The sequence below is a fragment of the Sciurus vulgaris genome (assembly GCF_902686455.1).
Source record: "Sciurus vulgaris genome assembly, chromosome: 15".
NCBI classification, from domain to species: domain Eukaryota; kingdom Metazoa; phylum Chordata; class Mammalia; order Rodentia; family Sciuridae; genus Sciurus; species Sciurus vulgaris.
The window spans coordinates 12,315,945-12,388,033 of record NC_136476.1 but is presented as its reverse complement, the minus strand read 5'-3'; the positions used below and the strand labels follow the sequence as shown (position 1 = coordinate 12,388,033).

The 72,089-nt window shown below is 37.9% G+C and overlaps 1 long non-coding RNA gene and 1 pseudogene across 2 annotated transcripts; one reads left to right on the top strand and one right to left on the bottom strand.

Moving 5' to 3' along the window:
- Positions 1 to 46,494: 46,494 nt before the first annotated feature.
- On the top strand, positions 46,495 to 70,363 carry LOC306644834. The gene is made up of 2 exons (XR_013759486.1): positions 46,495 to 46,627; positions 70,145 to 70,363. It is a non-coding gene; the product is annotated as an uncharacterized lncRNA (long non-coding RNA).
- On the bottom strand, positions 55,788 to 57,339 carry LOC306644860 (translation machinery-associated protein 16-like; annotated as a pseudogene). The gene is made up of 2 exons: positions 57,272 to 57,339; positions 55,788 to 57,168 (listed from the first exon to the last, which is right to left on the bottom strand). The product of its transcript is annotated as a translation machinery-associated protein 16-like (transcript).
- Positions 70,364 to 72,089: the final 1,726 nt, after the last annotated feature.

Sequence of the window (72,089 nt, the reverse complement as noted above, 5' to 3'; positions counted from 1 at the left end):
CCTGAGCCTCTCTTGAGCACAAATTGAAGTGCCGCCATCTTTGTAAGGGAACAAAAGGACTGCACATTAAATGAGGGCCTTTTGTCCTGATTTATGTGTTCGTCTTGTTCTACATAAATTGATGTGTTTCGTAAAACAAATCAATTATCTATAAACATGTATCAGTGATTGAATGAACCACAAGCTGCTTAGAAAATTAATTTTGTAAATAAACAAATTTTAAATTTAAGGAAATTTATGATTTTGTAAGGTCATTTTGCATAAAGGTTCCTTCTGTGATAGAATATGTTCTGGTTGATGTGCCTACTCTATACATTCAAATTTTGGTATGATGAGGTTTCTTGAATACCACACACACACACATCAGCAACTGTGTGACACAGGACATAATCCTGAGCCCTTGAAGGGCGCTGAAGTTTGTGAATGAGGTTCTATGGGTGCCACATTTGGCTTTTTCTGCAGTATCTACCTGTGAGGTGTTGGCAGCAAACCAACAGTAATCGGACACCATCTGTTATTGCTTTTCTGTTTAACATCAAAACTTCATTGAATATAAATACCCCTCTTCCTCCCATCACCACCCCTCTTTCACCCATACCTCAAAGCTGCTCTCTAATCAATTTATTCTTACCTGAGTGACACTGAGGCTACAAAAATCATAGCAAGGTGAGCTTTGCAAGTGTCTAAGAATAAACCATGCAATCATAAACAGTAGGTATGAGTATGACCAAATGCAGAAAAAAACTTAAATTCTTGAATGAGATTTATCCAGAGTTCAACCTGACAGTGACTTTATGTTCCTAGTTATGGTCAATATTGCAAATGTCAGATCAGCACTGAAACCACACAGACACAATGGCATTTAAGACAGTGTGTGCATAGTCTCTGTCCTCATATATTTCAGTTATCTGAAGATCCTATCTTTATCTACCATAAAGATTCAGATATGATATGCACCTGTAGTGCCACATTTACATAAAGAAAGGCAAGCAAGGAGATGGGCTGAGGCTCCAGCAGAATGGCTGCAGACTCAGGGAGATTGGAATTGGTCTGCTAGACTTGAAACTAATTTCATCACAAGGAATATACGCATTTTGCATCCAAGCCCTAAAAAGAGGTGTTTAAATTCTACCCGGTGACAAATACATTTTCTTTTCTTTAAATGTTTAATCAGCACAATTTTCCTGTTCAGCTAAGGCATAGCACCTCATCTGTGCAAAGGAAATAGCTCTCACTGGTGTAGAGAGGTGATTCTTTTGCCCTTATTCTGGCAGGAATCAGTTAGTACTGTTTCTCATATTCCCCAAGCGTGCACTGAGCTAAACAAGAGAATAACTCCAACCATGGAATCAAATAGAAAGGATAAGCTAAGAGGATTTGAGAACACAGTGAAAATAGAAGAAGTCCTCAGTTTGTATGGATGTGCAGAAATTTCACCCCACACCCCTAAAGGACAGCGGGCACAGGGCACATTTGAGTAAGGAAGGAGATTTTCCTGGAGACTGAGGTGGTAGAAAATAGGCTTGGTGTGAAGTAGAAGGGATACAAAGACACAGAAATGATCAGCAGGCACATGGAAAGATGGAAAGATGGGTGACAGTATAGATGTGGAAATCATCTGTAATAAAGAGACATTGACACCCTCATGAACTTAGATTGGTAATTGTATCATATTTATATCTGATCTTTTTTTTTTTTTCTAAGTAGAACAATTTACTTTTTAAAAAAGGTAGGGGAAGAATGTATCTTCCAATTCAAGATAGACTGAACACCCAAGATCATCTCCTTCTAGCAGCTACATTGAAATGATAATAAAAATTTTTTAGAGAGGAAAGAGAATGGAAATGAGCGTATGAATAGGAGAGAGAACAAGGCATCTCTGGAAGTTATGAAGTGGCTGGAGACATGCAGACAGATGCAAGAGAGAACCATAACCCAGAATGAGTTACAAGGGTCTAGAAGGGCAGCACAGTCACCTGCTTATGGTGTGGAGTCCCAGGACTGATAAAAGAGAAGGAATGAGCAGGAGAGGTAAAGGTGGCAAGCACTGTATGAAGTGGGGAGTATTCCATGCACCTGCAGCCTAGTTTGCTCCCTGACTCCAGCAGAGCTGTAGGCAGTCTGAGGCTGACCTTCAGGAAACTTCCTTGAAGATACTGAATAAACCCAGGAGAATCAGAACCCCTTTTTGAAAGTCTTTTGACCTCTTCAGAAGAAGGTATTTCTCATTATGGCATTAGAGTGTCGTTCCACCTGTCAGTTCCAGGCACACTAGCCTTAAAGCTGCTCTTTTAATCTGCCCCAGCCTCCTACACAGGTCTTCCAGATAGACTTCTCCGGTAAGGAGAGATCTAGTGAGGACAGAAATCTTCCTACTGAACAGCAGAGGAAAGTCACACACCTTTATCTTTAATATGCATCACCCAAGAAGAATCAAACACAGGAGGAAAGCAAGCCGTATCAAAGAGCAAGACCACAATTACCAAAGAAAATCAATGCAATGAAGAAAATGGAGGCGGGCTTTTAAAAAATACTCTAGTAACTTCAATGGTATTTGGAAAGATATATCCATAAAACAGGATCATATTGTCATGAAATAGGAACACAGAACAAGTGAGAGAGCTAGAAATTCAGTACAATTGCTATAAGATAAAACAGGAAATCTGAAAAACAGAATAATATGAATATGGAAAAATAGCAAAAAACATGAAGAAAATATAAAAATGAAAGACATGTATGCTGTTATTTTTTGGGTATGTTGTATCCCCCCAAACTCCTGTGTTAATGCAGGGATATTTAGACATGAAATGACTAGATTATGGGAACTGTGACCCAATGAGTCCATGCTCCTTTGAATGGACTAACTGGGTAGTAACTGTAGGCAGTGGGTCATGGCTAGAGGAGGTGGGTCACTGGAGGTGTGCCCTGGAAGGGTCCATCTTCCCTGAGACCCTTCCCCCTTTCCTCTTTCTGCTTCTCTGCTACCATGAACTGAATAGCTTTCCTCCAAAATGCCCTTTGGCCATGATGCTCCACTGTACCTTGGACCCAAAGTGATAGAACTGGGCAACCACGGGCTGAACCTCTAAAACCACAAGACAAAATCAACTTTTCCTCCTCCAGTTTATTCTTGTCAGTTATTTTGGTCACAGGGACAAAAAGCTGACTAACACAGAGGCTTAATTTAAGATGTCCATTTTCTCACTAATGAGGATTCCAGAACAATAGATCTTAGTAAGAAAGAAAGGAAAAAAAAAGAACTGTGCATTAGTGTGCTAGTGCTACCCCTTAAAAAGTACCACTATTTGAATGACTTCTACAGGAGATTATTGTCTCACGGTTTTGGAGGACAGAAGTCCAAGACCAAGGCGGAAACAATGTTTGTTGCTTCTGAGCAATGTGAGAAGTATCCCGTTCCAGGCCTCTCTCTGAGCTTCTGGGAACAATCCTTGGTATCCCTCAGGTTATAGAATCATTGTCCTAAGCTCTGCCTTCACTTCCCCACAGCATTCTCTGAACTCATATCTGTCTCTTTATCCAAATTTCTCCTTTTTATAAGGACAGTCTTCATGGTTAGGGAACACACTAATGGTCCATCTTTATTTAATCATCTGCAAAGACACTATTTCCAAATAAGGTCATAGTCACAGGTACTGGGGTTAGGACTTTAACATCTTTTTTGGTGAGGGGTACTGTGGATTGAACTTGGGGACACTCAACCACTGAGTCACATCCCCAGCCCTGCTTCATATTTTACCTAGAGACAGGGTCTCACTAAGTTACTTAGTGCCTCACTTTTGCTGAGGCTGGCTTTGAACTCTTAATCCTCCTGCCTCAGCCTCCTCAGCCACTGAGATTATAGGCATGTGCTCTGCTGGATTTTAACATCTTCAAGGGTGTAAACACAATTCAATTCATAACAAGGTGAAAATTATTTTAAAGATGAGTAGAAAAAGTGTCCCAAAGATGAAGCTAGGCACAAATATTCAAACTGAAAAGGCATACTGAGGGGGAAATGAGGTGAATAAGAAAGATTCCTGTGTAGAGACATCTTTGTGGATTTTCAGAACAAGAGGTTTAAAGAAAATTTCTCTTGCTTCCAGAGATAAACTAGCAACTTCAAAAGCCTGAGAATCAGACTGTTACAAGACTTCATATCTCATCAGTGGATGTTAGAGGACAATGAAGAGAAGCTCTGAAAGTACTAAAGGAAGATGATTTCCAACCTAGAATTTTCTTTTTTAAAAACTGAGATGTGACACATGGTGAGATGTACCATGATAAGTGTCCACCCTGATGAACATATGTCTGTGGCATCATCACCCAGACCAAGACTCATGAAGCTCCATTACTCCAGGAGGTTTCCTCATACCCCTTCCTCATCAATACCTGTCACTCTCCACACACACAGATAAGTAATAGTCTGATTTCTATCATCATGGATTTGTTTCTCCAGATCCTGAATCTTACATAAATTTAATTATATAGTGTACAATTTTTATGCCTGGTTTTTCTTCTCAATATAATAGTTTTAATGTTCACCCGTTGTGGTGGCTCTGTAGTTCATTCTTTTCTATTCCTAACTAGTAGTCCACTGTATTATTAGAGCATGATTTGCTTATTTATGCCCCTTTTGTTGGACATTGGGTTTTTTCTAGTTTGAAGTTATTATGAAAAGAGCTACCACAAACATTCTTGCACGAGTTTCTCATTTCCTTTGAGAATATCAAAATCAAACATAACCAGACGCTAGTTCAAGTGGTGAAGCAGAATTTACTCAGTAACTACTGACAGTTAGGGGAAGAGCTGAGCTCCATTTTCACTTGGGCAGAGGTGAGCAGACTTTTTAAAAGAAGAACATGGGAGTAAGGAGGAGGAGCCATGGCACTCACACAGTCAGTGAAGTTAAAACTTACAAAAAGCAACCAGGTGGGGTGGGGGGCTAGTCCATGCAAAATCCATGGGGATTTTCTAACTGGCACTTTTCCAAAGTTAGACTCCTACCTTCCCACAGAGAGGGAGGAAACGGGCCCAGTTCCCAGGTGTTGGCTGGGTCTAGCAGTAAATATTTTTGGGGAGCCTTGAGTTTTCTCAGGCAAGGGGATAGTTTCATCCAGTTTTGGAGGACAGAAGTCCAAGACCAAGGTGGAACCAGTGTTTGTTGCTTCTGAGCAATGTGAGAAGTATCCTGTTCCAGGCCTCTCTCTGAGCTTCTGGGAACAATCCTTGGTATCCCTCAGGTTATAGAATCATTGTCCTAAGCTCTGCCTTCACTTCCCCACAGCATTCTCTGAACTCATATCTGTCTCTTTATCCAAATTTCTCCTTTTTATAAGGACAGTCTTCATGGATAGGGAACACACTAATGGTCCATCTTTATTTAATCATCTGCAAAGACACTATTTCCAAATAAGGTCATAGTCACAGGTACTGGGGTTAGGACTTTAATATCTTTTTTGATGAGGGGTACTGGGGATTGAACTAGGGAACACTCGACCACTGATGTCACCTTAAGTGATAGGCTTCACAGGCCAAGATTGAGGCCCAGTTGATATATGGCTCCCAGCATCATGGCTAGAATTTGTCCAAGGAGAGAATTGTCAGCATCATGCTACAATTTTAGACATTTCATGATATGTTGTGAGGACGGACCTCGCTGGCCCTAAAGCTTGGAACATGGATGTTCATTCACTGGCTCCAAGGTCCTCCCATGAAACCTTTCAAAGATGGAAACACAATCCTAGCAGATTACAGGTATCCATAGTCACTGATAGTCACATAGTTACAGTATATATCTATTTATAGATTTACTTTTAGAATCAATCTATTTAGACAAAATCTGAAAGATTAATTGTATTTGAAAAACAGCAATTAAACATTAAAAATCCTGATACTTAAAAACATAATACAGAAGTTAAGAGTAGGGCAATGATACCTTCATGTTAGCAGAATCAAGTTAGTTAAGTCATCAATTTAAAAGAGATATTGGGGGCTGGGGATATAGCTCAGTTGGTAGAGTGCTTGCCTCACATGCACAAGGCCCTGGGTTCAATCCCCAGCACCCCCCTTCCCCCCCAACAACAACAACAACAACAAACTTAAAAGGGAGAAGAGAACATCATGTCAGGATGGGAGATCCAAGAGGGCACTGATTTTATATTTTTGTCTTTTTGGCAGCAGCGGTCTCTTTTCTGCTGTATTTCTGGCTCCTAGAGCCATGTTTGGACATGGTTTGTTTTTACTACAAAGTTGTTGGGTGAAGCGCCAACAAGGTAAAAGGTTAAGAACAAATTATCTGTTGCCTAGTATTCAACCTAGACATCTTCTACTGCACCTTCATAACACAGGGTGTGGGGGTCCTGACCTTGACCTCATTCCAAGAAAGAAGTTTTCACTGGGTCTCTCAGTTCCAATGCCTGCAGTCAAGTCTTTCTTCTTGTTTTAGATCCTCACACCCACTTCTGCTCTATTTGATCACCTAGACTTCAGGCCTGTTGATACGCAGGGTTTGGAAAGAAGATACCACTGCTCTGCTCCAGCCCATTGTCATCAATGAGTGCTGTGGCAGGACCCAGAATCTGGGGATGTGCCCAGAGATCTGCATCAGCACCAATAATTAGGTCTGCTCCATATGCAAGGTGAAACTTGCACTTCAGATGTACTAATGCTGAAAGGACCTACACGATTGCATGAAACAAATATGAAGTGGTTTCAGATAAAACCACTTCTTTGAGTTGCTCTGTCAAGAAATAAGGAAATGCCTAGCAAATTTCAATTGAACTCTGTCCACCTTTTTAATTTCAACTTTAGGAAAATAAGCTTGTTGTGTTAATCAATTTGAGACTTCAGGGACTAGCTGTACATGGGTAAAACCCTGGAAAGTGTCAGGTGAGAAACAGAATGTGTAGGCAGGAAATCTCTAATTGAGATTTTTCCCTCATGTTACAGAAAAAGGAAATGGGAGGTAGAGAGAGTTGAAGACTTGGTTGAGATCCAGATGCTAATAAGGTTGGAGTGAATAGATCAAAATCCATTTAAATCCCAGCCAAATGTTCTTTTTACATAGTAACACCACTTCTCTGGTTCTTGCCAATGATCAGTCATGGGTGGCCAGAGGTAATGACTTGATTTTTATTGGTCCATTTAAACATCATAATTTTTGCCATATTCATTTAGAAACCTGGGAAAAATTACTTCAAACATTGTAAAGAAAGAAGGAAATCCTGAACATCAGTGAGAATGTGTAAAGACTATAATGAAGTAGGATAAGAGAGAAAGGTGGAAGGCATAATCCCAAAAGGAATTAGGGGAGTAAGAAATTCTCACATAGGAATTCATCTGGAGTGAGTATTGTGGATGCATGTACACATCAAAAAATATTTTTTAAGTTGGAAATTCATTTAATAACACACTAATAATTTAAAAGTGTCCAGTTAAATAAAATAACCCATTTCATCAGATTGTTAAAAATATTCATTTAATGCAATCATTGTATATTTTATTAAACCTTACTAACAAAAAAAAAAAACAAAAACAAACAAACAAAAAAAAAAAAACAGAAACAAACCCTCCTAAGAAACAAGAGAAACTTTTATGTAGGACATGCTGCTATATGCCATGGAATTTTGGAAGGGTGACAGGGTTGCCTCTAAAAAGGGGAATAGAATCACTGCAAAAGGTGGGATGAGCTTATATTTCAGTATTTACTATTTGTACCTTATGAATTTTATATCATAGCAAGAATTACTGGTCACAGATTTTAAATATAGAATTTAGTATTAAAATTTAAGATGAATCTGGTTTTTCAAGATGGGTTTGGGGAATGCAGTAAGCTATCTTATAACTGCTGGGGCTTTGATACCTTGAAATATCTTGCCAAAATTTCTAGAGTCTTCTTTTCTTTTTTTTTTTTTTTAAACCAGTTTAGAAGAAGAGTCAAGGCTCCTGCAGGCACCTCTGCTGTTTTGTTTTTTTATTTACTATGGCTGTGGTGAAGTAGCATGTGAGACCCCAAAGAGAAGTCTGCACCTTTGTCCCTGGCGAGGGGCTGCCTTGCAAAGCTTTGTTCTCAGTCATGTTTTTTCAATAAAAACTGGCTTCATGCTTCACTATCTTTCTTTCTCCCTGCTAAGTCCATACAAATGTCAAAATTGCATCCACATTTCCAACTATAAAGTTAACATGACCAGCAAAAGGGGAAACTGTCTGTTTCCCAACACTTGCCTTTACTACGGATTTTTCAAGCATGAGGCTTTTAATAAGCCCTCTGCATGAAGTATTTCATTTCCTTCAGACGAGACGCTACCTCACGGTCTCCACACGCCCTCCTCTTTGCTCACAGCAGCCGCCATGCCATGTGTAACCTGCCCAGGGTGGTGTCCTACCTCTTCACAGGGAACCCTGCACTTTAAGAAAAGAGATACAGTAATTAAATTTTTTAAAACGTTGCAAATGCATTTGCTTCTCTCTAAAACAGGGAAGTTGTATGTTTATGCTGTTTTGGAGACTAGCTGGGCACTTCAGTAAAGGCCACCGACACTACTGGGTCTACAACTATTTAGAAAATTCTGCTGGAAAGGATTTTAAAGCTTCTGGACTTTGTGCTCCTGAAATAGCAGATTTTTTTTCTCTTCTCTTCCCTGTTTTCATTTTTTTGACTCCCCTAGAACAACAAATATTACTTTTTCTTCTTGGAACAATTATGGAATTTAGAGATGCACCTCGAACCCTTCTGGATACTTTGGCTTTTATTAAATTCAGGTGGAGTACAGTGAGCATTTCCTGAGACAACTCACCAGGAAAGGTTGTAAATCAGCATTTTTACCATCTACCATGAGAGTGCATAAAGGCAAGAACTTAAGTGACACTGCTGGGAATTATAGACTTTGCTATAATTGCACACTGGGGACATCCAAATGGAAGGAAACCTTTTATTTATTCCTCTAGTCACATCTTTCCTCTATTTGGATGGGCAGGAACTGGGCTGTGTGCTGCCTGCATTACATCCAGGACCCACCACTGTCAAATGTACTATCTGCATAATGTGGGCAAAGGCAATCATTAATACCCTCCAGGTTTTGCTTCCCTCTGTTTGTTTTGGAGGTAAAGTGGAGGACATGGAGAGGGATTTGAAAATCATGGCGTGAATTGGAAGGAGCAAGACAGTGTGGGAATGGCAGGACTGGCCTGGGCATCCTGATGTGTATTTTTGACCCTTGCCAACATATTAGGGGTGATTTCCACTTGTATGAGTCCTAATCTGGGTTCTTTAAAATAAGCAGCAAAATGGAAGGTTCAGGTCACAAAGAGACTTAGTGACTGTCCAAAAGGTTTCCTATTTTCGCTTAAGGTTGTAGCTCTCTCCTGATAAAATTCTTTCCTTTGTTACTGTTATCTTTCTTAGAATTCTAGTCTTCTAAGAAGACGCAGATTAAACATTTTCTTTGGAAGGAAGATGGATTTGGCAACAACCTCATGATGTATACAGAAGTCAGTGTCACTGGGGACCAGGCCTGTTGGGCATTTTTATTGCTTCCTTTTGGGTGTGGGGGTGGGGAATATATCAAAGTAGAAATAATTGACAATGCTGTCATAAACATGCAACCGGTTTCTAACGTGACTTCCCTGGGTGGGTCTCTCTCATTTCTTTAGCAGCAGTATTAAGCAATGCAAAGCCTTGGTTTGAGCAGAGAGTCTTCTCCCAGGAATTTGCAGGCGTCACGTGTTCTGTTTGTTGTGACAGTGTGAAATTCATCTTTCTGAGAAAGTTACGTGCAGATCTCAGTGTGCTCCTACTTCAGTAAAAAAGATAACATTTGCAATTTACTAATCCCATTTGTTTCTCTAAAGAGGGGGAAAAAATCATTATTTTTACAGCAAGTACCTCATACTTCATGGAATATAATGTTATTGACTACAAGAGTCACCATTATTTTATGGATTACTAAGAAGGAAAAAATGCTGTCAGTTAAATTTGCATAACATCCTCCTCTCACTTAGAGTTTTTATTTTCTATTTATTGAAAGAGCTATTTTAGACTTATTTAGGCACGGATTTTTATGATATAGCACCCTTGTGCATTCCCATAATAGGAAAACAGCAAATTTAATTGGTTAACATGTTCCTAAAACTTCTTCACTTTTAGATACTGAAAACTTTTGGACTCAGAGAAGTAGGTACTGTGATTTTTCCATCTAATACTGTCTTCTACAGCATCATGAATTCTGTCAATTAGTGCCCTAATCATCCTCTCCAAGAATTCCTCCTTATTCCTTTAGATGCATATGTGGACCACATCCTGCTCCTGGGGATTGGAGGAGAATGCTCACCTCAGAAATGAAAAATGTAGGGAAAATCATCTTTGTCTTAGAACCAACAACACCTCTCTATAATTTGTCATATTACTATGGTAGTTTGGGATGGAAAAGTGTTGGTCTTTTAGATTTATATGCTGTTTGCCCTGCATCAACCGTAAGATTCATTTATTGATCCTTTATCCATCCATGTCCTAGTCATACAATTATTGAAGGCCTGCAATGACCCAGGCATGATCCTAGGTACTAACAGTAAATAGAGGGGTTTTGCCTCTATAAAATTCCAATGAAATTGAAAAATAATTACAATATGGTGTCATCAGTGAAACAACAGAGATTTGTTGGTACTTGTTACCAAAAAAAAGGAAAAGTTACAATATGCTATAATCAATGAGACAATAAAGATATATACTAGGTATACTTGTTATAAAGAAAGTGTCTTGGCAAGGGTCTGCTGAACAGGAGATTTACATCTGTTGCAGAGATCCAAGCTAGTGCATTCCTGGTAGAGGAAACAGGTCACTTTCTTTCAAAGCAAGCCTTATACTTTTCCAGCCATGTTGCTCAGATCTTTAACCTAGTTTGAACCACCACTGCCAATCCTTGACTGGTGCTACTGTACTGTTACAAAACACAGTGAGGCTCATCACTTCTGTAAACCTCTCAAGATTGAAGAGCTGTAGCTTAAACAGGAGGTGCTTTCCAATAACAGGAAATGAAAGGAAATCAGAGAGGATACTAGAAACACATGGGTCACAGGTGAAAGAACTGAACCAGGTGAGCAGCTGGCTCCCAAAAAAGTGAAACCAAACTATCTCTGATAAACCAGGGGCTTTTAGACCTTGGGATTGACACTCAAAGGATAATGGTAGCATTTCCTAGCAGACACACTGTCACAACTGGCCAGCAAGTAGCACTGTCTTTGCAGTAGGATCCAATCAACAACTACAAGGGAAAATAGCTCCTTCCTTTAAACCAGGGCAGGAGTCACAACTCAGTCATGGAGTTTCTATATATGTTCCAATCTGAGGAAACTGGAACATCCTTAAGGGATCAGGGTAGAAGTGAATCTGGGAAAACTAGGAAGAATTAGAAAAGTCTTCAATGTGTTCTTGAAGTCAATGACTTACCCCAGGTATACAGGGTTCATACTGCATGACTAATTCTACCTTCTTCTCTGCATGCCACCTCTTTCTCCAGAAAATGTTAGGAATGGCCCAGAAAACACTTGGAACTAAATCTACAAGGAGAACACCTTCATTCTTCATAGCTAGTGGGAGGTAATACAGGATGAGCTTCCTCAAAATCGAAATTCAAAAATGCTCCAAAAAAGTGCTCCAAACTTTTTGAGTCCTGACATGATGCCACAAGTGGAAAATTCCACACCACAAAACTTTGTTTCATGTGCTATATTATTAAAAATACTATATAAAATTAACGCCAATCTATGTGCATAGAGTATAGATGAGACACAAATGGAACAGAACACTTTGGTCCCAACCATTTTGTATAAAGGAAACTCAATATGTACTTATGTTTTTCAGAGAGAACTGAGATTCCTTAACTGCTTAAGTTTATCCAGCTGGTTAGAAATTGTTGGGGAGGGGACTTTGGTTTGAACCAAAGCTTTCTGATTCTAAATTATTTAAGAGGCATATTGATATCTGTTAACAAGGGAGGCTCCTTATCCCTTGGACCCATTAGCCTCTGCCCAAAGGGAAATAAGAATTTTACACAAGCTGCTTTCCCTTAAGGAATACAGAGGTGATGTTAGTAGCACACATTCAACCTTGAACTCCCAACAACACACCATCCATGACCAATTGTGGGAACTCAATCAATGGTTGTTACTCAGTAAATGTGTGGTTGAATGAAGAAATTCAGCTGCCTGTGTATCATTGATGTGCTTCTTTAGCTACAGAGCCCATTAATTTTCACATTTCTAATCATTTAGTCCAAGAACCTCTTCCACTTTATCCTAGAAACAGAGTTAGATTTAGCATGTGCTAATTCGGTTAGCATTAGGCAGCCACATTTCTAAGGCGAGCCTCACAGACTATTATAAGTTATTTTCATTCACTAGAATCCAAGATAAACAGTGCATCTCTTGCCTTTTGACAGCAATCGTTTGTTTGGAAGAACGTTTTCTAGGGTAATGTGGCATGAAAATAAAATTACGACAATCAGAAAGTTTTGCACACTAAAGAGAGGCAGACAAAGCAGAGTTGAAAGAAGGCAATGAGTCACACTGCAGTTTGGAAAACAGTTCCTAAAACACACTTGTAAAATGCCAACCTGCAAAGACATTCAGCTGCAGGATAATGGTTTCATCTGATCAGAGTTTCTGACACAAACTGAAATTATTTTCTATGATTAGCGCTCCTTATATTAAAGAAGTTTCGTTTATATTCATGAGAGCATTTTTGAAAGGGAAAAAAAGAGACAGAAGTATTTTGTAGCAATGTGTCATTGTAAGAGTGCCAAAATGTTTCTTTAATCTTAAATAACACCTTGAGTTGAGGAAAGATTTCCTCTAGTGATGTGAAGTATCTTCACAATAAGAAGTTGTTTGCCCAAATTTATGTTTCTAAAAAATGGAGAATCATGGCAGTCTAAAAGCAATCATCTTTGTTATTTGTCTGGGTGATAATAAATGACTGACTTAACTCAACTTTGTACTTTTCACCTGTCATTTGATCTAGTTTCCATTAAATTAATTGAGGGAAGGGAGCCTCAGGCCTGTGAAATCTTTTCTGAATTGCAAAATAACTGGTTAATTTGCTGTGTGGCTTTGGATGAGCCAATGAAATTTGCTGTGCCTTAGTTACCTCATTTGTAAAATTAAGGAATTGAGCTAGACAGCCCGTTGGAGGTCCTCTGTGCTTCATTTCTCTTTCTTTACCTTCCTTTCACCATTTATTTTGCTTGAGAAAAGAAGACTGTATTTTATCACACTGCCAACCAGATGCAACTGTTGCATTTCTCCCTTTTACGCAGACATTTATTTCCATTTTGTTGGCTCTTATTTTCACTGACAGCAAAAAAGTAGGCAAAATGCTTCATGTTTATGAAATAACTTCAGTCAGAGCCTTACTCATCTCCAACATATTGTGTGACTTTCAGCGAGGATCTTGTGCTTTAGCATCATGTGAGGTTTGGTAAAATGACATCTGCACTTCACTCTGGAGTAGAATAAGAGACGGTTGAAAAGTCTTGTGCCAACAAGAAAACAATACAACACTGAATTCCCAGACTGTTTGGCTGGGTCTGCGATCTGAAATGCTATGCATTTGCATGTGGTATAGTTACTTCTGAAGTGCCTTCTAAGTAGCGTGCAGTTCTAATTTGCAAATTGTAGTAGGCAGCCTCTACGTATCCCCGATGATATGTCTGCCCAAGTAAATAGTGTTGACCAATTGTAACCCATATGATATTGTGGAATTGCTAGTGTGTGACTTCTGAGGCTAGATAATAAAGGCTATATAGCTTCCACTTGTGTTCTCTTGGATTATTCACTTGAGAAGAAATCAGTCACCATGTGCTAAGAACACTGACGGATTTCTGTAAAGGTAAATGTTGGGGGCTATGCCATGCGGACTACACCAAGATGGCACCTGGCAGCCAGCCAGAAGTTGTTTTGATCACATCATTGGCACATCGTCTGCAGTGAGGAAGTCGGTTAGCATAGACACTCGGGTGCTTTATCATTGGCCATATTCAAGTAAGTCCACGCACACAACGTGTGCACGCGTGTTCCCGGGTGCTCCTTCTTGTGCCTGCTCATTTTAACCTTTGCCGAGATGGGGTAGCTGGCTCCTCGCCTGATCTCAACTGGCGTGGCCCGACCCTCTGCCTCCTGGAGGGAATATAAGCGGGCAGTAGGTGGAAGGCAAGAAGAAGCAGCAGCAGCCGTAAGCAGAAGCAGCAGCAAGCAGAAAGAAGTAAGCAGTAAGCAGTAGGCAGAAGGCAGATGGCAGATCGCAGAGCAGAGGACTAATACACCTCTAGGTCGCAGATCACAGATGGTAGTACACGGGACGCACTACTAAGAAGCACCTCTGATAGCACCTTTAGCACGTACCTCTAGTATGCACCTTTAGTTCACAGGATGCAGGACACACCTCTAAGAAGAAGAAGCAGAACTCTAAGAAGAAACAGATCTCTGATAAGCAAAGCCTATCTTTCTCTCAAAGCCTTTCTTCCTCTAAAATCAAGCAAGCTTCTTTTCCTCTATAGGCTAGAGAATATAGAGAATAAGCAAGCAAGCAAGCAGCTCAGGAATAGAAGTAGTTTATTTCCAGTCCACCTCCAATAAATACCTGTGCAATTGTTGCCACGGGCGGCGATAGTAAATGTGGTGAGGAACTGAGGTCTTTTGCCAACAGCAAGCACCAACTTGCCAATAATTGTGTGGTCTACCTTAGAATCAGACCCTCCAACCCCAGCCAATTCTTCAGATGCCTGCTATGCTGATCATCATATTTACAGCAACTTTATGAAAGACCCTGACCCAGAGCCACCTAGCCAAGTCACTCCAGAATTTCTGAACAACACAAACTCTGTGAAGTAAATGTTTATCATTGTTTTAAGCTATCATTTTCAGGGATATTTTGTTAAGCAGCAATAGATAACTAATACACAATCCAGAAAATTTAATAGGTATGAATTTTTTGGCCAGTTACTCCTATGTGGGAAAGAAAATAACATCGTTTATTCTTCTACAACTAAACTTAATCTCTATTTTAAACTTCACACTATGTAATTATGAGGAAAATAACCTTAATCCATTCTGGAATGATTCAAAAACTTTAAAGTTTAATTCAGTTATTTCAGAAGTTTTTTTTCCTTACTTCTTCATTTGCCTGGAGGTGGCATCTATAATTAGTGGATAGAGGCTTATCTATTATCATGGTATCAGAATAGGGTGTCAGTGTCTTATCCGTGGTCTTTGTAATACACCCCCAGTAGCCTCCACTAAAATATTAATGTAAAACACATAGATAACTATAGGTGTATTACTAATAAGAGATATAAAGGTGGACTTTTCAATTTTCTTTCTAGGTCAAGGTTTTTCACTGTTTTATCAGCTCTAATGTTTCATTAAAATCCAGGGGAATTTTACAGGGCACAGAGCAAACCAATAAAGTCCCACTTAAAATTCTATGGCTTCTTTTGGAGTTAGAAGGCCGATATTAATTTAAACGTGTGGATTCTTTTCAAAGTCCTTTCCTTTGCTATGTGTCCTGGGCTATCCACGAAGGCTTATTAATACCCCAAAGCTAATCTAGAGGGGTGGAAAGTAAAAGAAGCTACTTTAACATTGGTTGATTCTTTAAAGTTAATGCTCATTTTGTGGATCTTTATCCATGTTTCAAAGTGCCTTCAGTGTTTAAAAGTATTTTTTTTACCTGCAATTTTAATCTTCTTGGAATAACTGCCATTGTCCTCCCCTAGAGTCACATAGTAATGACTTTGTTCGATTAGTGATAAACCTAGCAGTGAACATATCAGCAACAGAAATGTGGATTATCAGCATCCAGGACTAGAATAACCATGCAGTGAACCACACACTCAGATATGGTGCAAGACTCTTGGGGATCACCTTATCTACGACAGTGGGTCAGGACAGACACTATAATGTAACATGCAGACTTCAGAAATGAACAAAGCAGACCCTTCCCTTGCATTGGGTTTGAAGACTTACTTTTTGTTTACTGGCCTTTTCTTCAGAACGAGAATCTAAATGACTTTCATCATGTTTGTGCTCAGTGATATCTCCAGGTTTAGACCATTTCATCAAAGTAACAGCCTGAGACAGGCTCCTGACGCACGGCTCCCCTTTTATTTTTATTGTGGCAAAAGCAATTCACTTGTTAGCTTTTATAATTCGCATATAAACTGAGGGATAAAAATAATACATTGAGAGGACAATAATGTGAGAATCTTATCCTTTTGTTAGGGAGAAATTTTCATGGCCCATTTGTCCTTTTGATTTTTCTTGCTATTAATTTCAGGAGCATTGTTATTTGTTAAAAAAAAAAAAAATGGAGTCCTGAAACTATATTAACATGCAGGCTGTAGATATGTATTTATTTTGCTAGTTTATATATTTTTAGTTACCAATTTTGAAGTTGCTTTATCAATTTATGTTATTGATTCTGCTACATATTTAGTATATGAAAGCAAGTCATAAAGGAATGCTGTGGCAGATTATAAAAAGTGATGACAGAACAATAATATCAAGTCTTGGAATGATGATTAAATCAAAGAGAAATAAAAAAAAAAAAGAAAGTGTTTCCCGAGGCACTATAACCAAGGTTTTAAAATGAGATGATTTTCTATTGTCGTTCATATATATAATCAGTTTGAAAAACAAATCTAAATTCTGATGTTTGAGGCAAGGTGAAAGTCTGAGAGCAGGGCAGGACGGGAGTGTAATTACAGAGGTAACAAGTGACACACTGAGTTGAAGGAAATGTCAATTATCATGTCTCTTCGAATTTCCACCGTAGCGTTAGGGACTTTCAGTGAAATGTAATCTTGGGAGACAGGATATTCTATTGAAAACCAGGAAATTCTATTCTGTGAACCAGGGCATCCCATTCCACAAAATAATCCTCACTGTGGTATTTCAGAACCATAGAAATACTTTCCTGCTTTGGAAATGTTTTTATTCTCTATTGGCTATATAGATATTCTTTGGAAAGGTACAGACTTCCTGTAATTTTGGTGTCTCTGATGGCTCTGTCAGAGAAGACTTTCCCTCATTTTCCAACCCATAGTCTTAAAGTGGAATTTTTCTAATGTAAGATGACACTGTCTCAACCCTATTAATTTCATCATCAGTATTGAAAGTATCTGTTGAGTGTCTATTATATGTAACTATGCAAATCCAGTCATCAATAGACAATATGTACTAACTGTGAAACATGACTAGTGCATTATTTACAACCAATTGCTTGCTTCATAAACACAGATATGAAGAACCTAAGAAAGCCATCAAGTCAAAATCTCAAGCAAATAACTCTTGCATCACATATGTAACTGAGTTTATTCTGAAAATGCAAAAAGTGACTTGAAGTTAGACAATGTTAATGCAATCACCACATCAATGAATTAATGAAGAAAGGTCATATACTAACTCAACAGAAGCAGAAAAGTCATTTGATAAAATATAACATATACTCAGGTTAAAAATAACTTAGCAATCTATGAATAGAAGATAACATTTTTATCCTGATAAAGAACATATAAAAATACCTGCGTATTTTTATTCTTAATGGAGAAATATTGAAAACACTCCCATTCAAGTTTAGACCAAAATCAGGTGCTCATAATCACTATGTATAATTAGTCTCTACCAAAGTTCTTGTCAGGTCAGTAATACAAGAAGGAAAAAGTAAAGTCATAAAGATGAGGAGGGGAGCAACAAAGTGCTTATCATTTTCAGATTGATGATGAAATTATTTACTACAATAAATTTTAAAAAAATAGAGCCAAATGGGCATATGCAAGATCAATATACAAGCAAAATCACATTGTATTTTTATTTTTTATTTATATTTTTGGCATACTGGGGATTTAACCAGGGGCAATTTACCAGTGAACCACATCCCCATCCCTTTTTCTTTTTTTATTTTGAGAAAAGCTCTTGCTAAAATGCTTAGGGACTTGCTAAGTCACTGAGGCTGGCTTTGAATTTGTGACCCTTCTACCTCACCTCCTAAGCTGTGGGATTACAGGTATGCGTCACCACCCTTGGTTCACATTTTTATTTATTTATTTTTTTATTGTAAACAAATGGGATACATGTTGTTTCTCTGTACGTGGCGTAAAGGCATACCATTTGTGTAATCATAAATTTACATAGAGTAATGTTGTTTGATTCATTCTGTTATTTTTTCCCTTCCCCCCACCCCTCCCACCCCTCTTTACCCTCTATACAGTACTTCCTTCCTCCATACTTGCCCCCCTCCCAAACCCTAACTCTAACCCTAACACTAACCCTTCCCTCCCCCCCATTATATGTCATCCTCCACTTATTAGCGATACCATTCGTCCTTTAGCTTTTTGAGATTGGCTTATCTCACTTAGCATGATATTCTCCAATTTCATCCATTTGCCTGCAAATGCCATAATTTTATCATTCTTTATGGCTGAGTAATATTCCATTGTATATATATACCACAGTTTCTTTATCCACTCATCAATTGAAGGGCATCTAGGTTGGTTCCACAGTCTGGCTATTGTGAATTGAGCAGCTATGAACATTGATGTGGCTGTATCTCTGTAGTATGCTGATTTTAAGTCCTTTGGGTATAGGTCAAGGAGTGGGATAGCTGGGTCAAATGGAGGGTCCATTCCAAGTTTTCTAAGGAATCTCCACACTGCTTTCCAGAGTGGCTGCACTAATTTGCAGCCCCACCAGCAATGTATGAGTGTACCTTTCTCCCCACATCCTCGCCAACACCTATTGTTGCTCGTATTCTTGATAATCGCCATTCTAATTGGGGTGAGATGGAATCTTAGGGTGGTTTTGATTTGCATTTCTCTTATTACTAGAGATGTTGAACATTTTTCCATATGTTTGTTGATTGCTTGTAGATCTTCTTCTGTGAAGTGTCTGTTCATTTCCTTAGCCCATTTGTCGACTGGATTATTTGAATTCTTGGAGTAGAGTTTTTTGAGTTCTTATAGATTCTGGAGATTAGTGCTCTATCTGAAGTATGATTGGCAAAGATATTCTCCCACTCTGTAGGCTCTTTCTTCTCATTGCTGATAGTTTCCTTTGCTGAGAGAAAGCTTTTTAGTTTGAATCTATCCCAGTGGTTGATTCTAGCTTTTATTTCTTGTGCTATGGGAGTCCTGTTAAGGAAGTCTGATCCTAGACCAACAAGGTGAAGATTTGGACCTACTTTTTCTTCTATAATCTGCAGGATCTCTGGTCTGATTCCAAGGTCCTTAATCCATTTTGAGTTTAGTTTCGTGCATGGTGAGAGATATGGGTTTAGTTTCATTCTGTTGCATATGAATTTCCAATTCTCCCAGCACCATTTGTTGAAGAGGCTATCTTTTCTCCATTGCATATTTTTGGCCCCTTTGTCTAGTATGAGAAAATTGTATTTATTTGGGTTTGTGTCCGTGTCCTCTATTCTGTACCATTGATCTACCTTTCTATTTTGGTACCAATACCATGCCGTTTTTGTTACTATTGCTTTGTAGTAGAGTTGAAGATCTGGTATTGCAATACCCCCTGTTTCACTCTTCCTGCTAAGGATTGCTTTAGCTATTCTGGGTTTCTTATTCTTCCAGATGAATTTCATAATTGCTTGCTCTATTTCTGTAAGGTACGTCATTGGGATTTTAATTGGAATTGCATTGAATTTGTATAGCACTTTAGGTAGTATGGCCATTTTGACAATATTAATTCTTCCTATCCAAGAACATGGAAGATCTTTCCATCTTCTAAGGTGTTCTTTAATTTCTTTCTTTAGTGTTGTATAGTTCTCATTGTAGAGGTCTTTCACCTCTTTTGTGAGATTGATTCCCAAGTATTTTATTTTTTTTATGCTATTGTGAATGGGGTAGTTTTCCTAATTTCTCTTTCTGAAGATTCATCACTTATGTATAAAAATGCGTTGGATTTATGGGCATTGATCTTGTAACCTGCTACTTTACTGAATTCACTTATGAGTTCTAAGAGTTTTCTGGTGGAATTTCCAGGTTCCTCTAAATATATAATCATGTCATCAGCAAACAGGGATAGTTTGAGTTCTTCTTTTCCAATTCGTATCCCTTTAATTTCTTTGGTTTGTCTAATTGCTCTGGCCAGAGTCTCAAGAACGATGTTGAATAGAAGTGGTGAAAGAGGGCATCCCTGCCTTGTTCCAGTTTTTAGGGGGAATGCTTTCAGTTTTTCACCATTTAGAATGATATTGGCCATGGGCTTAGTGTAGATGGCCTTTACAATGTTAAGGAATGTTCCCACTATCCCTATTTTTTCTAGTGTTTTGAGCATGAAGGGGTGCTGTATTTTATCAAATGCTTTTTCTGCATCTATTGAAATAATCATGTGATTCTTGACTTTAAGTCTATTAATATGGTGAATTACGTTTATTGATTTCCTGATTTGAACCAACCTTGCATCCCTGGGATGAAACCCACTTGATCATGGTGCACTATCTTTTTAATATGTTTTTGTATGCGATTTGCTAAAATTTTGTTGAGAATTTTTGCGTCGATGTTCATTAAGGATATTGGTCTGAAATTTTCTTTCCTTGATGAGTCTCTGTCTGGTTTAGGTATCAGTGTGATATTGGCTTCATAGAATGAGTTTGGGAGGGTTCCCTCCTCTTCTATTTTATGGAATACTTTGAGAAGTATTGGAATGAGCTCTTCTTTAAAGGTTTTGTGGAACTCGGCTGAGAACCCATCTGGTCCCGGACACTTCTTTGTTGGTAGGCTTTTGATGACTTCTTCTATTTCAGTACTTGAAATTGGTCTATTTAAATTGTTTATGTCCTCCTCGTTCAGTTTAGGTAATTCATATGTCTCTAGAAACCTGTTGATGTCTTCAAAATTTTCTATTTTGTTGGAGTATAGATTTTCAAAATAGCTTCTAATTATGTATTTCAATCCTGTCTGTTGTGATATTTCCTTGTTCATTCCGAATTTTAGTGATTTGGGTTTTCTCTCGTCTTCTCTTTGTTAGATTGGCTAAAGGTTTATCAATTTTGTTTATTTTTTCGAAGAATCAACTATTTACTTTGTCAATTTTTTGTATTGTTTCTTTTGTTTCAATTTCATTGATTTCGGCTCTGAGTTTAACTATTTCCTGTCTTCTACTACTTTTGGTGCTGTTCTGTTCTTCTTTTTCTAGGGCTTTGAGCTGTAGTGTTAAGTCGTTTATTTGTTGAGGTTTACTTCTTTTATTAAATGCGCTCCATGAAATAAATTTCCCTCTAAGTACTGCTTTCATAGTGTCCCAGAGATTTTGATATGATGTTTCTTTGTTCTCATTTACCTCTAAGAATTTTTTAATTTCCTTCCTAATATCTTCTGTTATCCATTCATCATATAATAGCATATTGTTTAATCTCCAGATGTTGGAATAGTTTCTGTGTTTTACTCTTTCATTTATTTCTAACTTCAATCCATTATGATCTGATAGAATACATGGCAGTGTCTCTATCTTCTTGTATTTGCTAACATTAGCTTTGTGGCATAATATATGGTCTATTTTAGAGAAGGATCCATGTGGTGCTGAGAAGAAAGTGTATTCCCTCTTGGTTGGATGGTATATTCTATAAATGTCCGTTAAGTCTAAATTATTGATTGTGTTATTGAGATCTATGGTTTCTTTGTTCAATTTTTGTCTGGAAGATCTGTCCAGTGGTGAGAGAGGCGTGTTAAAATCACCTAGTATTATTGTGTTATGGTCTATTTGGTTTCTGAAATTGAGAAGGATTTGTTTGACATACATGGATGAGCCACTGTTTGGGGCATAGATGTTTATGATTGTTATATCTTGCTGATTTATGCTTCCCTTAAGCAGTATGAAATGACCTTCTTTATCCCTTCTGACTAACTTTGCTTGAAGTCCACATTATCGGAAATGAGGATGGATACTCCAACTTTTTTGCTGAGTCCATGCGCATGGTATATTTTTCCCCATCCTTTCACCTTTAGTCTATGGGTATCTTTTTCTATGAGGTGAGTCTCTTGCAGGCAACATATTGTTGGATCTTTCTTTTTAATCCAATCTGCCAGTCTATGTCTTTTGATTGATGAATTCAGGCCATTAACATTCAGGGTTATTATAGAGATATGATATGGTTTCCCGGTCATTTGGTTCATTTTTTAAATTTTATTTATTTATTTGTTTGACACAACTTGTTTCCTCCTTTATTTGACAATTCCTTTAGGATAATTCCTCCCTTTGCTGATTTGCTTCTTTGTTTTTCATCTCTTCCTCATGGAATATTTTGCTGAGAATGTTCTGTAATGCTGGCTTTCTTTTTGTAAATTCTTTTAGCTTTTGTTTATCATGGAAGGATTTTATTTCATCGTCAAATTTGAAGGTAAGTTTTGCTGGGTATAAGATTCTTGGTTGGCATCCATTTTCTTTCAGGGCTTGAAAAATGTTGTTCCAGGCCCTTCTAGCTTTTAGGGTCTGGATTGAAAAATCTGCTGATATCTGTATTGGTTTCCCCCTGAATGTAATTTGGTTCTATTCTCTCACAGCCTTTAAAATTCTGTCTTTATTTTGTATGTTAGGTATTTTCATTATAATGTCCCTTGGTGTGGGTCTGTTGTAATTTTGTGTATTTGGAGTCCTATAAGCCTCTTGAACTTGATTTTCCATTTCATTCTTCAGATTTGGGAAATTTTCTGATATTATTTCATTGAATAAATTGTTCATTCCTTTGATTTGTTTCTCTAGGCCTTCCTCAATCCCAATAATTCTTAAATTTGGCCTTTTCATGATATCCCATAGTTCTTGTAGATTCTGTTCATGATTTCTTACCATCTTCTCTGTTTGTTCAACTTTGTTTTCAAGGTTAAATATTTTGTCTTCAATGTCTGAGGTTCTGTCTTCCATGTGTTCTATCCTATTGGATATGCTTTCTATGGAGTTCTTAATTTGGTTTATTGTTTCCTTCATGTCAAGGATTTCTGTTTGTTTGTTTTTCAATATCTCTAACTCTTTATTGAAATGATCTTTTGCTTCCTGTATTTGCTCTTTTCATTGTCGATTGGTGCGATCATTCAATGCCTGCATTTGCTCTTTCATCTCATCTTTCAGTGCGTGCATTTGCTCTTTCATCTCATCGTTTGCGTCCCTGATCATTTTAATTATGTACATTCTGAACTCCTTTTTTGTCATTTCTTGTGCCATGCTGTCATTCGGTTTTATTGATGTAACATCTAGATTTGTTTGCAGCATTTTCTTTCCTTGTTTTCTCATATTGTTCAGGTATCAGTGGACCGCTGAGATATTGCAGATTTCCTCTATTGACTTACAATGTTCCTGAAAATTTCTATATATATCCCCCCTTAGCCTTCAGTAGCCTGAAGTCTTGGAGGAAGTTGATAATGCGGTGCTCCACAAGGAAGCTGCCTCTCTAGGAGTGGTGGCCTTCAGGTGGGGTATAATCCCTGCTAGTGGGCAGAGGTGCCTCCACTTGTTGACCAATGGTCATCCAAAGGGGACCTAGGCTGAGGCAGGGCCTGTTTGGGCCTGAGTCTCTGGTTTTACCGTCCTTGTGGGGAAACCTCACCCGGCAGGGAAGACTCACCCGGTGGGGAGGTCTCGCTGGTCAGTTCCCTCCTAGAGGTTCCCCTCAATTTACAGCTACCGCCTGGGCTGGGCTGCCTTCCTCTGCAATGTTCCCAGGGGCCCGGCCCTACCTCCTGGGCCTGGGAGCCTCACCCTTCGCAGATGAATCTCCTTAGGCTTCCCCTCCTCAGAGAATCTGCCCGCAGGCCTGGAACCTTCGCTCCGCCCTAAGCCTGTCTCTGTGCGGCTCTTCCACCCAGAAGCTTCCTAGATCCTGGGACCCTGCTCTGCACCTAATCACCTGGCTTTGCGGCCTCTCCTCTGAGCAGCCACCTGGGGCCCCATACAATCACTCTGAGTCCCAGAGACCTGCCACACGCCTCTTCCTCCAGACAGCCGCCCAGTATTCCGGTGCAGTCACTAGGAGTCCAAGAAACTCACTGCGTGCTTCCACCTCCCACCAACCACCCGTAGCCCTGGGCAATCAATCACTCTGAGTCGAAGTGACCCTTCCCGTTCCTCCTCCTTCTCCAGATAAGCCCCCGGATGTTCAGGAGCGGTCGCTCTGAGTGGCTCTGAATCCACGTGACCCGCTGCATGGGTCCTCTGGGCAACCACCCGGAGCTCTGGTGCGGCCACTCAAGACCAAGCGACCCACCGCGCTTCCCCTCCAGGCAGCCCCCCTGTGTTCAGGAGCTGTCACTTTAAGTCCAAACAACTCACCACTCGACTTCTCCTCTGAGCAGCCGCCTGGAACGCTAATGCAGTCACTGCGAGTCCAAACGACCCACCGCGCTCCTCCTCCTCTTCCTCCTCCTCGTCCTCAGGGCAGGCCCCGGGGTTCAGAAGTGGTCTGAGTCCAAACAGCTCACCACGCAGCCCCTCCTCTGGCAACCGCCTGTAGCTCTGGTGTAGTCACCCCGAATCCAAGTGGCCACGTTCCTCCTCCTCCTCCTCAGGGCAGGCCCCGGTGTTCTGAGTCCACACAGCTCTCCTCGCCACTCCTCCCCTGGGCAGCCGCCGGAGCCCCAGTGGTTGCTCCGAGTCCCAGCGCTGTGCCGAACAGCCTCCTTTACGGCGCTCCCAGTTGGGGGAGGGGTGTCTCGCTGGCAGCTCTACTTCACAAAGTTTCCTGCGTTCCGGGACCACCGTCCCATCCGGGATGCCTTCCCCACGGGTGAGAGTCACCCGGCTGCTTTGAGTTGTTCCCAAGTGTCTCAATACCTCCTCTTTTGAGTCCTGAGTCCTGGAACAACATGAAATGCAGCCACCCTCTAGGCCGCCATCTTGAAACCTCCCGGTTCACATTTTTAAATGCTGGGAAAACTTTGTTATTTTTTTTCTAAATAATGAAAGAAATAAGATCTGTGGGAAAAAGAACAACAAAATTTGTGTAGAATCTCTTTGGAGAAGTTATTAAACTTTATGCAAAGACATGAAAGATTTAATTTGTGAAATTTATCAGGTACATGAATAGATCCAATGTCAGAAAGATTTTAATTCCTTCTAATCTGCTCTAGAGATTCAACACAATTTCAGTTAAAAAAAAAAAAAAACTTCCAGTGGAATTTAGAAACAATTTGAAAAGTTGTTTCTAAAATATCATCATAGAACAAAAAGCCAAGAATAGGCAATTAGGTAAGGGGATTTGCCCCATCCTACTTCAGTACTTATCATAAAGCTGTACTAATTATAGCAGTGCAGTATTGTCCTAAACAGAATAGAAAGCCCAGAAACAGATACACACAGTTGATCAATACTTGGTGTACTACAAATATACTTTTTTGTAAAAATTAAAAATTCCTTTGTTTACATTATTTTCTTTTTCTTCTGTTAAATAAAAATAATCACTTCTAGTTTTTGATCAAATTTTTTCCATATAGTTTCTACTCTTTTTTTCTGTCTATGCAGAAGTTACCAGATAGCACTGGTAACTTCTGACAGTGGTATTTTAGGTGATTTGTTGCTTTCTTTTTTTATATCCTTCTGTGTTCTTTGAATAATTTATGATATAGACTTCATTTTAATATAAAAGCAGGATAATTACTTAATAATAATGATAAATTCATTTTTGTTAAGTGGATGAAAAAAAACTTGAGGATTTTTCATTACAGTGGAGTAATTTAGTGTCACAGTAATTAATAAGACTGCAATGTCCTAGAAAGGAAGAATTCTGCCTGCACTATGTTTATATCTCTCACATCCCCACGCACAAACACTAAATAAATGTTTCTTAAATAAACTTTTATATCATTTTTATTTTTCTTTAGATTTAAGAACATTCTGTGAGAAAATACCGACCTCCATGAAATCCTCCTTTAAGTACTCCTCTAAGGTGGTTCCTAATGAATCTGATTGTCCCTGTCTCCTTGGAGCACAACTTTCCCAATTTGTCTGCATGTGGACACAGAACCCTAGGTAATTGTCTTTGGGAACTAAATTCAAATGGTTCTTTCTTTTATTTGTTCATTAATTTGTTTAACACATGTTTATTGAGCATCTACTGTGTATAAGTGTGTTTCTGTGTGTACATATAGCAATGACCAAAAAGAAAGCCCCATCCAAAAAAGCTTACAATTGTAATAGGAGTATACCTACAAAGGGTAAATAAACAAATATAAGTTTTCAGAAGGTGACAATGCTATGAGAAGATAATAGGTAAGAGGAGGAAATACGACAAGGTAAGGTACATAGGGTAGCCTTGAAATGTCTCTCTGGTAAGGGAACATGTGAGCAGAAGATGTGAGTGACCTACAAGAGGGAGGCATGTGAGTATCTTGGGAAGGATCCTTCCAGACAGTCTTATCATGTGCAGAGTACAAGGGTTGATCTTGGGTATTGGACTGAGCAATGGAATGAATGGAGGGACATTTAATGAATGGCAAGGCAAAGTGGATGGAGCATGTTTTAGTTAGCTTTTTGGCTACTGTTACTAAATGACCTGACCAGCACAATTGTAGAGGAGCAAGAGTTTATTTGAGGGCTCAGGGTTTCAGAGGTCTTAGTCCATAGAAGCCCAGCTCCATTCCTCCGGGCTCCAGGTGAGGCAGAATGTCATGGCAGAACAGTGTGGCAGAGGGAAGCAGCTTGCGTCATGGTGATCAGGAAGCAGAGAAAGGAGTCTCCACTCTCCAGATACAAAATATATGCCCCAAGGCCATGCCCTAATTCCAGTCTCCTCCAGTTACCCTACCACTTCAATTAATCCCATCAGGGATTAATTCACTGATTAGGTTAAGACTCTTACAAACCAATCATTTCTCCTCAGAACTTTCCTGCATTGTTTTACATGTGAGCTTTTGGGGGACATCTCACATTCAAATCATAACAGAGCAGGAGCCTATAGTAAATTGAGAATCTGGTTTTGGATGTGATTAGTTTGAAAAGGTCATTAGGCATCCAAAATGAAAGGTTGAGCAAACAATTGGATAGAGGAGTTGGAAGCCAAAGTACATGTTGAGTAAAGAGTTAGATATATTGGACTGCAGGTCAAAGTGCATATATAATTTTATATATATATATATATATATATATATATATATATATAATGAGTAATGTAACTCCATTTAAAAATACTAACTATTCATCCCTATCAAAGACTGTAGTGATTTTGAAATATAAAATATGATTCAAAATGGTTTTCTTTCTAGGAAATTTGCCTTAATTTGTGTGCAGGAAGAAAATTCCTGGTTCAAAGCCATGGTGGGGCTGTCTTTCTGTATGGTCATTTTAAACAGCAATGCAGGAGCTTGTCAATCAAGCTTTACTGAATGGAAGTGAGACGGTTTGTCTTGTTGAACCCTGTGCTGGCCTTGCTATTATACCCACCATTTTTCAAACATCAAGGAAGGCCCTGCAGGCTGAAGAGTCACTGCATCTATGGAGCCCCAACTTTGACAAGTGCGTTTGCTCCTGTAGGGTTTTCAATGGAGCCAGAATAACAACAGGACAGTCTTCCAATTATTGAATGATGGCGAGCTGTAGGGCAAGCCAGGCCAAGACTCAGCAGCAGTTACACCCAAAGACCAGGACATTTCCATTCCTCCCTCCCTTTGTTTCATATTCCTCAAATGCCACTGTTTCAGGTTGGCTTTAGTCTCGAGCAGCATTTCCACAGCCTCAGCAAAGCCATTAAAGCCATTATCCTTTCTCTTGCTCCTGGACCTGAATAATGCTGGGGTTGGCAGATCAATTGATTTCAGTTAGGCTTAACATTGTGATCCTTTGTCCAAATCTGACCCCAAACAACCCAAATTTGAGACCTGGTAGCCACTCAGGCAACATCACACACTTAATTCAGAGTGTGGGTTATCCTGACTCTTCCTATCTAGGAAATGAGCATCATTCCTACATGCCTCACAAAAAGTCAGAAATATGTGTCACACCAATTTCTCACCATGAGGGGGTCTTACTACAGAGAAAAATGATCAGGAGGAATAACCAACTTGGAATCAAGAAACTATGTATTTTGCTTTGCATTAAGAATTTATGTGTACAATTCAAATATAAACCAAGGTCTCCAAGACCCTTGGAGACTCTCAAACTCAATACTTGCCCCCTAGTCTATAGCCAGAGATGATCCCAAATCCTCCCCCACATGATTTCAGTTAGTCCTAAGAACTTTAATTCTTCACAGTTTCTCACACCCACTTATAATGTCTCTCTTTCCCCTCCTCATCAAACTATTATCAAAATTAAAAGCTTTCATTGATCTTTACAAAGAACATTCACTTCCATAAAGCATCAAGTGGGTTTAGTGCACTTACTAGAGACAAAGAAGGAGCAGGAAGGGGCCTATAGTGCACAATTTGGTCATCTCACTAATTTTACCCCTTCCTTTCCTCTGAAAGATTGAATGTCTTCTTTACTGGTCTCAGGCTGAGTAGTTCTAATATGTTCCCCAAAGATTGGATGCTAACCTATGACCACACCCCATAGGGACTCACCTCCAACATATCCATCAATGTTTTAATCCAATAGAAGGCAGTTCTTTTCTTAAGTGAAAATCTTAAACCAGCTGCCAAGAAATGTAGTTTTCTCCATCTTATTATATCATACTTGAATTAATTTTCTATTATGTGTAATTCTTATTTTGGTGGCAGAGAGATTTGCATAAAAATTAGATTCAGTGGTTCTTAGAACTGCACAGAGTTTAGAACCATTGAACTCCATGATGTGAATTTTGGAATAGGTGCCACCTGTCCATTTAACCAGTGGTTCTCAGTCTTGGCCATGTTTTAGGATTACTTGATGTGCTTTCAAAGATCCTAATGGCCAAGCTCACTCACTAGTTCCTTGGGAATAGCATCCAAGCATTACATGTGTTAAAGTTCCTGTGTTCAGTCAAGGATGAGATCTATTGTACTAACTCTTTAAAAATTATCTGAACAGAAGGGAAAAAGAAATTAAATAGGAGTGGAGATCAGGCAATCTTTAGATATAAGGAAGAGTCTGTGGGAGAAAGGAAAGTGAAATAGCAAACTTCTTTTAACAAGAGATGTGTAGCACGGTTCTAACCCTCTGCACACAACATCATGTCTGAGAAGCCACTTTGCCCAGCATGTACATCAAGATAGGATTGCTAAGGTTTGAAAGTTTTTGTGTTGAAACTGAATACCTAATGCAACAGTGTTAAGGGGAGTGGACTTTAGGAAATGACTGAGTCACTAGAGTTTCACCCTCAGCAATGGCATAGGTGTCCTCATAAATGGGCTTGAGAAACCCCCTTATCCCTTCTTCCATGTAAGAACTCAGTGTTCTTCCTTTCCAGAGGATGCAGCAACAAGACACCATCTTGGAAGCAGAGAGAGGTTCCCCTCACCAGCTGGTATGATCTTGGTATTATGAAGTCCCAGAAATATGAGGCATAAATTCCATTTCTTTATAAATTACCCAATGGTATGATTTAGATATTAGATGTCCCCCAAGAGCTCATGTGTGAGACAATGCAATAAAGTTTAAAGGAGAAATGATTGGATTGTGAAAGTCTTAACTCAATCAGCAAATTAATCCCCCTAATGGGATTAACTAAGTGGTAACTGAAGGTGAGTAGGGTGTGGCTGGAGGAAGTGGGTCCCTGGAAGTGTGCCTTTGGGGCATATGGGTATATATTGGAAAGTGGAGTTATCTCTCTCTCTATCTCTCTCCACCCCCCACTTGCCTGCTCATCATGGGAGTCGCTTCCCTCTGCCACACTCTTCCACCATGAAGTTCAGTCTCACCTAGAGCCCCAAGGAATGAAGCCAGCTATCTATGGACTGAGACCTCTGAAACTGTAAGCACCTAAATAAACTTTTCCTCCCCTACAATTATTCTGGCCAGATCTTTAAATCACAGCAGCGAAAAAGCTGTCTAAAACAGTCTGTAGTATTTTGTTATAGCAGCACAAATAGACTAAGACAGGGATCTTTCCCTCTAAAAATAATTGCCTGATGTTATAAGCCTGTGGGGGCAAAGAGACAAGAGAATTTTCTTGCCAAAAAGTGCTGCATATAAAACTCAAGTAGAATTTGTCAATGTTGAGCTAATTCTTTTCCTCCTTTCCTTTGCTCCTATCTCTTTTTTTCTGCCAATCAATTATTTGAAACTTTTTATTCCCTCCTGTCTTTCTGAGTTCAATTTATGTTAATGAATGAACAACTAATGTAATTTATTTTATTAATCCATCATAATCTATTAGACATTGACATTGAGTTGACTATTCGCTTCTTTTCTGTTTTAGAACCATTTCCCCAGATTCCATCATTTACACAGCAATATAAATAAATATTTTCTGTTTATATGACTTGCTTGTTAAATAAAATATCACTAATGAGAATTTAGAAAGCATATAATGACCACAACAGGTTAATGCTATTCCTTCCCATGTAAGCACTATAAAAGTTCAAGATATACATATGTGTGTATATATTGATGAAGAGTAAATCTTGAATATTGCAGTGGCATGTATGTCTAATATAAATCTATTTATGCATTAATGCCACCAGAAATTTATCCTCAAAACAACCCTCATGCTATTGACCCAAATTCTCTGCTCATTATAGATGTGTCAGGTGTCCGCCACAATGGTTCTTGTCTTCATTTAACTTGATTAGATTGGTGTTTTTCTTCTACAAGAGCAATCCAAAGCCATTTTTAGATGATTTTGTTAATGATCTTTGTATCATTGCTGTGTCCTTAAGAAAACCACTGACATGCTCTTTTTATGAGTGCCTACTCTGAAGCCTCTTGTAAATCTCATTGTTAGGATGCACACATTAGAATTAACAGATTCTGCAGTGCAACTGTGCTTTAGGAAAACCTTGCTTGTCATGTAACTGGTATATATGTAGTGTTGCAGGCACTCCCATTAAAATTTACATGTTCAAGTTCTAGACAATAAGGTCAATGAGCCAGATTCCCCCTTAAGAGCTGATTATCTATCTCGTTCTCCCAGCGAACCAGGAAAGCTACCTGCTGATAGCTCCCAGTTGAGTCCTCCTTCAAGGGCTAACCTTGGTCAAAGAGACTCACTTTATTTAAGCTTAGACCCATACTCCAGAGATAGCCCACATTCAGTGATTGGTCCAGGCAGAGACGCAAAGGTCTGGATCCTGGTGTAGGTTCAGGACAATTGAAGGGATCATTCTAGCACCAGAGCTTCCTATGGTTGTGTCTGAATCTACTTTTACAGTTGCACTACTTTTCAACTTCTCCTTCTGGTCAATCCTGAATCCTTCACTGTTTACAGGAGCTGTTCCTAAGAGGATTCTCATACAAATATGCAAGCAAAATTTCCTCTGGAAACCAGGCTAAGAGGGTTGGCTCCATAATAGTCCTAGAAAGAAGCTTTAAAATGAGATTTTAAAGGTGGATTGCCCGAAAGGATGGTTCATAATAAGGACTGTGTCACTAGTGCTGATAACTCTTGGCATTCTGAAGTCTGGTTTTCTTCCATCATAACATCTTGCTTCTTCAAGGCCAATAGGGGATATCACTAAAGCATGCTGGCAGGACTGAGTTATTCAATCACATATATGCACATATTTCACATATATATGTCATATGTAACTAATCATCGGGGTGACATGAGATCACCTTTGCCATATTACACTGGTTAAAAGCAGTTTACAGATCCTGCCTGTACTCAAGGGGAGGGGGTTATATGGGGTATAACAGGTCATGGGGCCAGGTTAGAATTCCACCCATCACAGTGTTTATTTGACACTTAATGGCTTTCAAGGTAAAGAAAGATTAAGATTTTAAATTAGTAGCAACTTTAACTCTCATGCAATGACAATTTTAAATGCAGATATGACAATATTTAAATCATGTGAAAACACCAAAAATATGCATTTCTTATTCATAGCTACTACATGCATATGCATTTGATTCTTACCAGAACAGTGGAAATGTTGCATAAAACTACCATGGCTGTTTGGGTCATTTGTACGTTGAGTTTCTTTCACTCATTAATAAGCACACATTCAACCAAGAGTCAGCTTATTAATGAGTGAGGAAAAACTAAAAGAAAAACAAACTATGGGTTTTTCTATCTTTCCTTCCTTCTATATACATTTTAAGCATACGTGGTTGGGAAAAACAGAGATATTTCATGAGTAAGAGATTTGGTTCCTTGGTTATGTATGCTTCTTAGAAATCCATTGAATTATTTTCTTGTTCACAACAAACTCTGGATTTAACAGAAGGCATGGCATCTATGGGTTGTCAACCCCCCAGTTTATATAGTTATCAATGCTTAACCTTATATTTGCTTTGAGTTGCACTGAACTCCCACACATGAAGCATCAGACAAAACTCCATGCTCAGAGAGTATCACAACCACTGTATACAATGGAGCTCTGAGGAACAGAAGGCACATTCATTGCCTATAAACTTAACTGTAACCCCATCTCTAAGTATACATGCAAGACAATTGAAGACAAATGTCCACAAAGAAACTTTGTGTGCAAATGTTCACGGAAGCATTCTTCTTGATGGCCCAATAGGGAAAACATCATGTACATCCATGAGAAATTAATTTAAAAAATGAAATAAAGTAACTATGGGTAAATGGCAGAAATAACAATAGGGGGAAGGGATCAGGGGGTGGAGGGAGGGGAAGGAGAGGTGTTGGGGTCTGAATTAGAAGAAGATCTATTCCATGCTTATATAATTACATCAAAATGGATTCTACTGTCATGCATAACTACCAAGACCAATAAAAAATTATAAATAAAAAACAATAGAAATGTCTGTCAACTGTTAAAATAGATAACTACAATGTGGTGTAATGATAGAATAGAATATCAGTAATAAAAATAAAAGAAATGCCGATACATCCTACAACGTAGATAAATCTTGAAAACATCATGCTAAATGAAAGAAACTAGTAACATAAGACTACATATTTTATGATTCCATTTATATAATGTGTCCTGAATAAGTAAATAAGATGGAAAATTTATTAGTTGTTACCTAGATCTGAGGAGCTGGAGGGAAAAGGGGAGTGAATCCTATTCGAGCTTTTTTTTGAGAATAATGAAAATGTTCTACCATTGATTGTGTTGATAGTACCTCTATGATACACCAACAAGCATTCAGTTATGCACTTTAAATGGGCAAAATGTATGGTATAGAACTTATATATCAATAAAACCGTTATAAAAATAATTATCCCCAGATGATTCTAATGCCAACAGTCTAGTTATCACAATTGACAATTGCCACTCTAGGCTTTTAAAGTTGATGCTCATTTAAAATTTTTAAAAAACTGAAATTCTAATAATTTTCCTGTTACATTTACCACTTAACACCTTTGTGAAGTGAAAATCTTACATAAGAAAAGTAAGGTAAAACTTGGAATAGAACAGATCCTTAACTTCAGTCCAAAATGACTTTAAAACTCTCCAGCTTTCTCGGCAAAGAACAACAATACTGACAGTAGCAGTAAGGATTGAAATGAACTTTTGAGAAGAGAACAGGAGTGTCTGTAAGAGAAGAACACTAATAGTTCCTCTTCAGAAGCTATAAAGAGAAGCTTTAATTTCTGCGCGAAGTGGCTTTCTTGCTTGTTCTTACGATGCTCTGTCTGGGCCTGCTGACATGAGTGGCATTCATTTTGCTTTCTCTCTGAGATTATTTGAAGTCTTTTAACTGGGATAGAATGTCAAGAAACAGGATGCACCTTATAATTTCAGAGAAAGCAGTTTTTCTTCTGATTTGGTGTCTGTTGATGCCTAACATCTTACCTTTTCTCTATAGAGCTTGCAGCCCCTGCAATTATTTAATTGTTCTAGCTCTATTTGTCCTAGCCAGTATTTAAGCTCCATAGAAGCCAAAGCTAAACCTGTGGAAAGAAAAGGCAGAAGCTCCATGTGTGAAGAGCTTCCCCCTGGACATCTGTGTAATGTTACTTTTCTCTGGGGAAGAGCAAAAGTTACTCCACTTCCACCCTCTATTCTTTAACCATAAAATCTGAAATCTAAAGAAATTATGGTCCTTTAAATTTCTCAATTTTAATTTTAATCTTTAAATATAAATTAAATTTTTTGTTTCTATGCCATGTATAAAAACTCTTGACTTTATGTATTTGTATGTGTGTGTGTGTTTATATCATTTCAAATGATGTTGACTACCTTATATGTTTAGAAGAGGTTTCTGAAATTCCAACAAATGAAATGGCACCAAGACCAGAATGTCACACAGTTCCTAAAAAATGACTGCTATTCAATAATGGTAGAACTTATAGAATCACCTTGAGAATTTTCTTTTTTCCCTTTAGCACCTCTTTCTTTGATTCCAACTGTCATCACCAATCTCGAGTTGCTTCAAGTATTAACTTGGGTAGCCTTGTCTCTAGCATACTCCCTTCCGTGGAAGGTATCCTCCAATGAGGTCTTACTGCATTTCATTGAGATGTGTGCTATGAAATACAAGGTTGGTGAGATCATTTTTGAGCAGTGACAGGAAACTGTCTTGCTGGAAAAGGGAGCATATGCATTCCCTAAATCTTGGGTTCATCCCATTTAACTGCAGTGCCATTCATTTGTGGAAAATTCTTGGGTTCTTCCTGGTACCATTCCCAGAAGCCCACTCTGAGCTCCTGGGAGAGCCTAGTGTGTGGAGAAGGGTAGGCAAGAGTAAAGCTGCAGAAGGTAGACCACGAAAATCCCAGCAACACATTTATCAGTAGGTTCTGTTGATTTTGCAAAGAGCAATGCAGAGCTGTTGGTACCATGATGACCAAGATAATGGAACTCTACTCAATCATTAACTTCCAGTGCCCAGAGCCTGCAAGAGAAAATTTCTTCATAGAGATATTTTATTCCTCCTAAGGAGGCTTCTATGAACAGGTTTGTTTTAATTGAGGAATGTGCAAAGGCAGTGGACAGCCATCTATAGGCAGAGGCTAAGACAAGATCTGTCAGCTGCTACCTGTTTTCTCTGAATCAGTTTTCAAATCTGATCTTCACGTACCCTTGTCAAACAGAAAATGATTGGAGAGTGGACAATCATCTGGGGGACCCTACGATCTGTAATATAAGAGAAAAATACACTACCACTTCCCTAGGAGGGTCAAGTGGATTGCCTTGGAATTTTTTTTAAAAAAGTCATTTCATGTGGTAGCTATGGTCCCTGGTTCTGTATTGAAATGCTCTGGAGAAGTTGTTAAAAGTGCATAAATGGTTGAGACCTTGAGATCTGCCTTTAGAAATTCAGACTTAGTGAGTATGAAGTCTACCACAGCCAAATGAGAAAATTTGATGCATAGCCAGAGTTGAGAACTGTAAGGACAAGAAAACTATTCTTTTAGGTCCTTTAAAACTTACATTTAAAAAAAAAAAAAAAACAGTTCACATATAGGTCTTTCCCCTGTGTAACTCTCTTTAAACCTTCTTACTGAAATCTCTCTAGCTTAGACTCCCTCTGAGGTAGAAGAAAAGAAAAAAGTAGAAAGGAGACACAAAGGAAGGACAGAAAACATCATTTAAATCTGAGTTGCCACACACCTTTTCAGGCTTGTCACTCCCCAAATCAGTCTCTCTTCCAGGCCTGTCACTCTGGAAAATCTGTAAAAAAAATTTTTTTTGTACTGGGAATTAACCAGGGACCCTCTACCATTGTACCGAGATTTATTTTGTACCCCAAGTCCTTTTTATTATTATTATTATTATTATTTTTAATTCTGAGATGAGGCCTCACTTAGTTGTTGAGGCCTTGAACTTTTGAGGCTCCTGAGTCTCTAGGATTGTAGGCATGAACCAATACGACTGCTTTATAAACCTTAAAGTCACTGTAAATTCACCCACTTATGAAAATTACCATGTGTACCGTTCATTAACCCAACAGATAGATTAAGAGAAATACAATAACAAGAAGACACAACATTTTAAGAAATCTGTAATTTAGGGAAATTTCCAACATTATTTACCAGTCCAAGAATGGACACCACATCAGCGTAAGGATCCTAAGAATGACCAGACTGATGACATCCTCACATATACACCCTTCCCCAGTTCCCTTTAAAAAGAGAAGCCAGGAATCTCAAAAGCAAGTTTCTGTCTCGCTTTCAAGATGGCTCTCATTCTCTCTTGAATGTGTATTCCTTGTTTTCCTAAATAAATTTATGTATGCCACTAAAAAAAATAAGTAATTTCATGTGTTTTTAAACAGAAAAACATACTATATATTTGCCACTTCATTCTAGAAAGATTCTATTTAAATGAATAGGAGAAAAACCAACTGACTTTAATGGAAAGTGATAAGCTTTGGTTTTAAAAACATATTTAAATAAGCAAAACCAGCAATAAAGCATGTTTTTGTCTCCATGGAAAGATCATTCCCCTTTATGTCTGCGCTTTGATTGTGCTTTGTATAGCATGTGGCTGGCTTCTACATAGTCTTTTCTTCTTCTCACTCAGAAGCCCTTGCTTTATAGTCCCTGTTGTGGTTTGGGTCTATAATGCTCCCTAAAATCTCAAGTTTGAAGAGTTGGTCCCCAGTGTAGCAATGCCCAGAGGTGGAACTTTTAGGAAATGGTTGGATCATTAAGGTTTTAACCACATCAGTGCATGAATCCATTTGATGGATTCATAACTTGAAAGAAATACTGGGAGCGGGTAGAAACTGTAGGCAGGTGGGGCCTAGTTGGAGGTAGGGAGTCACTGGAGTGTACTCGTGAGGACTATAGTCCCTGGCCCCTTAAAATTCTCTCTCTCTCTCTCTCTCTCTCTCTCTCTCTCTCTCTCTCTCTCTCTCTCTTTCTCTCTCTCTCTCTCTTATCTATTTCCAGGCTAACTTTCCTCTGCCACACACTTCCGCCATGATGTTCAACCCACCTTAGGCCCAGATCCCTGAAGCTAGATGACCTTGAACTGAAGCCTTTGAAACCGTGAGCCAAAAATAAACCTTTGTTCCTTCAAGTTGTTATTTTTGGGTATTTTGATTACTGTGACAAAAAGCTAACCAACACAGTCCCTCTCATATTTTACCTAATTCTGAGTGAGAGAGTAACTCTTCGGAGTCAGAACTTGAGTGTTTAATACACAAATGAGAACTTAGAAACCAAACTGCTTTTCATGCAGTTTGACATCCTCATCTATGTGACAAGGGAATCTAAGGGATGTTTATGTTTCCTGTCAACACTAAACCTAAGGATGATGACGGTGGTACTATACCTATCAGTTTAACTTTCCCAGTTCACTTTTAAGCAACTTCTATTTTATTTGTTCATTGGAGTATATTATAAAGAACATGAGCTTTTAGGTCAATAAAACCTATGTTTGAATTCCCATTTGGCTTCTTCCAAGTTGCATGACCACTGAGAAGTTCAAGTCTTTGAGATTCAAATGCCCTGTCCTACAAAATGGTAATACCAGTAATGTGGAGAGGATTGCATAAAATAAGCTGTATACTTCCTACAGTAGCTGCAGCACAGTCCACTTTTAAGTAAATAGTAGAAATTATAACCACACACCAAACATTGGGTGCTAACCATGAGCTGAGGTGGTGATGACTAATATGGTCAGGCCCCTTCTAAAGTGGGTCATAGTCTACTGGGGAGAAAAATATATTAACTAATACTCAATAGTGTAATTAATACTATAACTAAAGAATTTTCATTGTTGATTTTCTTATTTTCCTCCTGTACTGAGCAGCTCATTACTTATCAGAACATCTAACAGGTGCTGTTTGTTTTTTTTTTTTTTTCACCTGTACCTTTCCCACATACACCAAGGGTTTTCATTTATTTATTTTTATCTCGTTATTTGTTTTCCTGCTTGGGACTGCCTAAATTCTCATCAGTTTATTTTCATTATTTAGATCTCTTACTTGTAATTATTAGGCCCATCATTAACCCAATGACTGCTTTCTTGGAGTATCATCTGCCTGAATAATTTCAATTGTTATGAATAGAATCTGAACCTTTCTGCATGAGATGGCTAAGAAATTACTTTCCTGGACTCTCAATTGCAACAGATCTCCATGACAACATGAGCATCCATTGATAGTTTAACTTCTACAGCACTAAATTCTAACGTGTTTTCCCTCCCTATTCCTCTATTACTGTACTTCAATCCCATAATTTTACTGTGCAATTCTCTGTAATTTTCTCTGTATGGTTTTAAACCCAAGGTGTTTTGAAAATGCAGGTGAGGTTTTTTTAAACATAAAATTAATTTTATCTGGTATAGGTCATTTAGATTCTTGACAACTGTAGATAGATGTGTGGGAGTGTGCTGAGTGAAATTACCCACTCTCATGCTTTTGCAAACTCACATGGTCACATTCACATCCAAGGATAATTGATGGGTGTGTCATAATGTTCATTAAAATTATGACCCATCTTGTCACTTAGGAAAGGTCTGTCACATATCCAGGAACAAACCTCTATTTTCAGCACTTTATGACTTTTCTATAAAAGAGTTATTGTGGAATGAGAAGCCAAGAATGTTTCTCAGCTCAGAAACATTGTTCTTACTCTCTTTCTAAACTGTACTATCAATTTTTAATTATTTCTCAGTCTGGGGTGTTGGAAATCATCTTAGATTAATAGTTTTCCCAATAAATCCCACATGAATTCTGGGGAATTTTTTTTTTTTTTTTTTTTGCCCCTTTGGGGTTTTCAGATATATTTTATAGAATCGATACTGGATTTGGTGCAAATTATTAAATCAAAAAATCAACTATATCACTTTGGAGGATGAGTGGATAAAATCAACAACTGAAAAAAAAAGTAGCAATGGAGATAGGGACATGTGCACATTACTCAAGAAATCCCAAAGATTCAATGGTATTCTTTCCAACCATTGCACAAAATGAGGCATATAAGAGCTAGAGGGGGCTGAAGAATTTATAATAGAAGAAAAGGGAGTTGTCAGGGTAAAGTTCTCCTAAGCACAATTTCTGTTCCTCATCTTGAGGAGTTGTGGTCTCCAGTCACATGGTATCAACCACATGGGACTCCAAGTGTCTGCCATACTTTTGTATCTCTGTCCCTTTGGTCATCATGCCACTGGAGCTCCTATTGTCTCACTGCTCAGTTCCTCCTGTCTCCCCTTGGCTCTCCATCATTAGGACATTCTCTGCTCTTCCCCGGTAACATTATTTTTTTAAATTTATTTTTATTGTAAACAAATGGGATACATCTTATTTCTCTGGACATGAAGTAGAGTTGTACCATTTGTGTAATCATACATTTACATAGGGTAACGGTGTTTGATTCATTCTGTTATTTTTTTCCTTCCCCCTACCCCCCCACCCTTCCTCCATAGCATCATTAAATGCCAAAGCACTTCACGCACTTAAAACAGTGTCTGACACGTAGTACGTGTCTGAAAAGTTTGACTATCAGTGTTCAGCCCTCTTTCCAGATCTTCAGAAACATTTATTATATTATCCACATAATTGTGGATCTTGGTGGTTATCTACTCCTATACCCAAACTCTGCAGCTGGATGTCTGAGGATCACCCTTACTTGGCCTCATCATAATTCTCAAGGTCATCTCTCAGCATCTCTGACCCCATCAGGCTGACATGTGGCTTCTGCTCAGGTGTCCTCCATCCCTGCTCTGGTAACTTCAGCTAAAATTTATGTAATGTGGGCTAACAGTTCTGCCCTGCCTTACTCCTCCCACCAACACTATGCAATAGCTATTACCACCTTTTGCTGGGGTCCAGCCCTAGCAGGGGTCGTAGTGGTTACAGGTGATGGAGTAGGCGTTGACGAGGTGGAGAACAAAGCAATACAAACTCAAGGAATGGATGCTAAGTTCTAAGTTTTATTTTTCCCAGCCAGCTTTTTATACATTAAAAGGTTGACAGTTACACATGTTTTTCCAGAACAGAAAAAGATCACAAGGAAAAATAACAAAAATATCTTGTATAATCATTACTAGACCAGGCAATGAAGTATTCTAATTATTTTTAGTAATTGCTTACTTGTGATAACCTATAACTAAATGATAAGACATATTAATATTGCTTAACTAATCATAAAGGCTAAAGCAAGTTCAGCAGGGTTGAGTAAATGTCAGTTGTGTGGTTACTGCTGTGGTTAATAAGTGCTAGACAGTTTAAGCTAACAATAACATGACATCATCTTCTACTGTGTGAACTTAACATTGAGAAACTTTTTCTCTGGGGAATAGGTGGCTAATAATATTTACAACATTTAGTAAATCCTAATCTTTAAGAAATGGAATATCTTGCACTCTTGTATGTATACTTTCAAACCAGATTATAACATGTCCTGATTTTACATCTAAATATCCTGTAGGAGATAAAGGAGGGTCTATATCCAGGGGCTTAAGAGGCATCCCTCTGTAAGGATGTCATGGCTTTCCATTAATTAAATAAGTATTGTCATAAGGTGTTTTAACTGTAGGAACTCTATTTTTTTATTTCTTCTGTTCCTGTTAATCATTCCTGATGGGGTTGGGGGTTGGAGTTATTTGCCTACATACTTCAGGTCATCTGAGAGTAGTCAACAGGGGATCGGCAGCTAGAATCTATTTTTGTATTTTCTCATAACATTCTTGGTTACTCGAAGTTTCATTACAAATGACTATATCTGAAATTGCTGTTCCATTAGAAGTCTGGTTTTCATGTTTTAACCCTGGTTCTGTAAGACCCCTGTTTTCAGGGAAAACACATAAAATATTAATAGTAAACCTACACATATTAAGCAAGCAAGGAAGGAAAGTCTGCAACCGAATTCCCAATATGATGAGACTTTGCAAACACCTTTATTACTCAGCGGAATCCTTGTCAAGCACTGAGGGGAATTGCAGGTGGTGTAACAACCTTTATTTTATGCATTAAGAAACTGAAGTTTAGGGAGAATAAGCAATTTATTAAAATGACAATTGGAACATGATTTAGTCAGAATGTGGACTCTGATCTATCCAAGTCCAACACCCACATTAGTCATCATAACTCTGTTTTCTTTAAACACCATCAAATGAAAAAGTATTACTCCTTCCTGTCCCCTTCTGAGGCTCCCTTACTCCCAATCCTCCAAGAAAGACAGCCTTTCTCTAATTGTTAGTACTTTGAAACCACATTCAGGCTTTCTCTGTGCTGGATGGTTTATTGTCCCTATTGTCATCTAAATTATTCGGTGGCTTGTCTATAGTGGAGGTTGATGTCTTTGTTTTAGTAATTGTCTCATCTAATTTGGTACTTCAAGTGTAGAAACCAACAAAATATAAAAGAATGAATATTTGGTATTAGGAGGGTATTCAGCTATATTTCTTTCTTTCTTTTTTCCTGAATGCTTCAAAAGGAGATCCTGCCAAACCTTAGGACAAAACCGGCACTGAAATGGATCTTTTTAGACCTTAACCTTGGGAATTCTGGCAGAAATCACCTGTACTGGCTAAATAAGCTACACACAACCAACTCCCTGAATTATAGAGTAATATGTGACCTAACACATTGAAGACCAGGTCTGTGATGTTCTGAATTTATGTTCCTATGTCCCTTAAAGAGAATTCCTGTTGGGAGTTAAAAGATCTGGCCTACAGAAGTATTGACTTCTTTGCAGATGTCAGAAGGTAATGGTTATTCTTGGCTCCAAGAACAAGTGAACTTTGAAATAAAAATCCATTCAGGCATTCTTTCCTTACCACTGACATGAGTTAAGCCTCTCCATGTAAATGTCATTCTATCTAGGATGTGCAAAAATACATAAAGTTTTTAAGATAGGAGCTCCTATATGGAGTTGGAAACTAATATGTTGTCCAACACAGAAAGCAAATTCAAACTTATGTCATGAAGGCAATACATGTGATTAGATGTACTGAGAGGATATTAGTGGTGTGAGAGATTGAAGGGCTCACTTTCATATCTGCCACCCTAGCAGGGCTTTCTCAATTTTAGCTTTTGGTGTGTTGAATTTGATTCCCGATATTCTAGGGCAGGCTAGGAGATACTTCCTACAAGCTGCTGTCAATTCAGTGCCCTGTTTGTATCCTCAAGGGGTAGATGGGGGTCTTCACAGGCTTTCCAAGTATGAGACCAGGCATGTCCTTTGAAAAGAGAAGAGGGGAAGCCAAGACGAAGCATTAAATAATCTTGGGTCATGCCCCTTTAAGAGTGTGAGGACTGACTTCTGATAATTAGCTCCACAGGCTATCAATTTAAGTGGACTCACCCAGAGAGGAAAAGAGGATTTGGATGGAACCCTGTAAGTAGTCAAGATTTCAGAAGCTGTTCTATGAATTTTAAAGGGAACTTGCATGCTCCAAGTCCACAGCGCTTTGCATTCTTTCTGGTGATGTTGCCTGTGTACTATGGAAGTCAAAGTAGATGCTTGGTTAAACTGCATGTGTTCTAGGCCCTGAAAAGTTGGATTTTATCTTTGTATCACATACTGCTGTGAATGAGAATAAGGAAATCTATTTTGCTTTGCAGCTCAAATCAAGGAGAAGGTTTGACTGCACACCTCATCATGAAATATATTTATTATACTACAGCTTCTAACCAGCTGCCCCAGGTGCCTAGCTGATCCTCTTGTAATGCTTCTTGTTCTCAGTTTTAATTTTTTTCCTTCTGTAGGCTTACATGAGATCTCTCGTGTTATTGGAATGTTTCTTTGTGTGTCTTACTCCTGAAGGATTCATAAGTAGTGTGTGAAGAAAAATCAGAATACTAATGCTACTTATTCTATTTTTACTCAGTCATAGTTTTCCTTTGGGCTGAGTCTTTGTATTTTGTTCAAGTTTCCCCCTCAAATTCTGACCTAAATCTGTTAATCTCCTTTGAGCCTGAATAGACCCCTGATGAGAGATTTAGCTACCAACTTGAGAGGGGCTAATGCTTTTATAGTTTGAGTACAACCTCACAGCTATAACTAGTCCTAGTGGACACAGCATCATAGCCTAAGGAATTTTGTAGATTGTAAATGTTTTTAGGGAGGCTGATTTCAGCTAACAATACATCTTATCATTTTAACTCACTTGCTCCAAACTATACTATGAAGGTTTCATTGTGACCTATTTATGATGGCAAAAGACTTGTGACATACTACATTTGTGCTCTTAAAATTGGCATGCTCATGAGCTTTTACATCACTCTTGTCATAACCTAGTAATTATTCTCCCAAACTAGCCACTCCATTGTTTATTCTTTATTAAAGGAACACAGCAAAAGAGTATTTTCATCAATGTTCATTATTTTATTCAACCAACTTTTCCAGCAGCCATTTTTTTCCCCCTTATATGCTTATGGTTTCTCTTCACTTTAACTTTGAACACGACTGAACTGAAACATCGGGGTTTCCAGGCTAAGAATGCATAACTCAGAGCTGGTTGTACACATCTCCTAGTCAGGAGACAACTCTGTGAGAGATGAATGGTCTGGCAGAAGGACAATTACCACTGAACAAAGGAAGAGAGGAACGAAAGAGTTGCTATCATGGCAGTACGAGACATATTAAATGAGGCGAGCTGTCCTAGAGACATAGATCCTCCAGAGAATTTCTCTTTGATGATTTACGACATGGTTACACTGAGTGTCCTTGTGGCCTCAGATGCAGCAAACATTACTATGACTTTTTTCTTTTTCTTCTGAGTTTCATTTCATTCCATAGTACAATCAACAAAAGCCAAAGAGATTGCTTTTTAATGTACCATACATACTCCATTTAAGTACAGATCCTTTTTGGTTGAGGAATAAAAGGGAAGGTGGACAGGTAAATTTTATATCATAGAACAATGATAAACAACACTAGACCATTCTCATCTTTCCTGAAATATTATACCCCCCCGCTGCACCGTATCACATAAATTTTCTTTCACATGCTTTTGTTCCAACTGCAAAAAGCAAATAGAACCCTCCATTGAAGTTCTTTTGTTGTTATTGTTACTGTTGTTATTGTTTTTGTTTTTTCTGATAGCAAGCAGGAAATTCAATGGCCAGTGAATGAAAAAGAGAGACTCATGCTCTAATGGCATCTTCTCCCCTAGCTGGTAAGCAGTCTGGGTTTTTATTAAGACTGTGTTATGAGGGGGTGTGGTATGCACGTTGCCATCATAGTTTTTCATGAAGAAGGGAGATTTCCAGGAACCAGAGTGCCACATCTTTCCCCCCCTAATTTAGTCATAACTGGTTCTGCCATGGTGCCAGTAGGTATGATTTTTATCAACATAATGAGATTACAATGAGTTCAAGTTCCTCTGGAGTATCAACATGACACCCCACTCAGATTAGGGCTGTCTGAAGATCTCCTCAGCAAGTGATAACTCCTTGGTCAGTAATGGGAGGCATCTGTAATCAACCAGAGCTGATAGTACAACAAACTATCAGTAATTTCAAGATTTTGAATGTTGACAAATTCCAGGGCTCTTGAGGGGCAACAGTTCATCTTTTGTTGCTTCCTCCTGCTAGATGTGGGCATTGTCATATCTCTGGTTAGGAAGAGCAAAATCTTTCCCTGACTAATCTTAGGTATATTTGATTGTCACCAAACTGTAGCCCCAGTGTTCATATCCTTGAGTAATGACCATCTAAAGTTTGATGGTCTCAAGCCCTTTTGCTCACAAAAGACTGTCGCTGGCTCTTTGCGGTACAAAATCCGTGGATATTTGTCACCGCTTGCAGCAACAACTTGCACGGGTCTTATGGGTGGTGGACTGGAAACTGAGCTACTTCTATCTTTCTCTTTAGTGCACTGCTTTTCTTGCTTGTTTGTTTATAGAGGATAGAGGAAATGAGGTTTACTTGCTTTGAGAGGAGAGAAAGAGACTTTGCTTATCAGAGAGAGAGAGACTTTGCTTAAGAGAGACTTTGAGAGAAGGACAAGCTTTGCTTAGAGCTTAGAGGAAGAGAGACTTGCTATGCCTCACTTAAGCTGTGCTGCTTCTTACTGGTGCGTCCTGCATCCTGTGAACTAAGGGTGCATCTACCTAAGGTGCTTTAGTGATGCATCTCAGTTCTCCGCTCTGCGATCTGCCTTCCGCCGCTACCCCTACTCGCTGCTGCATCTTCTGCTAGCTGCTGCTGTGTGTTTTTCCCTCTAGCTGCTGCCAAGAGTCACGCTGTCTCGCTCCACCTACACTTATATCACCTCCAGGAGGCGGAGAACAGGGCCATGCCTCTTATGCAAAGATTAGGCCTGACGCTAGATGTCCGAGCAGGCACAATTAGGAGTGCTTGAGAACACATGTGCATACACTGTGTGTGTGTACGATAAATCACCTGAGTGGGCTTATGTCAATTAACCTCCTCGCTGCCGATGTGATCAGGCGCCACCCTGGCGCAGTCAACATGGCACAGCCCCCAACAAAAGACCAGATAGTTGAGGACACATGCTCCAGGGAGTAAGAAAAAGAGGATGACCACCAAGGGACATGAGAGAGGCAGAAATCAGGTAATGCTTGGCAGAGCTCTTTTAACCATATTCTAAACATCTTGAGCAGGAACAGTTGTACTCTGGTCTCAGAGCCAGGTTGCCCTCTCTGAGAGCTTATTGGCTCCTTCTTCTATAATTCTACTAGTGTTTATATAAAAACAGCAAGTCATGTTGGATGACCACCATTGTGTCTGGATAATCAAAACAGATTAAGTATTACCTTTAAAAGAAACCAGATGCTCAATCTAGATTGTGAAGAATCACAAGCATTGGAATAAATTTTTATTTCTTTAGCTTTTCATTTGAACCAGATATTTTCAAATATATCATTAACTCACATCTCAAAAGTCTTAAGAGATAGATATAATCACTAAATCCACTACAGAAAATTTATTAGTAAATGGTAAAATCAGAGTTCAAGCTAGAGCAATCTGAATTAAAACTCAAAAGCCATATACTTTCCATTACATGATATGAAAATCTTGCTGAGTTTCACAATATGATACACATCATTACTAAAATGAGTTCTTCTCTTCCAATAACACATCCTGGGCACTATTCCTTTATAAACTCCATCCCAACTAGATTGTATTTTTGTACTCTGGGCCTCAAGTTCATTCTATTTCAAATTAAAGGATCATAATATAGCAGCAGGATAATAAAATACATCTTAGGACAAAAAGGACTATGTTTATTTTAACTAATGTAGAAACATTTCAAGTCCAATTATAAGCCACTATTTAAGCCAAAGAAAAAAATAATTCTTGTTTTGATGGCTCACTGTAATATTGTGAAAGAAATCATCAAATCACATGACTCACAAAGAAAATGGCATCCTTTCATCAGATGGATAGTAGCAGCACATAATCAGGATTCTGAGATCAGATTTTCCCCCACTTTGGTCTGAGTCACGTTTGTTTTTAGTTTCTTTCTTCTTCCAAGTCCAAAGATTCTAGTCAGTGGTTTAACATCTAAGGTTTCTGAGTTACTTTTTCACTGAGTTAAAAAGAACATTCTAATTTGTTTTTTGACTCAGGACTAACCACTCCTATGAGTGTTACATTTGATGCTTTAACTGTTTTTTTCATGTCTTTGTTTATATTCTCCTAGAAGACCAGATGCAAGCATTTGAGAACAAATGGTTTATTTGGAAGATAATCCCCAGAAAACACTACTAGGGAAATAAAAAGAGTGAGACAGGTAAGGAAATAAAGCCAATAGGGGATGTGTTTTTGAATCCAGTCATTATGGTGAGCAACTATAGCAAGTACCAGCTCATAAACCATTTGTTACCAGTTAACAATGAGACAAACACAGAAGTTGAGATCAAGCATTTATAAACCTTTATAGAAAACTGAGATTGACATGATACATGTATTAGCTTTTATTTTATTTTATAAAAGCATTCATTAGAAACAAAATAATTCTGTACCTCACAACTGGTGGGTTGTTAAAAGTTATTAACATGCCCAAGGGGTGTGATATGCAAGGTCTACATACCCATGGAGGCTATTATTTTAGTGCTGGTACTAAGAAGCATTAATAAGTCACATCTCCCAGTCTTCTGCCCATATGGATAGAACAGATAAAGAAAGGATGATAATGACTTTTGGAATTTGGATAGGACATCAGCATCCTTTACAATGTTTTCTTTTTCCTGAAAACAATTTGTAAATCAATCTAGAAGGAATTACAAGTCTAGGCATGAAAACCAAATGGAATTATCAAGATGAATATTCATTGGACATCTTTTGAAAAGCATTCTTATTTCCTTCATAATCTTGACATTTTTAACTACTTTCTTAGAGAATCACCATTATTGAGGTGATTGTGACGTAAATAATCTTACTCTTTTCTCTGCCACATGTGTACCTTATTTCCTGGATTATTCTAACATTTTGAAAGAAAATGATCAGTGATTTCTGCTGCTTCTCGGGTGGTAGAAACTCCTAATGGGACAACATTCTTACAAAAGAAGGTCTATAAACTCAGACAAAATACTGAGAAAAAATTCTATCTGAGGGGTCTGGAAAATGAACAAAAGCTGGCAGACTTTGGAGAAGAATTAACACTTAGAAAAAATATGGATGCATTGTTTTCTGCCTTCAAAGAATTATTGTGAGGGAGGACCACAGATGTGTGACATGGTACAGGGCACCTAAATCACTAATGGGAAACCTTTGTCTTTCTTGCCTAAAGAACCAGAATACAGAGCCAGGGCATCCACAAATGTTGGAAGGTGAAAAAAAAAAAAAAAAAAAAAAAAAAAATCCCTGCGCAAAGCGAAACCAAGGAAAGGGAGTCCCAAGCAGTGTTATAAAATATCCCCAAATGTCAGACTGACCTATGAACCAGTCTTGCTCAGAAAAACTCAAAGAAGCCTGCAGCTTAGGTTGAAAAAAACGAAACTGAAATTTGAGATGTCTCTCATCACTGGTAATAATGCTTTTAGTTTTAGTGTAATTAAAACTTCTACTAAGACAAAATAATTAACATTATTTGGACAAACATTACAAAGTCCAGAGTCTCCAAAATATCACATTCATAATGTCTAGGGTATGATCCAAAATGTTTTAACAACTGCAAAACAATACACAAGGCAATGTTACCCATAAAAGGTCATATATAGATGCAAACCGCAAGATACCCCAGATGTTGAATTTATCAGAAGGGACTCTAAGTAAGCTATTATGTCCAGAGAGGCAAAGGAAAATACCCAACAGGGAAAAGAAAGTAATTCTTAGCAGAGAATAGAGGAAGGGAATTACCATTTTCAGCTTCCTATATTCTTGTGATGAAAAAAGAAAATAATCAACTTCAGTTCACTTTAGCATTTCTGGCCTACCTAAGAGAGGGATAGAGACTGAGAAACACATGTGAAATTAACAGGGTAGAGGCACAGGCTCAGAAAACTGAGAACTTATCAAAGGCATATAGAAGACTTTCCCTCCCCCCACAATTCAATACCACATTATTAAAGTTCTATTGAGGTAGTTCCTTTTGCTCAGAACTTCATGTCTGACTTTCTAGGAAAAAATCTATTAGGCATAGTAAGAGCCAAAAAATTTTGAAAATATAAAATAAAAACCCAGAAACAAACATAAACAAAAAACACAGTATGAAGACACAGAGCAAGGTATGGTAATTAGCCTTAGATATGGTAAGAATGTTAAAATTATCAGATATAGAATTTAAATAGCTATAATCAATATGCTATAGCATATGAAATAGCATTCATGAACAGACAGGCAATAGAATCAGAGATGGAAATTTTAATAGATTAAAAAATAAATGGTAGACATAAAAATTAGTGTAACAGGAATGAACAATGTCTTTGATAATCTTACTAGTAGACTAGATAGGGCTGAGGAAAGAATGTCTGAGCTTAAGAATACTGAATTAGAAATTTCCAAAACTGAAAAACAGGGAGAAAGAAAGACTGAAAGAAAAATATAACAGAATATCCAAAACCTGTGAGAAAATTACTAAAGGTATAAATGCATGTAATGGGAACAGCCAGAAAAGATGTACTGGGTGAAAGGAACTACTTAAATGGGATTTTAATAATGAAAGACAAAAAAGAATTGAAGAAATATTCAATACAATAATGACTGAGAATTTCCCCTAAATTGATATCAAATACTAAACCAAAGATCCAATTAGGGTAAATGTAAAAGGAAAACAAAATAAAATTTAAAACTACCAATAGGCATATCATGTCCAAATTGGAGAAAATCAAAGATAAAGAAAAAATTATGATGGAAGCCAGAGAAACAAAATACTTTACCTATAAAGAAGAGAAGATAAAAATTGCATCCAACTTCTCTTCAAAACAATTCAAGCATGAAAAGAGTGGAGTGAAATATTGAAAGTATTGAAAGAAAATAAGTTCTATAAATCTGTACTTTATGAAATCATCCTTCAAAGAAAGAGAAATAGAAATTTCTCAAACAAGAATGGAAGAAATTTGTTACCAGTAGCCCTGGTTCACAAGAAATATTTTAAGAAGTTCTTTAGAGTGAAGGCAAAATATATAGGTCAGAAATTTGAATATTCATAAAGAAAGGAAGAACATCAAAAAAAGGAGAAGTAAAGGTAAAATAAAAACTTGTTTTTTCATTCTTAATTGATTTAGCATACAACATTATTCAAATTTCTTTTTTAATTTCTTCATGAAATATTTCATTGAGTATGTTTTATAGAACAGATTTAGTTGGTTTTATTTCATCTTAAATTCTGAAGGATAGCTCTGCTGGATATAGAAATCTTGGATGGCAGCCATTTACTTTCAGGACTTGGTATATATGAATGCAAATCCTACTGGCTTTTAGGGTCTGAGTTGAGAAATCAGTTGATATCTGAATTGGGTTTGCCCCTAGATGTGAACTGCCATTTTTCCCTTGCAAATTTTAAAATTATATAAATTCTATCCTTATTCTATATATTAGGCATTTTAATTATAATGTATCTATGTTTTTCATCTTGCCTATTTGGGGTTCTATTTGAATCTTATATTTGGATTTTCATCTCGTTCCTAAGATTTTGAAATTTTTTTGATATTATTTAATTATAAACTTTGTACATTGCTTTAGTTTGTATTTTAGAGTCTTCATCTATGCCAATGATTCTTAGATTTGGTTTAATCTATTGCTGATGCTTTCCATTGAATTTTTAATTTCATTTATTGTGTCTTTCATTCCTAGAATTTCCATTTGGGTCTTTTTCAGAATCTCTCTTTATAGAAATTATCTCACTCCCTGTATTTTCTCTCAGAGTTCATTCCTTACATCTTCTTTTAGCTCATTGAACATTTTAATGATGAACTTTCTAAATTCTTTTTTTCCAACATTTTCTCCATTGTGATGTTAATGGCATCAGTTGTTGAAGTTCTGTGGGTTGTTTGGGTGGTTTTTTTCCTTTGCTTTTTCAAACTTCTTATATGTCTACCCATCTAATTGGGATGATTATCATACCTACTTTTTATGTAAGTGACTATTTAGTGAGCTTCTTTCTCTGAAGAGTTTTGGGCTGAGCAAATATCCAGGTGTTGATACTTTCATTCAGCATGTGAACTTTGCTATTACCAATATCAGTACCACTTTGAAACAAGACAATGAACTCCACTTACTATAATCACTTCAGAGCAAAGCCACATACTAATCAACCTTAGGGGGGGAAAAAGACTTGTTGATGGTATTCTCCAGTTTCTCAAATATAGGCATAAGATTACAGTAATGTTCTGAAATAGGTTGAGAAATTAGTTATTAAAGATAGTAAAATTTCTATTACATTATATAGAGACAGAAAGGGAAAGGAGAGAAAAATTAGCCAAAAGAAAAGATAGAAAAGAATAATACACAAGGGAAAAATAAGAAGAAATATGATTGGGGAGGACTCAAGGCCATAGCAGATGATGTAAGAGGGAACAATGGGTCTAAGATAAGCAAGTGTAAATCTGAGCTAGGAAAACAAAGAATGATTCCAATTAGTGCTTTAAAATAGAATAAATTCAATCAGTAGAGTTGAGGGTACAATATCATATAGTAGGGGAACAACTATTGAATCAAGATGAAGAGTAACATATAATTGACATTAGAGTTACTTATAGTAATCCATGCCAAGGTGGAAAAAATTCTTATTGAGTCTCTTTGGTTTGGATTTCATGAGTATTTGGACCTTAGAATATGTTCATCACATTTTTAGCTTAGTATCCTCATAGAGGTGCTGGGGCACAGGAGCTACTTCCCTGGTTGCTATGGATTTCTCATCAGTTGGTTCTTGATTGTCAACCCAGGGCATGAGACTATATGCTCAAAGGATTGTGTTGCACATACTGGCTATTTTCACTCGGAGCAGGAACACAGGATACAGGGCTCCCTGCTGTTGCTCTAACTGCTACAGTTTGCTGTGCACTTGCTCCTCTCTACAGGCTGTTCTTTAAAATGGCATAGAGCTTTGTGTTTATCGACAAGCATAGATGCCGTGATTATGGGCTCTCTGTGGTGGTCTATGGTGCAGAAGCATCCCCCTTACTGATGTAAATCACTAGGTTACTGTCCCTATGACTGGGACATAGTTAGTTGATCCACCTGCATCTGAATTCCCACTGCCCATGGTTGTGAATCATAGGCACCCTCTTAACCTCCATAGGGTTTTCTGTGGAGAGGTGCTATCTAAGCACCTAGTGGCTGCCCAGTACCACCTGAATGCAGGCTCTCTGTTTATTGAAACATAGAAACTTCTGCCCAGGCTGATACAGATCACTGGGCCACCATCCTTGTGACTGGGAAAGAGAGTCAGTTGACCCACCTGCATCTGAGCTCTTAATGCCCATGGCTGGAAATCACAGGTGCCACACCCCTCTGCTGCCTGGGACAGAGGGTTGGTTGGTCCACTTGAATCTTAGCACTCACTGCCTGTAGGCACAAGTCATGTGCATCTGCTCACTTTCATGGTGATCTCCTCAGGGCATCGCAAGAGTTTAATTCATCACCATGATTGGGGTGAGATGTCTATTGGCCCATCTTTGCTAGAGCTCCTGCAGGGGCTGTGTTGAGCACTGAGTCAGGGCTAGCCCTCCCCAAGAGTGCATAGGTTAAACTCCACTCACCTTGTACACAGTGAGGGGAAGTGATTTCAGTAACTTTTTAGCAGAAATTTCTCTACTAGTTTCTTCTAGACAGATTATTGAGACATCCCGTTTCAGAGGTATTCTCTCTGGTTTTAATTGTTGTTATTTCAAAATGGGGAAAAGCTGTGTTGGTTTGATTTCTTCTAGGGAGTTTAGCTAGCTGTGGACTCTACAAAATGACTGCAATGCCCAGGGTGGCACTCAGTTAACATTTTGAGTTAAACTGCTTGATCCCCTTTACTGTCTTTGCTATTCCTGTCATATTTTAACCTGGTATGTTTTTCTTTCCAGCTGTTGTAACACATTTTGAAACACCAGAAGAACCTTAACAGCAAAACCTGACAAAATAATGATTATAATTATAGACAATTACACACAAAATTCCTCAATGAAGTATTAGAAAAACCTACACTTATAATTTGTACAATACACAAAAGAATAATATATTTTAATTTGGTATTATTTATCTCAGGAATACAAGACAAGGATGATTTACCAAGCAAAAACCAAGTGGATTCTGTTAGTAATCCACTTTACTAACAGAAAAAAAGTGAGAAAAAGATATGATCATTTTAATAAATGCAGAAAAAGCATTTGCCAAAATACAATATTCATTCATGGTAAATACTCTCAAAAAACTAGCAACACTAGGGAATTCCCTCAATTTGATAAGATATATTTGCAAAAAAATAAAAACCTATAGTTAATATCATATTTTAAGTGGAAAATATCAGTTATTTCTCCCCTAAATTTGGTACCAGAGCAAGGATGCTTTTTGTCAACACATCTATTCAACATTATACTGTAGTTCTTAATCATTGCAACAGAATGATAAGGCAAAAAGATCATAGAAGTGAAATTATCTCTATTTGTATATGGCATGATTGTTTATATAGAAAATCCAAGTGAATAACTATAATTATAATTATAAGAATGTATGAAATAATTGTCAAAGTATACCATGAAATAATATATAGATTTCATATCTACTATATGAAACAATTACCAAGTTATTTATAATCATTCCAACTATAATTACATGTACTAATATCCTTAGGAATGTTACAGGATGTAATGTTACTATTGCAGAATCAATGTTGTTATTTACCTTAACTGCAAAAAAAAAAGAAAAATCAAACTTGAAATACCATTCATTTATAATAGTGTAGAAAATACATATAAATATTAAAAACTTTATATTTTATAAATATAAAATACTATTCAATAAATTCAAGAAGACATATAAGATCTCCATACTGAAAATTACAAAGTGTTACTGAATGAAATAAAATAAAGTCAAAATAAATAAAAAGATATACCATGTTCATAGATTGGAAGACACTATTGTTAAAAGTCAAACTGCCCTAAATATATCTACAAATTCAATAGTATTAATTAATACTTGCAGTGGTTAATTTATCAATTTGAATATGTTAGCAGATACTCAGATATCTGATAAAACACCATTTCTAAGATATGTCTATGAAAGTTCTAGAAGAGGTAAGTATTTGAATCAGTTTGGTGAGCAAAGTGAAGTTCTGTTCTTATCAGTGTAGACGGGCACCATTCAATCCACTGAGGGCCCACATAGAACAAAAGACAGAAGAAGGATAAATTCCTTCTCTCTTTTCTTGAACTTTCCTGCTTTAAACAATGGAGTCCCCAATTTTTAGGCCTTCAGACTTCAAGATTTACATCATCCTTATCTCCCAGGTTCTAGGCCTTCAGAGTTAGATTGAATTATAATATGAGTTTCTTGGTCTTTCAGTTTTCAGAGAGAATATCAGACTTTGGTTTAGTTTTGGCAAAAAGATCAGTGGAGGAGAATACAAAGTTTAGTGAAATAAAATCCACATGTTCATGGTCAACTAGTTCTGGAAAGAGGTAGCAAGGCCAATGGAGAAAAGATAATCCTAAACAAGAGCTAAGGATATAAAACATTGAGAGGAAAACAGGAAAATTCTTATGACCTTGGGAAAGGCACATATTTGTTAGTAGAATAAAAACAACATGAATAATAAGAGAAAAACCAAAAAGTTAGTCTTTCATAATTAAGCATTTTCACTCTTTGAAATAATATGATAAGGTAAGTAAAAAAAAAAAAAAAAAAAACAATTGGCACAGGCTAGATTATGGTAGAGCACTTGTCTTGCATGTGCAAGTCCCTGGGTTCAATCCCCAACACTGCAAAAAATAAAAGAAAAAGAAAAGAAATGGAGGAGATACAATATTTATACTTTATGTTTGACCAAGAGCTTGTATCCAGACTATGTATGTAAAGAATTCTTGCAATTCATTAAGAATAAAAACAGTCCGCTGGGCACAGTGGCTCACACCTGTAATTCCAGCAGCTTAAAGGAAGTCTGAGCAGGAAGATCACAAGTTCAAAGCCAACCTCAGCAACTTAGTGGGTCCCTAAGCAACTTAGCAAGACCATATTTCTAAATAAAAATATTAAAAGGGCCAGGGATAAGATTCAGTGGTCAAGAATCTTTTAACTATTCAATCTCTGGTACATAAATACATACACATGTAAATATTGCCCAATAACAATATGGGCAAAAGATATAAACAGACACTTACAAAAGACACTCAGAAAAAGAAGTTACATGAGTGCCTGATAATCACAAGAAATGATGCTCAAAATAATTAATCATCAAGGAAATGAAAATTCAAATCACAATGAGGAATACTCACCCACTCGTGGAATAAGTAGCCAACTAAAAGATATTGATAACAGGAAGTATGGGCAACTGGAATTCTCACACACTGCTGTGGAGAATGTAAAATGATACAGCCACTTTGGAAAATTTCTTCGAAAGTTAAACATGTACTTAATCGACAACTCAAACATTCCAATCCTTTCCCCAAGAGAAAAGAAAATGCATATGCACACAACGATCTGGCCACAAATTTTGACTGCAGTTTTATTTCTAATTGTCAAAACCAACCTCGGCATGTTTTTAAGATGTAGAATACTGCAAAGAACTTCCCTTTTAATCTAACAATAAGATAAAAAAGTCAGATAACAATCATAGTACTCCTTGAGACCTTCAGAGAGCTGAAGTTTCAAGGTAACCAGTAAACGGATTTCAAAGGACAAGAAGCTCCAAAAGGAGATGAACACATGACTCATTTCACTTTCAGCAGAGAATGGGAGGAAGAGGGACCTCACATACAAGCAGGTTTTGAATCGGCTTGAATTTGACAAATTCTTATAATTCAAACAGAGGCTAGAGAGACAGTATAAAATGGGCAGGGACCTTCATTTCAATTTTTCTTTTTTGTTGAAATAAATTTTATTTTTAATTTTCAGAAGTAAAAAGTTGCAACACTTTATATAAACTGTTAACAAGACAGTTGAGGTCAAGTTTACTTCATACAGCACTAATGTTTGTTTTTCCTTTCTTGAAAACACTCAAATACACTGATATCACATTCTTTAAAAAATACACTAAAGGATACTTGTATTTAACAATTTCCATGAATAACAAAACTCTAGTATATCCAAGTTTTTCATGATAATTCAAATATTGTTATATGTGAATATAATCTCTTAGAAACATCATTTTTCACAATGAGAAAGTAGAAAATAATATATAATTAAAAGGAGCAAACCTGAATCATTTATTCTTTTTGTCAAAACAAAACAGATTAAGTGTGGGGATCAACATAACCATGGTGCCTGACTTTTTATTTTTCTATCCTTTACCTCTGGTTCAGGAGATAATAAATAATAATGTACAATCTATTGGTGAATATGAATTTGCTATCAAATTCTTCCCTATTTTATAAGTAAAGCAAATAGATTTAATATTTAAGAGAAGAATCAATGTAGCACAATTATACTATTATCACAATTCAAGAAATGTTCACAGGAGCTTCTTATAAAACAGGTTACTGTCCATTTGCCCTGTTTGGGAAATTTGGCAATCCTAAATCCACATAAGGGAAGATTTTGAAAACATTTTTTGTCCTCACACATGCTGCTTTTCCTCTGCAAAAAAGTTCAGATTCACTATCTTTTGAATACCACTTCTGCTATGATTTGGAAACGAATTAAATGTGTCCCTTGAGGGCTCACATACTGGAATCTTGGTCCCCAGTGTTAAAAAGTGGTGATACTTTTAAGAGATAAACCTAGTGAAAAGTCATCACTGGTCCCTCCCCTTTGTATGGTGTCCTATCTCACCACCTTCCCTCATGCCTTCCTGCACTGATTTTGATACCATCCACTACGAAGTGATTGGCCAGAGGCGCTTACCAGAGCCAATGCTACTCTACCTGTGGACTTTCAGCTTCCAAAATCATGAACTAAATTAAAATCTTTTCTTTGTAAGTAACCTAACCTTGGGTATTTTGTTATTGTACTTGAAAACAAACTAAGACAACTTCTACCTATGTTAGCAACTTTATGTAAATAAAAAGCAACCTTCATTTTTATAAGATCACGACATCATTATTTAAACTGCAAATGGGACTCTCATTGTGTAAGAGAATGAGTTAAATAGCAAATTCCTAAAGACAATTACTGCCTATACTGAACGAGTGTGACTTGAAGCTCTCAAATTATTTATTTTCAACTCAATTAAAGACTATTAGACTACGCACTCATTTCTTCATCTGAGTCATTTGATTTACCTTTTGTTTACAATTTCTCTAATTTTTTGTCAATAGTTAAAATAGTTTTCCTCTTGTCCTTCTGCAGAACTGCATCATTAGCACAAAGTTTTCTTAATTTAATGTTTGGCAATTTCTTCAGATAAAAATTCCATTCCCTAAAGGTTTTTAGATTTTTTGCATTTAAAATGCCTGGGCTCTCAAGGCCACAGCCTTTTACTGCTGCAGCTCGTACTTCATGGATGCTTGATGACTGTTTCTGGGGAATGACTGCCTTCCCTGCCCATCCTTGCTATGTAATTCAATCTGCTCCAGCTCCTGCTAACCCTGTTTAAATACCTTTCGGCTAATGCACAAGAATCTTTCATTGAATATCCCATTTTGGGGCAGCCAGATGATTTTGAAACCACTGCAGTTTTTCACCAATAAGATCGAGATGCCAGGCTTTTCATTCTTCAATTTTCCTTTTCTTTCTTTTTTTCTTTTTTCCCTTGTTTGTGGGCCTTTATTGTAATTTAAGCTGCTTCTCTGCTACTTTTTCCCTTCCTGTACTTCTTCTCTTTGGTACTTTACTCATGGAGATGTGCACACACGATCCAGATTGACAACCACCAACTGCAGCTGCAACAGTGAACACAGGTTCACCTTCCTTAATGTACATGGGGACCCCAATCTTTCAAAATTAATGAATAAATGAATGTGACCCATTACGTCCCTCACATATTCACACAGTTCTAATCTTTTTGCCCTAATCTTCTGTCCCTGTTAATCCTCTAAGGCCTAGTTTTTCTCAGCCCAATAGAGTGGTCTCCTGAGACAGCTTGCGGCCTCCAAACTGTTTGCAGGTTCAGAATAGAGGCTTCCCCCCAGGTTACCCCAAAATCTGGACACATATTACAGGGAGAGTTTTCTCCAAGATAGATAATTTTTACCAAAGACACTCCAGATCCCTAGAAGGAAACTAAAGTGTTCCACTAAAATCCTTAACTTCAATTCTTTGGCTTCCCCTCCTTATACCAAAATGGATCAGCTGTAATAGAAAGACTTTTTTCCTCTCCAAACTGGTCATAGTTCTCTTTCTTCCAAATACAAAAATAAAGAAAAAAGAAAAGAAAGGAAGAAAAGAGAGAAAAACAAAGAAAAAACTTGATGAGAAGGAAACTGTTTTAAACAGGCGTGTGCTGCTTTTCTCAAATTCAGCTTCGTAAATGCCTTCCAACCCTTCAAAATTTAATTAAAAGTCTATCTTCTTCAAAGACCATTTCCCAAATAATTGGAAGAGACTTTTCCATTCCTAAGGCAATGAACACACCAACATGCATTACTATGAGTCTTGTCTGCTTGATTCATAAGCTCCCTGAAGAAAGGGGGAAATTCTGATTAACTTACATATCATTTATTTAAGGAAGAGATAAAAATGATAATTATGGGATTGGGAGGGGGAGGAGGGAGAAAAATAAGAGAAACAATAAGAAGGAAGGAAGGAGAGAAGGAAAGAAAAGAAGAAAGAAAGAGCTGTACCTCCCTCTGGAGATGGCCCATGTGTCCCCTTGAATGGTTGTAAATTTCTTGCTTCACTCCCAAAACTTCTTACCTAGGTCTTCTCCCTTGAAGGGGCATAAATTTGTGTCTCTGAAAAAAACTAGAGGTGGGAGGGAGGGAAGGAAGAAGGAGAAGAGAGGGAGGTAAAAGGAAGAGGAAGAGGGGAGACGGAACTAGGAAAGAAAAAACAAAGGTGACACCCAGACTGGACGGGGTGGAAATCATCTGGGCAAAGTGTTTACAAATGTCATAGGATGAAGGAATTAGAAGTCCACAACAGTGTCAGGTGCTACTTCAGATTGATTTTCTAAATATTTATGTTCACCAAAAACTGCTTACCTGAAGATCTCCTACCTTGCAACGTATATTGTGAAACATAACAAGGTCCTTCCCACTAAGCATGAAGGAGGTTCAGTGCTTTGATCCTCTGGTGGTGATGTTAACTTTATAGAGTCGACGATTCTTTCCAATGAAATGCATACTGCTTTAATAGTAATTGGTGATGCTAAAACTCAAAATCAAGTGCTTGGTATTCAGGGTCTTCCCAGAAGTGCTGGTGATATTGGTACCTATACTGTCCTCCTCATGACTGGGGGAATTCAACCAGGGCTTCCAGAACCATGGTCGGAAGTGAAAGAGACATGTCTGAGCAAGGAGTTGTACTAATCTTGGGAGTGAGGTTCTGGGGATAAAAAAAGACAGTGTCTGTTAGTTGCTGGACTTTGTGAAAGCCTACATTTAGAGGGACACCAGGCAGATCAGTAACAGGGGCAGTCTCTGAACCTATGGTCTAATGTTTCCATGGAAAATTCCATAGGAAATTTTTGAAAAAATTCACAGAATGCTCTAGATTCCTTTCTCCGGATGTGGATTTGGAAGGATGTGGAGTCACTTCTGTCTCCTGGGGTGGATTTGTGATTTCACTCTGCCTTCTCATGACTGTAGAAGCCATTCAGACCAGCCTATGCGTCAGAGTCGAAGAGTGGCACTGTGAAAGTCATATAGTGCCCGTGCATCATGAGATTCTGGAAAGTTATCTGCTTTGGTTGAAGTGAGTGCTCTGTTCAGAATCCAGAAGGGAGGGGTAATGCAGTAGAGTGTGATCTGCATGATACCACACTGTCCTCCTGAAGTCCCATGAGAAGCCAGCTTAGCCAGTTCCTCTGTCCCTTGCTGTTGTTCCCTCTTTTGTAAAATGGAAGTTCCCACACAAGTTCCTGGGTCCTTCTGGGGTACCAGGAAGAATCATCAGGTATTGTTTGGAAAGGAAAATATATGTTGAAATTTTCTTTAAAAAGGAGAGAGAGAGGGAGAGAGAGAGAGAGAGAGAGAGAGAGAGAGAGAGAGAGAGAGAGAGAGAGAGAGAGAGAGAGAGAAATTAATGCCTGGGAAATCCAAGAGAATCATTTATTGATAAGTATTTTTTGAGAGGTCTTCCTTTAACAAGATACATGTAATTCTGTTTCTTTTTAGGTATTTGTCTAGAATTCATAGAGTATATATTTATTAAGCATAAATTTATTGTGAATTATTCTATAGAGCAGAATTTATTCAAACATAGGACTTAAGGATTTTTTTCTTTGTTACTGAAAGGTATATTTTTTCAATGCTATTCCAGGTACCTAGATCATATTTTGAAGTGATAATATTTGGAGAATGCACAGCTTTCCTTTTTACATTCTAGATGTAAAAGTTTCTAAATATAAAGCTTAACAACACTCCTGGATGTCAGTATAAGCAAGACAAAGTGAGTATCTTTAGTAACTGAAGACATATAATTGGAGTTTGAGCAGCACTCTGCAACTGACCTTCTGGTGTCCTATAGTTTAGTTTTGGATTTTAAAATTGATATTAGGTGTAAAATTAAAACCAAAAGCTGTAGTATAGTTTTATATGGTGGAAGCAAAAGGAAGAACTTTCATACAATGAGAGATATCTAAAGGTAGAGATTCCTATGATTTACCAGTTGCCAAGGGTGTGAAAGAAGGTAGAGGGATTTTAGATCTCAGTGACCCTGGGGACTCTTGACTTCTACAATTAGATGTCTGTTATCTCCTGACTTATTTGACTCAAACATGAATGTTTCACTACTACACTAGCCATGTTTATTTTCCCACTTCTTTCAATGTTTCCCAACCCTTAACATGACCGATCTTCATGTCTGCTTGTCCTTGTCCGTGGGGACTTTGATCATTTATCCCTTGATCTTCCCTTCATGTGTTGAACTTTTATGTTCCTGTTCTAACTCCAGGGTGGACAAATGAATCCAGAAATGACTAGCAGAAACAGCAGGTAGTGAGAGACATAGGAGGTGGACAGTAAATAGCCTCTGTTAACTTTAAAGCATATTGAGCCGAGAAAAATAATGGTAAGAAAGCTCTAATGAGACCCCAGGACCTTGTAGCTACAAGTTTGTTATTTGTGAAATGAGAGTCATTTTGTCTCTTTATGGAAGTTTTGTTTTCCATGGGATTTTCTTCTAAGCTTTTGTCTTTCCACTTTTCTATAGATATTTACTGCCCTCATGCTGCTTCTTGGTTGTCCAGCTTCTTCTATTCACTGACCAAACTTTTAGAATCCTTATCTCTGATGCTAATTACCTCTAAGACTAATCCTGGCAAGAAATATTCATGGTTAACATGATCTCTAAATCACTCTCTTCCCTGGAGAGCAGCCTCTGAAGGAAGCCATTTGGAAGCCCTTGGATGACCTGCCACGGTCATCCTACCTGACCCATCCTTCATGCCCTTAGGACTATACAGCTCTTCTATCCATTGCTTCCTTGATCTCTTCCAAAAGACACTACTATCCAATATGGCTGCTGGAAGGGTAAAAGAAAGACATAACTTTCCCAGGATGACATCTTTTGAATGGTATTAACAGTAGACGTGGCCACAGAGGTAAACCATAAACCATCTCTGGATCCCAAAGTATTGCAGGGTATTGATCTAAAGTTACATAATTAATGAGTGATTGGGTGATAGAGCCTGAGCATTACATTAAATTTGCATATTTCAAAGCAAACTCTTCCACCTGACAGTCATAGTACACCTAGCTTCCCCTATTGCTTCTTTACTTTTTCTACAACAAAGAGTCTGGAAGTCTTCTTTAAAAAAATGGAAAAGGAGCCTGGAAAAATAAGCAAGGACCTCTTGAATATTGGAATTTTCAATAGACCAATAACCAGTGTTCTTTTAGACAAAAAAAAAAAAAAAAAAAAAAAAAAACCTTGGTTTTCAAATTTCATGCTAGTTAGGAAGGTTGATTTCCAGTTGTACCAAACAGAAGCAAGATAGCTTCCAATCCTTATCAGTACAAAGCTGTGATCCATCAAAGACCTCTGCCCTATGGCCTAAGTGTGTGGAAGGTACCAATCGCTACCAACACAGGCCAGCTGTTCTTAGGGATTTGCAAGCACAGCCTCTCTAGTGAAAACAGGTTGGATATTCCCTCTTTTATGCTCATTTCCTCCAGTTGCTCCCAAAATGGGATAAGAATGATTCATGTTTCCTGTGCTTGAATCAAAATGGTCTGAATTTAGATTTTTTTTTCATCTGTAACTTTCCTATATTCATATATGAATATACAACCAGTGTAATGCCACATCATGTACAACCATAAGAATGGGAACTTGTATTCCATGCATGTATGATCAAAACAAATTCTACTGTTCTATATAACTAAAAAGAACAAATAAAAATTAAAAAAAAAAAAACCTTAGCTGGCCTCCTAAAACAGATAGGAAAATGTACCTTCTCCACTTATTTTCTAGATTTAATTTTTACATTAAATGTTATTTTTTTCTTAAATGCAGGTAAGTACTTACCAGTGAAGCTATCTATGCCAAAGTTTTCTTTCTGAGATTTTAAATCACACATTCAATATATAGTTGAAGGTGTATTCCTGTTTTATACTTATTCTTGGGCTACCTTTGATAAGTTGTATTCTTCTAGGAAGCTTTCCATTTAACCTAAATTTTCAAATTTTTTAAAGTTTAAGTTAAAGTTGTATGTAATGTCCTCTTATGAGCTTTCTAATGTTTTAGAATCTGTAATAGTTCTTTTTGTTTTATTGCTGATTATTTCTTTTCTTTTTTGACAGATCTCGTTGGGGTTTCACTTTCTTTTTTTTAATTATCATTTTTTTTAAATCAAAAATCATAAATTTACATAGGGCAATGTTGTTTGATTCATTCTGTTATTTTTTCCCTTCCCCCTCACCCCTCCCACCCCTCTTTTCCCTCTATACAGTCCTTCCTTCCTCCATTCTTAACACCCTCCTTATCCCTAACCTAAACCTAACCCTAACCTAACGCTAACCCCCCTAACCCCCATTACATGTCCTCATCCGCTTATCAGCGAGATCATTCGTCCTTTAGTTTTTTGAGATTGGCTTATCTCACTTAGCATGATATTCTCCAATTTCATCCATTTGCCTGCAAATGCCATAATTTTATCATTCTTCATGACGGAGTAATATTCCACTGTATATATATGCCACCGTTTCTTTATCCATTCATCAACTGAAGGGCATCTAGGTTGGTTCCACAATCTGGCTATGGTGAATTGAGCAGCTATGAACATTGATGTGGCTGTATCTCTGTAGTATGCTGATTTTAAGTCCTTTGGGTATAGGCCAAGGAGTGGGATAGCTGGGTCAAATGGTGGTTCCATTCCAAGCTTTCTGAGGAATCTCCATACTGCTTTCCAGAGTGGCTGCACTAATTAGCAACCCCACCAGCAATGTATCAGTGTACCTTTTTCCCCACATCCTCACCAACACCTATTGTTGTTTGTATTCTTGATAATCACCATTCTAATTGGGGTGAGATGGACTTTTAGGGTAGTTTTGATTTGCATTTCTCTTATTACTAGAGTTGTTGAACATTTTTTCATATATCTGTTGATTGCTTGTACATCTTCTTCTGTGAAGTGTCTGTTCATTTCCTTAGCCCGTTTGTTGATTGGATTATTTGTATTCTTCATGTAGAGTTTTATGAGTTCTTTATAGATTCTGGAAATTAGCGCTCTATCTGGAGTATGAGTGGCAAAGATATTCTCCCACTCTGTAGGCTCTCTCTTCACATTACTGATAGTTTCCTTTGCTGAGAGAAAGCTTTTTAGTATGAATCTATCCCAGTTGTTGATTCTTGCTTTTATTTTTTGGGCGATAGGAGTCCTGTTAAGGAAGTCCGATCCTAAGCCACCAAGTTGAAGGTTTGGACCTACTTTTTCTTCTATAAGATGCAGGGTGTCTGTTCTGATTCTGAGGTCCTTGATCCATTTTGAGTTGAGTTTCGTGCAGGGTTGGAGAGAGGGGTTTAATTTCATTCTGTTGCATATGGATTTCCAGTTTTCCCAGCATCATTTGTTGAAGAGGCTATCTTTTCTCCATTGCATATTTTGGGCACCTTTGTCTAGTATGAGAAAATTGTATTTATTTGGGTTTGTGTCCGTGTCCTCTATTCTGAACCATTGATTACCTTTCTATTTTGGTAGCAATACCATGCCATTTTTGTTACTATTGCTTTGTAATAGAGTTCAAGATCTGGTATTGCGATACCCCCTGCTTCACTCCTTCTACTGAGGATTGCTTTAGCTATTCTGGGTTTCTTGTTCTTCCAGATGAATTTAATAATTGCTTGCTCTATTTCTGTAAGGTACATCATTGGGATTTTAATTGGAATTGCATTGAATCTGTATAGCACTTTAGGTAGTATGACCATTTTGATAATATTAAATCTGCCTATCCAAGAACATGGGAGATCTCTCCATCTTCTAAGGTTTTCTTTAATTTTTTCTTTAGTGTTCTGTTCTCATTGTAGAGGTCTTTCACCTCTTTTGTGAGATTGATTCCCAAGTATTTTATTTTTTTCGAGGCTATTGTGAATGGGGTAGTTTTCCTAATTTCTCTTTCTGAAGATTCATCACTTATGTATAAAAATGCATTGGATTTATGAGCATTGATCTTGTAACCTGCTACTTTACTGAATTCACTTATAGTTCTAAGAGTTTTCTGGTGGAATTTCCAGGTTCCTCTAAATATATAATCATGTCATCAATAATAGGGATAATTTGAGTTCTTCTTTTCCAATTCGTATCCCTTTAATTTCTTTGGTTTGTCTAATTGCTCTGGCTAGAGTCTCAAGAATGATGTTGAATAGAAGTGGTGAAAGAGGGCATCCCTGCCTTGTTCCAGTTTTTAGGGGGAATGCTTTCAGTTTTTTACCATTTAGAATGATGTTGGCCATGGGCTTAACACAGTTGGTCTTTACAATGTTAAGGAATGTTCCCACTACCCCAATGTTCTCTAGTGTTTTGAGCATGAAGGGATGCTGTATTTTATCAAATGCTTTTTCTGCATCTATTGAAATAATCATGTGGTTCTTAACTTTTAGTCTGTTGATATGGTGAATGACATTTATTGATTTCCGGATGTTGAACCAACGTTGCATCCCTGGGATAAAACCCACTTGATCATGGTGCACTATCTTTTAAATATATTTTTGTATGCGATTTGCTAAAATTTTGTTAAGAATTTTTGCATCGATGTTCATTAAGGATATTGGTCTGAAATTTTCTTTCCTTGATGTGTCTCTGTCTGGTTTAGGTATCAGGGTGATATTGGCTTCATAGAATGAGTTTGGGAGAGTTCCCTCCTCTTCTATTTTATGGAATACTTTGAGAAGTACTGGAATGAGCTCTTCTTTAAAGGTTTTGTAGAACTCGACTGAGAACCCATCTGGTCCCGGACTTTTCTTTGTTGGTAGGCTTTTGATGACCTCTTCTATTTCATTGCTTGAAATTGATTTATTTAAGTTGTGTGTGTCCTCCTAGTTCAGTTTAGGTAATTCATATGTCTCTAGAAACTTGTTGATGTCTTCGAGGTTTTCTGTTTTGTTGGAATATAGATTTTCAAAATAGCTTCTCATTATGTTTTGTATTTCACTCGTGTCTGTTGTGATATTTCCTTGTTCATTCCAAATTTTAGTAATTTGAGTTTTCTCCCTCTTTCTCTTTGTTAGTGTGGCTAAAGGTTTATCCATTTTGTTTATTTTTTCAAAGAACCAACTATTTATTTTGTTAATTTTTCCGATTGTTTCTTTTGTTTCAATTTCGTTGATTTCGGCTCTGATTTTAACTATTTCCTGTCTTCTACTACTTTTGGTGTTGGTCTGCTCTTCTTTTTCTAGGGCTTTGAGCTGTAGTCTTAAGTCGTTTATTTGTTGATTTCTACTTCTTTTGTTGAATGTGCCCCATGAAATAAATCTTCCTCTAAGTACTGCTTTCATAGTGTCCCAGAGATTTTGATATGATGTGTCTTTGTTCTCGTTTACTTCTAAGAATTTCTAATTTCCCTCCTGATGTCTTGTGTTATCCATTCTTCGTATAATAGTGTATTATTTAATCTCCAAGTATTGGAGAAGTTTCTGTTTTTTATTCTGTCATTTATTTCTAATTTCAATCCATTATGATCTGATAGAATACAAGTTAGTATCTCTATCTTCTTGTATTTGCCAACAGTAGCTTTGTGGCATAAAACATGGTCTATTTTAGAGAAGGATCCATGTGCTGCTGAGAAGAAAGTGTATTCATTTTTTGTTGGATGGTATATTCTATATAAGTTGTTTAAGTCTAAATTGTTGATTGTGTTATTGAGATCTATGGTTTCTTTATTCAATTTTTGTTTGGACGATCTATCCAGCGGTGAGAGAGTTGTGTTAAAATCGCCTAGTATTATTGTGTTGTGGTCTTTTTGATTTCTGGAATTGAGAAGGATTTGTTTGACGTACATGGATGAGCCAATGTTCGGGGCATAGATATTTATGATTGTTATGTCTTGCTGATTTATGCTTCCCTTAAGCAGTATGTAATGTCCTTCTTTATCCCATCTGACTAGTTCTGGCTTGAAGTCCACATTATCTGAAATGAGGATGGATACTCCAGCTTTTTTGCAGTGTCTGTGTGCATGGTATGTTTTTTCCCATCCTTTCACCTTTAGTCTATGGGTATCTCTTTCTATGAGATGAGTCTCTTGCAGGCAGCATATTGTTGAATTTTTCTTTTTAATCCAATCTGCCAGTCTATGTCTTTTGATTGATGAGTTCAGGCCATTAAGAGTCAGGGTTATGATTGTGATATGATTTGTATTCCCAGTCATTTGACTCATTTTTGTTTTTTGACATGATTTGGTTTCTTCTTTATTTGACTCTTCCTTTAGGCTAGTTCCTCCTGTTGCTGATTTGCATTGTTGTTTTTCATCTCTTCCTCATGGAATATTTTGCTGAGAATGTTCTGTAATGCTGGCTTTCTTTTTGTAAATTCCTTTAGCTTTTGTTTATCATGGAAGGATCTTATTTCATCATCAAATCTGAAAGTAAGTTTGCTGGGTATAAGATTCTTGGTTAGCATCCATTTTCTTTCAGGGCTTGGTAAATGTTGTTCCAGATCCTTCTATCTTTTAGGGTCTGGATTAAAAAATCTGCTGATATTCTTATTGGTTTCCCCCTGAATGCAATTTGATTCTTTTCTCTTGCGGCCTTTAAAATTCTGTCTTTATTTTGTATGTTAGGTGCTTTCATAATAATGTGCCTTGGTGTGGGTCTATTGTAATTTTGTGTATTTGGAGTCCTATAAGCCTCTTGTACTTGGTTTTCCATTTCATTCTTCAGATTTGGGAAATTTTCTGATATTACTTCATTGAAAAGATTTTTCATTCCTTTGGTTTGTTTCTCTAAGCCTTCCTCAATCCCAATAATTCTTAAATTTGGCCTTTTCATGATGTCCCACAATTCTTGTAGATTCTGTTCATGATTTCTTACCATCTTTTCTGTTTGGTCAACTTTGTTTTCAAGATTTTGTCTTCAATATCTGAGGTTCTGTCTTCTAGGTGTTCCATCGTATTGGTCATGCTTTCTATGGAGTTTTTAACTCGGTTTATTGTTTCCTTCATTTCAAGGATTTCTGTTTTTTTTTTTTTTTCAGTATCTCTAACTCTTTATTGAAATGATCTCTTGCTTCCCATATTTGCTCTTTTAACTGTTGATTGGTGTGATCATTTAATGCCTGCATTTGCTCTTTCATCTCCTCTTTCAATGCCTTCATTTGCTCTTTCATCTCCTCGTTTGCTTCCCTGATAGTTTTAATTATGTACATTCTGAATTCCCTTTCTGACATTTCTTCTGCTGTGCTGTCATTGGGTTTTATTGATATAGTATCTAGGTTTGTTTGGGACATTTTCTTCCCTTGTTTTCTCATATTGGTCAGATGTCAGTGGGACTCTGTGATATTGCAGATTTCTTCTATTGGCTTATAGTGTCCCTGTAGATTTCCAGTGTATCACCTCCCAGCCTTCAGTAGCCTGAAGTCTGGGGTAAGTTGATAATGCAGTGCTTCTGAAGAAAGGTGCCCCTAGCCCACTACTGGTTCCAGGGCTTGGAGCTGGCTCTGTGTGGAAAGGCTCTCACTGGGGGGCCTCCTCCGAGAAGCTGGCTGTGTGGGAAGAGCCCACCGCCAGTGTGCGCAGGGCTGCCTGGGGAAGACTCTAGCTGCCCTGCGCTACTCTAATAAGCTGCCCCTATCCGGGCCTGCCACCCAGCCCGAGCTTCACCGGGTGGGGAAGATCACCCTGTGGCTCTATTTTAGTCTGAGTCTCTCAATGCCTCCCCTTTTTGAATCCTGGGTTCTAGAGCAACTGGAGATGCAGTCACCCTCTAGTCCGCCATCTTGGATCACCCCATGGAAAAAGCCTGTGGCTGGAGGGGGCAGGTCCGCCTGGAGAGGTCTCTGGCTGGCCTGCCCTGGTCCCAGAGGCTCTTTGCGGGTCAGAGGTCTCCACTGGCTCAGGGACTTGTGGCTGGCTCTGTGTAGAAAGACTCTCATTGGGCGATCTGCTCTAAGAAGGTAGCCTAGAAAGGCGCTTCCCGCCAGAGGGAGCCAGGCTGCTTGGGGAAGTCACTGGCTGCCCTGTCCTGGTCCCTGAAGCAACCTGCAGGCCGGAGCTCACCGCACTGGCTCAGGGACTTGGAGGTGGTTCTGTGCAGAAAGGCACTCACTGGGGGGCCTGCTCCGAGAAGCTGGAGAATCTGGCCCTGTGGGAGGAGCCCACCGCTGGAGTGCACAGGGCTGCCTGGGGAAGACTCTAGCTGCCTTGCCCTACTCTAATAAGCCGCCCTTGTCTGGGCCTGCCACCCAGGCCAAGCTTCACCAGGTGGGAGAGACTCACCCCTTGGCTCTATTTTAGTCCAAGTCTCTCAATGCCTCCCCTCATTGAATCCTGGGTCCTGGAGCGACTGGAGATGCAGTCACCTCTAGTCCGCCATCTTGGATCACCTGAATTTAGATTTTTTAAGTTCAATATAGTGGTTCCCTACAGAGAACTTTACTCCAGAGCTTCTCTTTCCTTCTTGTCTGACTTCTTCATATTTCAGTTGAAGAAATTGAATGATCTTACAGGGTAGCACTCACTAAGACCCAAATGAGAGTATTTACTGAAGCTCTGTGATGACATAGGAGTGGGAAAAATTGATCATTTGTGAAGGACAGCAGATCTTTCTGTCCTTTTCCTCTATACTGTTAGCACTCTTTCTCTCAGGGGACTGATCAGGAAGTCAATGGCTTCCTAGGTTTTCTTGTATGAATTCTGCCTATGTTAAATTGGTTGGTGCTGACGATAATCCTGAAAGATACAATTCTGGATGCCAAAATCCAAAATGATGAAATCTCAAAAGATCAAAAATCTCTGAAGTCTACAATCCTAAAAATCACAATCCTGAAGAACTAAAGTCCAAAATGTTGAAATTCTGAGAACTAAAATCCTCCAAACCTATTAATCTAGTGGGGGGAAAAAGAGACTTTGTAAGAGGGTTAGAAATCAGTTTCAAGGAAGGGATTGGCCATGTGATACAGCAACAAAAAATTTGTTTAAAATGCATCATTTGTCTGCATTGGCCTTCCTTTCAGTTGAAGAAATTATAGGTGCCTTTAATGAATTAAAGTCACATTTGCCTGAAGAAGACAGAAAATTTACTGACAGAAAATTTACTTACTGGTTGGAAAATAACTATATTCACAGTAGAATAAGAAGACACTTAGGCAATGGTGTTACTGTTCAATCAGTAATATTGTTCTCACCAAATTTGTGACTGCGCAGAATGAATTTCTAAATACCCAAACAACACAGATGTATGACACAGAAGATGTGAAAATCTAACAGGAAATGCATATGTTGATATATATCCGATCAGAATTTCAGAAAGATCAACACCACATAGAGAAATGAATGTGAATGTATTCTCCAAGGCGAGCTATGCCCTCAAAGAAAAAAAGCTAGCCTTCAATATAGTTAATGATGTGAAAATCAGCCAGCTCTTAGGACTTACCTCCATAAATTGCCCAGAGTCTATCCCTTTTTTTCATACTTTGAATTTTGTTTTTATTATTTTTCCTTTCTTTTTTAAAGATTTTTTTCCATTATTTAAAAATTTTACCATGATTTATTTACAGTTCTCTAAACTTTGTATCTCATTTTTGCATCATTTCTAATATTGGAGGTACACATTCTATAAAAATTTGTAGAGTCTAACTCATCTTATGCAGTTTTTGCAAATCTGACTCCATAACAATACATTATTACAGTGTTGCCTTTATGTGTAACCATTGCTTGTGTACATAAAAATGTGAACATTTCCTCAATAGATGCATTTGTGAATACAATTTCTAGAGATCTTGACTCTTTGAACAATTGCATATGGGTAGTAACCCATCATGGTTTTTGATCTATTTCATAAAAACGTCTTAGCTTGTCCATCATAGTATTTCAGATGACCACAGTTATAAAGGCAGGTGCAGAAAATTGCCAACTACAATGATATGCATTTACACATTCTTTTTTGATCTAATTCTTTTTTCTTTTTTATTTTATAGTACTTGGTATTGAAGTCAGAGGTACTCTACCAATGAGCTATACCCAGGGCCTGTTTGATTTTCATTTTGAGACAGAGTCTCCCTAAGTAGCCCAGGCTGGCCTCAAACTTAGGATCTTCCTGCCTCCCTCTCACAATTTGCTGTAATTATAGGCCTGTGCCACTGTACTTGAGGTGATCTAATTTTTAATAATAAAATCTTCTCTTCCTTATTCAACCACATCAATGTTTATTGCAGCTCAATTCACAATTAACCTAGGAGCCCTACAACAAATGGATGGATAAAGAAAATGTGGTATATATACACAGTGGATTATTACTCAGCCCAGGAAGAGGAATGACTTTATGGTATTTGCCAGCAAATGGATGGATCTGGAGACTATTATGCTAACTGAAGTAAACCATTCCCCCCCAAAGAAAGGTCAAATGTTTTCTCTGATATGTGGAAGAAAACCCACAAAAGGGGGTGGGGGTGAGGGGAAGAACAGAAGTACAGTGGATTAGACAATGGGGAATGGAGGGAAGAAAGGGGGATAGGAAGAGGAAAGACAACAGAATGAATCTGACATAATTTTCCCATGTACATATATGGAAACAACACAGTGAATTCCACCATCAAGTACACCCATAAGAATGGGATCCTGTCTAGCATAAAGCATATTCCATGCTTGTATAATTATATCAAAATAGATTCTGCTGTCATGTGTAATTAAAAATAACCAATAAATTAAAAGAAATAAGCAACATTTATCTGTGCATAGGTATTTTACTCATGAGACTATTGTTAGCATAGCTGAGTGTTCATGCTTGCAAAATATATGTTATTATTGCTCATTGCATACAGTGGCCTATGAAGTCTTCTGCCTTGTTTTATGTTTTTCAAATAAATTCTCTTTAATATGCAAATAAATGTCTTTTAAATATTTTTTAAATTATTTTTTCCAGAATTAGATTTTCAGGAGTTTGATCTTTTGCAATTTTAGACATTAGGGATTTTGCTCTTTGCTTATTTTTATTTTTCTAATTTTTGGTGTTGGGGTCAAGCTCAGGCCCTCGCAAATGCTAAGCAGGTGCTCTATCCCTATTCTTATAGACATTAGAGATCTTGATCTTTTCAGGATTGATTCACTTGGGATAATACTGTTTGAGATCATGTTTTGGGGAATTATGACTCACCCTAAGTCAATGCATCCTTTGTTCAGGAATTGTTAAGACATCGAAACTTCTTGGTATCCTCTCTGATGACGTTGCTGGCAAAGCCAGTTTGTAAGATTTGCTCAATTTATGCATCACTCAGAATCCACCTTTTCTCCTAGTACACTGCCAGTCCTGTGCCCCATTAGTCTGCTCGGCAACTCTCAGTCCCACTCCCATGCACTTGATCACACCATCACCCTTTCAACACTGCCTGAACCACCTCATTCTGTGTGTGTGTGTGTGTGTGTGTGTGTGTGTGTGTGTGTGTGTCTGTCTGTCTGTCTGTCTGTCTGTCATCTATGTTCTGCTTCTCTATATTCTATTCATTCTTTAGGGTTTGGGTCACTCTCTTCTTTCTCTCTGAAATCCTTCCCTTTCTTTCCCTTGTCCTCTTTAACCTTACACTGCTCAAAATATGAGATCCATGTTCTCAAAGCAACAGCAGCACAGGTAAGTTTAAGAAAAGCAAACTACCTAGCCCTACCCTGGATACTCTGAATCAAATTTTGCAATTTAACAAGGTCCCCGGATGAGCCTTATGAACATTAATTTGGATTTTGGGAAGCACTGTTCTAAAAAACACAGACTGCATAACTCTCATTTGTCAGCTAGCACCTGTTTCTCCAAATAGATCTTATGCTTCTGAGGGAGTAACCCTGAGTTTTTGTTCTGCCATGTTCACAGTAGCTGCTGACTGACTGTCATAGAGTCACTCAGTAATTATCTAGCAAGACACTGCTTATCTCCAA